The sequence below is a fragment of the Acomys russatus genome, chromosome 22 (genome assembly GCF_903995435.1).
Source record: "Acomys russatus chromosome 22, mAcoRus1.1, whole genome shotgun sequence".
NCBI classification, from domain to species: domain Eukaryota; kingdom Metazoa; phylum Chordata; class Mammalia; order Rodentia; family Muridae; genus Acomys; species Acomys russatus.
Window position 1 is genome coordinate 192,019 of NC_067158.1, and position 72,089 is coordinate 264,107.

General features: G+C 43.4%; 1 protein-coding gene and 1 pseudogene across 1 annotated transcript; one reads left to right on the top strand and one right to left on the bottom strand.

The window, feature by feature from the left end:
• Positions 1-5,372: 5,372 nt before the first annotated feature.
• Positions 5,373-31,566, top strand: LOC127205492 (proliferation-associated protein 2G4-like; annotated as a pseudogene).
• A 7,187-nt stretch (positions 31,567-38,753) lies between these two features.
• Positions 38,754-41,135, bottom strand: LOC127205493 (target of EGR1 protein 1-like). Its single transcript, XM_051164693.1, is given in 4 exon segments — positions 38,754-38,855; positions 40,010-40,709; positions 40,817-41,003; positions 41,114-41,135. Coding segments are annotated over 4 exon segments (1,011 nt in total).
• Between the last annotated feature and the right edge of the window lie 30,954 nt (positions 41,136-72,089).

A 72,089-nucleotide genomic window follows, 5' to 3' on the forward strand; every position in this document is an offset into this window, starting at 1 on the left:
AATAGCTGAAAATAAACTGCGTGGCACTGGACTCCCCAAGTCCAATCCAGCCTGATGAAGTAGATCTGTACCAGGTTTTCATTCTTATCTCTTCACCTGGTTCACTTCCTGTGTGACACCTGCAGGGACCCCCCTCAATGTACCTGTGTGTGCATGCATGCAGACCAAAGGATATTTCTGGGAAAGATACAGCCGTGGAGAAAAAAAGCCCTTAACCCTACACCCCTCCTTGACTTTCTGTGGCAGTCTTGGTTTAGGGGCCTTCTGTCACACTCCCAGCTGCAACATGGCTATCATCCTTCAAACAAGCTTGGAATTGGTGATGCAGAGGTCCAGCATGTGGTTCTGTGGGATCTTCTCCAGCAGCACATGGGCCCCAGTGCTCTCTGTATTCAACACCCACTTGGTACTTAGCTCACGCTGGAACTTCTAAAATGCAGACACACAGGGCATCAGGAATTAGCGGCTGGCAGAGCACCAGGGTAAAGGAGCCATATTATAACACAGAAAACGTGATAGGAAACCAGACATCAAAACGCAGACCATCTGATGAGATTGGGCTTTGACAACCTTTTGACTTATTATCCTATTCTTGTGAGGGCTGAAGCCTAGTCCATAAATGCTCTATAATTAAGCTCATGGCATTAGCATATCAACAGACAGACCAGTGCAACAAAATAGAAAATCCAGAATGTGCCCAGCAGTAGTGGGGCACACCTTTAATCCCAGCACTCAGGAGGCAAGCAAATCTCTGAGTTCAAGGCTAGTTGGTCTATGGAGTAAGTTCCAGGACAACCAAAGCTATACAGAGATACCTTGTCTTGAAAACCAAACCAAACCAAAAAACAGGGGCCTAGAGAGATGGCTCAGAGGTTAAGAGCACTGTCTACTCTTCCAGAGGTTCTGAGTTCAATTAATAGCAACCACATGGTGGCTCACAACCATTGATAATGAGATCCGGTGCCCTCTTCTGGCCTGCAGGCATACATGCAGGCTGAACATTGTATAGATAATAAGTAAATGGATCTTTAAAAAGAAACTGCAAGTTTAAGGTGTTCAAGAATGACCAGAGGGGGATGAAGATGCAGCTGCTGGAGAAGAAGTTACAGGGAAGATTGAGAAGCAGGCTCTGCAGAAGGTCTAGAAATGGAGTCAAATATCCTGCAACAAGGTGTTGTGTCGCCTGGTAGGTTTCAGGTTAGACTTCCCTTCCTTGTAAGAACATGTTCAGCAAGCACGTAGAATTCCTCTCCATGCAGATGAGCATTCCCAGCACCTCCACTCCAGTCAATGATGTGCATATTCACCCTGTGAACTCCTACCCACTCCCCAAGGTTTGTGTGTTCATTTTTGGGTTTTTGAGACAAGGTTTAGCCCTGGCTGTCCTGGAACTCACACTGTAGACTTGGCTGACCTCAAACTCACAGAGACTTGCCTGCCTCTGCCACAGGAGTGCTAAGACTAAAGGTTTGTGCCACCACTGCTTGGCCTCCCCTTGGTTTAAGTAGTCCTTTTTCACCCCTCAATAAAGAGAGCTATTTCTCTGGGGGAAAAAAATGCCTCAGAGAAGGCACCACCACCAACTAGCCCATCTGCCCCAGCTAAGCTTTGTTCTCTCCAGCCCAGCCCAGCTCAGTACACAACAGTACCTGGATACCCTGAGGGGTGAGACTGAACAGGGTGGCAAAGGGCTGAAATGCCATGTTTAAGAAATGTGCTGTTTACCCTAATTCTACCTTTTTTGCCGTGCTTTTCTTGCTGCTTTAATCCTCTCTCCAACCATTCTTAATGCACCCCCGAATAAATCCACACTTATCTCCAACTTCATCCTTCTCAGATTTATTTGCTGGAATACAATAAGCTAACAAGATCATAAGCCAACAAAAGACCAAACCGTCTAAGAACACACTTGCTGGTCAGACCTGCTTACACAGACGTCTGTCCCAGGTACCCCATCTGCCAGTTAGGATTTGTGTTGTCCCTTAGCCCCATCTTTTCCAGTTTATCTCCCAAGCCTCTCTCTCAGCTTAACCCCACTCACACTCTGATGTGGTTGCAGACTGTCTAAAGACACACTCTGAGTATCTGTGTCATGTACAGGCAGAGGAACAACACTTACTTACTGACTCCATGGTCAGTCCTGATTGTTGCCAGGTATTTAGGCACAAATCTCTTCTCACAGTAGCGCTTTATAATACAGCTCTAGGAGGACAAAAATGCACACATTTAGCAATATATACTGGAGAGATGTGTGAAATGAACAATTTCTTCATCAGAGTTTCTTTGGTCAACTCAATGAAAAGTAAAGTGTTTTCAAAGGCAAAAACTAGCTTACATGCCAGTGGATGCTTGAAACTCTAGCCCTTGAGAAGAAGAAACAGAAGCATCAAGAGATCAAGGCCAGCCTCAGCCACATGAGACCCTGTCTCAGAAATAAAACAACTCCTCAAAAGACAAAAGGAAAACAAAACCTCTAATGTACCTAAAACAAGTATAAAAAGTGAGGGTTTGTTTGTTTTGAGAGAGTCTTGCTCCTAGCTGTCTTGGAACTCACTATGGAGATCAGGCTGGCCTCAGACTCACAGAGAGTGGCATGCCTCTGCCTCCCTAGTACTGGGGTTAAAGGTGCGTACCACCAACCAGGTCACAAGTGAAGATTTTAAAGAAAAAATTTCACTTCTTATCTTCGTACTAAATGTGGATGTATTTTCGGTTTTATTGTCCCTGAGCTCTTCTCTTCCACAAACCTGTCCCAGCCTTACACATTCACACCACTAAAACCTCCACATCTAGCCTTGCTTCCAGCCCAGGACCAGATCCACATGTCTAACCATCTGACAGATGGTCTGTACTCCAATATCCGCCATCATCTCATTCAACATGTCCCAAATGAACTAATATGGTTGTCTGGCTGACATTTGGCTCTGTGCATCTCACCATCGTTTTCCCAGGGCAGTGACAAAGAACCAAAATATTAAAGCCATATTTCATTCAGGGCCTAACTCTTCAAGTCTACATTATCATTATCTTTAGTACCAATATCCAAAAACCCAGATGGATGAATAAGACGTGTTACATCCATACAAAGGAATATATTTCTACAACATGAAAAAATAGACCGATATATGCCACAACGAGATGAAATAACCAGAATTGGTTAAGTCCCTAGAGGCAGGAAGTGGGTAATGGTTAGGGGAAAGAGAGAGAGCCTGTTAATTGCCATGATTTTTGTTTTGTTTTGTTTTGGGGGATGATGAAAATATTCTATAATTGATAACAATAATGGTTTCATAGCTCTGTGCATGACCTGAAAATCAGTGAATTGTATGTTTTAAATAAGTAAACTCCACATGAGTAGTCTTGTTTTTAAATTTCTATTTTCTCTTTAGTTTTGTGTATATGTGTATGTCTATGGATATATGCACATGTGTGTGCAAGTGCCGACAGAATACAGAAGAGCATATCAAACCGCCTGGAGCTGAGACACAGGTAGCTGTGAGCTGCACAATCTGGTGTTGGTGTAAGGTTGGATGCCGGTCTTCTGCAAGAGTCGCAAGTGCTTTTAATTGCTGAGCTATCTCTTCGGCCCTCATTATGCCTTTTTTTAACTTGAGAGGTTTTTAGTCTTTGGGGGAAGAAAGAGGTTATTTCCAGTATTTTTTTTCTTTTAGTTCCTCTCCCATTTGACTGTGTGTGTGTGTGTGTGTGTGTGTGTGTGTGTGTGTGTGTGTGTGTGTAACTTTTGGAAATTTGTTCTCTCTTTCTACCATAAGTTCTGGGGACTGAACTCAGGTCACCATGCTTACACAATAAGGACTTTTACACTAGCCCATTCCTAACCTGTTCCTATATGGGAAACGTTAGATTTCTCAATGACCCTTGTTTGTATTCAATTCAACTCCTTGCATTGATCGTCACTGTATCACAAAGCCCCATGCCAGTCTTCAAGGTCTCCTAGGATCCTAAATTACCTAATATGTTCATTCATCATTGTCCTCATGTCTCTTTCTACATAATAGGTTAATGTTGATAGCATAATTTTTAAAATAGTAAATAAAAGTAGTTAGTTTTATTTAATCTATTAAGCAAATTTCAAAACTGTCCTACATTCATCATCATAGAAAGCCAAAAATTAGGTAGAAAAGGAATTTCAAGTAAGCACATGGGTGTCATTCTTTCTTTCTGAGATAATGTCTCTCTTGGAACCTGAGGCTTGCTGATTAGTCAGGCTACTTGGTCAGTGAACCCCAAGGATCCTCCTGTCATAGCTTGCCCAGCATTGGGATTAAAACCCTATGCCACTAGGCTCAGCTTTTTGCAGGGGTTGGGTATAGAGCTGTTTTCTATAGCACCAGCTGAGCTGTATTTCCATGTCTCTTTGCTTTTTAAAACAGAGTTGGAACATAGTCAACAAATGTTAATTTTCATCAAATGCTCTGTTAACATATACACTAAGGTACATAAAAGTACAGGACCGTGCTAAATATTAAAACACTAATAAATATTTACTGAGATCTGCTAAATGCATGGCACTGGTTAACAGGCCTTCTACACTTGGGAGAATAGAAGTCCCTGCTTCTAATTCCTTCCCTGTCAATGTTTTCTGAACATGGAGATTCTTAACCAACAGCTTCCACTTGTTAAAAGAAGAAAACAAGAAAGCATAGGCATCTAAATTCATCTGGGAAAAGCCTCAAGTCACTGTTTCCTTTCCCTTCCCATCTGAGGGGAAGTTTAATAGTTAACATGCAGTAGATAGAACACACGGAAAGGTACTATTTAAAAAAAAAAAAAAAAAACGGGCTTCTCTGAGAAAATGGACATGACATTAACAGAAATTTAAAACAAAAACAACATAGGATCCAGGGCAGCCAGTGCAAGTCCCTTTAAAACACACCAGGCTGCTATGCTCTAGTGATAGAAATACACACTTCCAGGCTGTACCCAGCAACATCTTTCTGAATCTAACACTCCATGGGCATCCCTTTAAACAGTGCAGCTAGGGGGCAACACTCTCCTCCCCTGGAGGTCCCGCAACCCTGTCAGGGGAAGCAGACTTGGTATCCAAGCTGACCGTCCCTCACTGGTACCCAGGCTTCCTTACTACCTTCACAATACAATCAAAGATCAGAGGCCACCCAAGACAGCTTCTTAAGGACAATGATGTCAGTTAGGAGGGGCAACCCAAAGATCAAAGAGGTCACGATAATTTACCTGGGAGGCTGCATGCTCCCATGAGCTCAACCTTTCCCTACTTCGGCACGGGCACGTTGGCCTCCATCACCTTCTCTCTGCCAGGGCTGCTGATTCCGGTGTCCTTATGCATCTAGCCAGCCTGTCCCTCAGGGGTGAAAGCCCAATAGCAGAGCCGCATGGCTCCTCACCACTCTGGATCTGTCCGTGGCTCGCCGTCCCCACTGCTGCCTGGCCAGGGACTGATGTGGGCGGTGGAGAAGCGTTGGGCAGTTGGGAAGCCGTTGGCTGTTGGGATTCCTCGAGTGGAGTCTCGAGATGACAATGCACTGTAATGTCATTACAGGGCCCAGGAAGACTGAATCTCAGGGCCCTGATGGGCCAGTGTAACCCGGGCACCTGAAGAGTTTGGGATGTCTTTGACAGATCCCAGGGTTGGTCTGCACTTGGTGGCAGAACTAGAGTGGCTGTCATGGGGAGTTTCTGAAACTGGGCATAAGGACCAGTCATGCCAAAAATTTTAAGCAAACCACGGCCTTTTCTGGAATCTTTCCCGGTGGGTGCCTCTGCTGCGCCCACATCGATACAGTGACCACTCAGATTCTGCAGGGGACTGATGCCAGGATCACAGTATATTCTGCAGATGTTCCAATCACATAAAGATGGTGTCCTGGCAAACGCTTTACTTATGGCAGAGGCAAACAGATCTCAAAGTTCAACGCCAGGTGGGGGAATATCGTGCAGTCCTGTTTCAATCAATCTTGTTCAGTATGTACTGTTGTTCAGGTGAATTAATCCCTGATTATGGAATTCCTGATTTGATTCAAGTATTATTAAAGGTTAAATTGTTTTAGATGTTCTAAAACAATTTTAGAGAGTTTATGACTGCAGTAAATACCTTTGTGGACCTCCAGATACCTCATTAGGGGATAACTTTGAAGCAGATTTGTGGCCTCAGATAAGACTTCACTCCAGATGGCACCATGAATCCTGGTATTCACCATAAATACAGGCAAGTTAGGTTAAACTTCCCATGAGCCCAAGATATAATGGGGTTACCTAAATATGTCTAAACTAAGCATGAACCTTAATGTCTAAATATACAAACTGTTCTGTTATAGTTCTTTATACCTTGCCAATTTGTGGCATTATGTGCTGTCATTTTAAATGTATTCTGTTTCTTCGAGTAAAAGACAGAAAAAATTATTGTCCTGAACTCATTATGAACTAAGAGATAGTTGGAAAATGTTTAACTGTGTCAATTCTAATTGAAAAGTCATATATCCTTGTAAGTTTTAGACCCTGTTAACCTTTATGCCTCGTCAATCTTTGTCACCCTGAACTTACTATGAACTTATGTAATGGATATATAGATAAGAAATGTTTACTTTTAAAACATGTGTTTTAAAAAAATAATAAAATGAAATAAAAAATAAAACATGTGTTTTAGAATTCATCTGGTTTTGTTATTAATTATCCCTTTTTTGACTATGAGGTAATTACCTCCCTTTCCTCAGAAGTATAAGTACAGTTACCAACAATAAACGGTATTCAGATTAGGAAGCTTAACTTCATCCAGCTGCAGTTAAGATACCTAACTTCATCCATGTTTTCTGATGAAGGTATGAGTATATGAGTGGTTTATTTTTCTGTCTCTCTATTATTTCTTATTTCCCTGCAGATTAGCAAATAAGTTATCAGACTCAAGGTTTTACCATCACCCTTCTAGGGCTATCAGGCCTAAGTTTACACTAGCTTACTGGAGATCACTGCAAAGAGGCCAATCTGCAGATCAAGAAGCCCCCTTTTAAGACCCCTCTGAGGTTTCTGGATAGAAGCTGCTTTTACAGCTTTTGAAGTCAGTTTAAGTTTTCCTCCTTGGCCACAGTACAGCTAGTCTCTAGAGAAGGAACCCTGGCTTCTTTCCCTCTTTGTTCTTTCAATCCTGAGCATTTGTTTGAGCCATCAGCTAGGCAACCTGCTAGCACTCTGTTTCAGTCTGCCTACCTGTGATGTCACTGCATGCCTGCCATGGGGTTGTTGCCCTGCCCAGGGCCATAGAGAAGAATAAACTCTCCTCATGGTTTCTCTCTTATTTTTCCTCTCTCTCTTTCCTATCTACTACTTTTCCTCTCTCTACTTCTTCTCTGTTCTTACTCTTCCTTTCTCTCTCTGTCTCTGTCTCTCTCTGGGGTACTCGTTTCTCCCTTTCCTTCTCCCCCATGTTCATCTAATAAACCCCTCTACAACATAATATTTGTTGCCTGGCATCTTATTACCTTACTATCTAATTATTAAATATAATATTGGTGCCCATGACTCAGTTACTAAACTGGATGTCCATTCTATTGTCTTCACAATAGAAGCCCATCTTCTTTTACTGTCCATAACAAATTTCTCTGATACTCTCCTATTTCCCGGCTACCTCATACTAACCTAGCCGCTTACCCCAGGCCACCTGTGGAGAAGCCTTCCTGACCAGCTTTCAAGACTACCACTGAGGTAAACAGATGCTCTCTTGGTTTGCAGTCCCCTCTCCTACCCCCCAAGCCCTAAACTTGGCCCCTAGAGCAGTCAGGCACTGGGCTTCCTGTCCCTACTGCCTGCACATGGGAAAGGTCTTAGATCTAAGCCCAGCCAGGTAAAAAATAATGCTGCTGCACTGTGACATTGCATGGTTCATTTGAGGCTGGTAGGAAAAGAGATTGTACCCCATAGGATGGGCTTGGGGTAACGAGATGGTGCCTGCTACCACTACTCTCCACTTCATGACCAGCTTGTGCATTCATGTTCTTCCAGAGTGACTCCAAACCATTTCTTGGGTGCTTGAGGAATGCTTGTTCTCTTCCATTAAAAAAAATTATTGCACATGGTCTGTCCACATGACTGCTAGCTTCCTGCCACAGCCCTAGCCCCTTCTCCTTCTCACCACAGGTATGCCAGAGATTCACTGAAGATGCTCATGCACAACCCCTGAGTCCAGCCTGGCAAAAGTGGGCTAAGGAAGGCTAGGGGCAGGGTCAATCACCTGCACACAGTGACTGGTTTCTAGCCTCTGGACCTCAGACAGGGCAACTTTGCTTTCTCTAAGACTATATTTTCCAACTCTTAAAAATAATGATCATCAGATCCAAGATGGTAGCAAGCAGTGTGGACCCTGTTTAAAAGCTCCAGTAAACAATTCAGGGAATTGAACGGAATTCTTAACCAGGAACACCAAGCTCCCCACCCCACTACCGCAGGAGGACTCCACAGTTCAAAAGGCCCGAAATACAGAAAACCTGGTTACCCATGCACACGGGAGGAGCACCCAGAAGGCTGTGGACACTTTGGCTTGACCTAGCACACATTCTGAGACTCAGGACAAATACAGTGGAGCTGGGGATCACTGGCTTGAGAGACCCAAACTACAGGGATGGACTCCTGCCATCCAGATTCCTGAAGCATCAGAGTTTCTGGCCTAGGTAAATCATGAGAAAATGGATGAATCTATCCTCAGACTCCTTCCACCCAACTCTGGAAGCCACCTGCCAAAAACAGAGATGGAAACATGACTAAAGACAGGGTAAAATCATACACAAAGAACCCCAAAACAATATGGTGTCTCCAGATCCCAGCAATCCCAAAGAAAACAACCCAGAGAAGTCAAACACAACAGAAATACAAGAAAATGACCTCAAAGCCTTAGTAATGAGGATGTTAATGGAGGAAACAAATAAAAATCGTAATCAAATACAGGAAGACACAGCTAAACGGACTTAAAAGAGGCCTATAAAAAGGCACTGGAAAAAATTTCAGAAAATTACAAGCAACCAGATGAAGGAAATCAATAAAACACTTCAACTTCTGAAGGCCTATAAAGAGGCAATGGAAGAACCTCAGAAATATACAAACAACCAGATGAAAGAAAGAAATAAAACAGTTCAAGATCTGAAGATGAAAATGGACTCAAGGATAAACACACAGACAGAAGAAAAATGGGAAGGTAAGAGCTCAGAGAGGAAAGCAAGCAACACAGAGGTGAGCCTGTCTAACAGAATCCAAAGATGGAGGAACGAATCTCAGGTCTAGAAGATACATTCATAGATCTTGAAGCAACCCTTAAAGAAAATGGTAAATCTGAAAAAATCCTGACACAGAACATCCAAGAAATCAAGAACACCATGAAAAGAAGAAATCTGAGGCTAATAGGCATTGAGGAAAGAGAAGATGCCAGACTCCAAGGCCCAGAAAATATTCTCAACAAAAAATCTAAAGAAAGAGATGCCTATAAACATACAAGAGGCCTAAAGAACACCAAATAAAATAGACCAGAAAAGAAAAACTTCCCGTCACATAATAATCAAAACACAAAATATACAGAACAAAGAAAAAATATTAAAAGCTGCAAGAGAAAATGGCCAAATAGCATTTAATGGCAAACCTATCAGAATTACACCCAACTTCTCAGCAGAGACCATAAAAGCCAGAAGGGCTTGGACAGAGATCCTGCAAACCCTAAAAGACCACAGATGCCAGGCCAGACTACTTTACCCAGTAAAACTATCAATAACCATTGATAGAAAAAACAAAATATTCTTTGACAAAACCAAATTCTAACTGAATCTATCCACAAATCCAGCCTTACAGAAGGTACTAGAAGGAAAACTCCATGCCAAAGGGACAAACTACAACCAAAACTACAAGGAAATAGATAAATACACCATCGCAAAAACACAAACACTCTACTGGAACTAACATCAAAATTAAGACTCTTAACAGTCACTGATCATTAATATCACTCAACATCAATGGTCTCAATTCTCCAATAAAAAGACACAGACTAACTGAACGGGTGCATAAACAAGATCCAACATTCTTCTGCATTCAAGAAACACATCTCACCCATAATGATACGCATTACCTCAGGGTAAAAGGTTGGAAAAAATATTCCAGGCAAATGGTCACCAGAAGCAAGCAGGCGTAGCCATTTTAGTATCGAACAAAATAGGCTTTCAAACAAAATTAATCAAAAGGGAAGAGGAAGGACGCTTCATACTCATCAAAGGTAAAGTCAACCAAGATGACATCACAATTCTGAACATCTATGCTTCCAATACAAGGGCACCCACATTTGTAAAAGATCTGCTAAACAGGCATAAACCACACATCAATCCCCACACAATAATAGTGGGAGACTTCAACACCCCACTCTCACTGAAGGATAAGTCATTGAAACAGAAACTAAGCCGAGAAATAACATCATTATCCAATGCCATGGGTCAAATGGATCTAACAGATATCTATAGAACCTTTCACCCAAACAAGAAAGAATATACCTTCTTCTCTGCACCCCATGGACCCTTCTCCAAAATTGATCACATCGTAGGTCACAAAGCAAGCCTCAATAGATACAAGAGGATTGAAATAATACCTTGTATCCTGTCAGATCACCATGATCTTAGGCTGCAATTCAACAACAACAGAAATAACAAAAAGCCTACATGCACGTGGAAACTAAACAACTCTCTGCTAAATGACACCTGGGTCAGAGAAGAAATAAAGAAAGAAATCAAGGAGTTTCTGAAATTCAATGAAAATGAAGGAACAACGTACCCAAATTTGTGGGATACATTGAAAGCAGTGCTAAGAGGAAAATTCATAGCACTAAGTGCCTTTAAAAAGAAATTGGAAACATCGCACATAAGCATCTTAATGACACAACTGGAAGCCCTAGAAAAAAAAAGAAGCAGAAACACCCAAGAGGAGTATACGCCTGGAAATAATCAAACTCAGGGCTGAAATTAACAAATTAGAAACTAAGAAAACAGCCCAAAGAATCAATAAAACCAAGAGCTGGTTCTTTGAGAAAATCAACAAGATAGACAGACCATTAGCCAAACAAACTAAAAGGCAGAGAGACAGTATTGAAATCAACAAAATCAGAACTGAAAAGGGAGACATAACAACAGACACTGAAGAAATACAAAGAATCATAAGATACTACTTTGAAGGCATATATGCCACAAAATTTGAAAATCTAAGGGAAATGGATGATTTTCTTGACCAATTTCACTTGCCAAAATTGAGTGAAGAACAGATAAACAAACTAAATAGTTCCATTACCCCTATAGAAATAGAAGCAATCATTGATAGTCTCCCAACCAAAAAAAGCCCAAAGCTAAATGGTTTCAGTGCAGAATTCTACCAAAACTTCAAGGATGTGCTAATACCAATACTCTTCAAGCTACTCCAAAAGATAGAAATAGATGGAACATTGCCAAGCTCATTCTATGAGGCCATAGTCACATTGATACCTAACCCTCACAATGACCCAACAAAGAAAGAGAATTTCAGACCAATTTCTCTTATGAACATTGATGCAAAAATACTTGCAAAATGAATACAAGAACAGATCAAAGATATCATTCACCATGACCAAGTAGGCTTCATTCCAGGCATTCAGGAATAGTTTAATATACGGAAATACATCTATGTATAATCCACCATATAAACAAACTGAAAATAAAAAACTACATGATCATCTCCTTAAATGCAGAGAAAGCATTGGTTAAAATCCAACACCCATTCATGTTTAAAGTTTTGGAGAGATCAGGGATACAAGGCACATACCTCAACATAATTAAGGCTATATACAGAAAGCCAATAACCAAAATCAAATTAAATGGTGAGATACTCAAGGAAATTCCTCTAAAATCAGGAACAAGGCAAGGCTGCCCACTCTTTCCATATCTCTTCAATATAGTACTGGAAGTTCTAGCCAGAGCAAAAAGGAGATCAAAGGATCCAATTGGGAAATGAGGAAGTCAAATTATCCTTATTTGCAGATGGTGTGATAGTGTACATAAGTGGCCCCCAAAATTCCACCAGAGAACTCCTACAGCTGATAAACACCTTCAGCAAATTGGTTGGATACAAAATTAACTCAAAAAAGTCTGTACCCTTCCTACATACAAGTGACACTCATGCAGAGGAAGAAATTAGGAAAACTACACCCTTCACATTAGCCACAAGCAATATAAAATATTTAGGAGTTACTCTAACCAAGCAAATGAAGGACTTGTTTGAAAAAAATTTCAAAACTCTGAAGAAAGAGATTGAAGATGACATGAGAAGGTGGAATGATCTTCCTTGCTCATGGATTGGGAGAATTAACATAGTAAAAATGGCCATCTTCCCAAAAGCAATTTACAGATTCAATGCAATCCTTATCAAAATACCTACACAATTTTTTAAAGACATTGAAAGTTCAATTCTGAACTTCATATGGAAAAACAAAAAACCCAGAATAGCTAAAACAATCTTGTACAATAAAAGTTCCTCTGGAGGAATCTCCATACCTCAAGCTGTACTATAAAGCAGCAGTAATTAAAACAGCATGGTACTGGCACAGCTGATCAGTGGAATCAAATCAAAGACCCAGATATGAATCCACACACATATGGTCATTTGATTTTTGACAAAGAAGCCAAATATATTCAATGGAAAAGGGATAGCATCTTCAACAAATGGTGCTGGTCTAACTGGATGTCTACATGTAGAAAAATGCAATTAGACCCATATTTGTCACCACACAAAACTCAAGTCTAAGTGGATCAAAGACCTTAACATAAAACCAGAGGCATTAAATCAGTTAGAAGAAAAAGTGGGGAAGAGCCTGGAACACATTGGCACAGGAGACAGCTTCCTGAACAGAACACCAACAGCCCAGGCCTTAAGGTCAACAATTAATAAATGGGACCTCATGAGGCTGAGAAGCTTCTGTAAGACAGGAGACACTGTCAAGAGAACAAAGCAACAGCCTACTGACTGGGAAAAGATTTTCACCAACCCTTCATCTGACATAGGTCTAATATCTAAAATATATAAAGAACTCAAGAAACTAAACACCACCAAACCAAATAACCCAATTGAGAAATGGGGCTCAGAACTAAACAGAATTCTCAACAAAGAAATATCAAAAGGCAGAGAAACACTTAAAGAAATGCTCAACCTCCTTAGTCATCAGGGAAATGCAAATCAAAAACAACTCTGAGATTCCATCTTACACCCAACAGAATGGCTAAGATCAAAAACTCAAGCAAAACCACATGCTGGCGAGGGTGTGAGGAGAGAAGGACACTCCTTCATTGCTGGTGGGAATGCAAACTAGTACAACCACTTTAGAAATCTATCTGGTGCTATCTCAGAAAACTGGGAATAAGGCTTCCGCAAGACTCAGCTATTCCACTCCTTGGAATATACCCAGAAGATGCGCCAGCACACAACAAGAAAATTTGCTCAACCATGTTCATAGCAGCCTTATTCATTATAGCCAGAACATGGAAACAGCCTAAATGCCTCTCAGTAGAAGAATGGATAAAGAAACCGTGGTACATTTACACTATGGAATACTACTCAGCCATTAAAAACAAGGAATTCCCGAAATTTGTGGACAAATGGATTGAACTAGAAATGATCATAATGAGTGAGTTAATTGAGAAGCAGAAAGACTCAAATGGTATATACTCACTTATATCTGGACACTAGCCCAAGGGGCATGCCCCATAAAAGTAATCATTCATCAGGAAAGTAGGTCAGAGGGGAGGACATCCTATTGGGTCTCTAAGTGAGAGAAGCATGGGAGAAAGGGGAAATAGAAGGATCCAGAGGGTCCTAGGAACCTATAAAAAGAACATTATGATGGGTGGATCTGGGCCCAGGGGTCCTGCTCAAGCTATGGCACCAGCCAAGGACAATAAGTGCAGTAAACTTCGAACCCCTACCCAGATCTAGCCAATGGATAGGACGCTCTTTACAGTTGAGTGGAGAGTGGGGTCTGACTTTAACACGAACTCTGGTGCCCCATAATTGACCACGTCCCCTTAATGGGGAGGCCTGGTGGCACTCAGAGGAAGGATAGCAGGCTACCAAGAAGAGACTTGATACCCTATGAGCATATACAGGGGGAGGAGGTCCCCCTCAGTCACAGTCTTAGGGGAGGGGAGTAAGGGTAAAATGGGAGGAAGGGAGGAATGGGAGGATACAAGGAATGGGATAACAATTGAGAGGTATATGAATAAATTAATTAAAATATATTTTAAAAAAGATTGTTTCTTGGGTGTGATGTTTAGACTATTTAAAACTTAAACTGTTTATTTCCTTTTAGATTAAAAAAAACATCTTATTGTACCCTGGTTCTAAATGTTTCTTTTTTCAGAGTTATGTAAAGGTCTATTCAAATTAACAAGATAAATGCTGTTTCTCCTGTCATCAGCTAACCTGGATTCAACTACAGGCTTCCTGGCTAATGGGTTTGATATGGTTTTTATAATGTTCTACTGTATTAACATTCATTGTTTACAATATTAAAATTTAAATCACTGCCTTAAACCATGGTTAGCCTAAAATTCTTAATGTAAAGTTATGGGTCATATAAAACTGTTCTGCTCCTTTTGGACTGTACTTTTGTTTTTAATGTTCCAACTTATCAGAGATAAAACCTAAAGTCTTAGTCTTTAAGTATTAAGATAAACTATACTCAGAGTTTGTCTATTTAAATATTCTTAAGATAAACGAAACTGCCATCTCATTGCCTTCTTAATTAAAAAAGCAAAGGATGTTTCCTGATCCCTTATATAGAAACTGGTAAAATCTTTAAAACCCAAGAGGAGCCTTCCCAACTGGCTCAGTTACAGCCAACTATACTCCAGGCCCCTGAGGAAAAATATAGGTCTACAATGCCCCTTCACGCTGGGGTCCAGCCCGAGTCAGCTCTGCCAGGGACTTGTTTTAGATGCAGCCAAAAGGAGACAGCTGCAACCAGAATAGGACACTGGTCCCACAGCCTAGCCTGTTGGCAAATTTGTCCTATGGATGTCACTGCTCACACACAGGCTTGTTCTCTGTGCCAAGCCACTGAAGGTTCAAGCGTCACAAGAGCTTTAAACATTTCCAGCCTTTAAGCTCCTTGACCTGGTGGAGTACAGATGGCTCTTAGATTCAGCAGCCTCGCCAAACAGGGGAATGCTACAGGTCTGTTTTAAACTCATACTCAGGCTAAGTAATCACATGGCCAGCTTCTATCATGGGAGACTTCAGATACCTTCCCAGCCCTCTTCATATATAGGAGACTAAACTTTAACTGTCAGGTCTAGACACAGTCTACCTTGTTACCATTCTTTTAGCTAAAGGACAGAGACTCCTTACACCAATCTCACTTATGTTTTAAAGCTTCCAGAAAGGCATTTTATGAATGTTAGAAGGTCTACAAATGTGTTTTAAGTTGGTAAATGTGAGTTATAGAGGTCAACATGTCTAAAAGATGCTTTATTTCTTACGGTTGCTATTCTATTGTTATATTAACTGTTCAGAGGGTTGACGCTGACCAATGGAGCTCTAATTCATTGATCTAATTATGGTGAAACATTCCACTATACGATCCTATCATAGTTTCAAGATTTTAAATTCCCTTTTGTTTGTCTTTTTCTTAAAGTGTCTCTCATCGTACTATTAACACTTTAACACAAAGTTCTTTTCCCAGGCCTCTGCTGTGCTGCATGTCTACTGCCTTTCCCTACACTGTGTACATGTCTAACAATGTATATTTCACTGCAGATTTCAAACAGTGATGATGCTAAATTTATCTCCCTTTATGAACTTAGAAGGATTCTTGTAGCTACAGAAACTCCACCTCTCAGGTCAAATGAAATCCAGATAAGCACTGTGAGTCAACAGCTAAGTTTCTCACCTATCCCCTATCTCTGAGGGTGGGATTCCTCCCACTCTTCACTGGTTTTGACACTCCCCTTTCCCTAACTACCCAATTGCCACCTTTCTGTACCCAACACCAGCTGAATTATCCCTTCTTTATCACGTAAATGCTTCCCTTTGTTCAAGAGACTGTTGGCACCTCTCTAGTTCACTGGGAGTGGAGGTACCCAACCTCTTCACTGACCTACAACTAGGATAGTTCCCACTGTGTGAGAACTGGCACAGTTGCACCAACCCACCCACCCCCGGCTGTCACCGCTGCCTCTTGGCCTCAGAAAAATTCCTAGTGCACTAGGTAGGTGACTGTGTCCCTGGGCCAGCTCAGCCACTGAGCTGTGCTCTTTGGTCACTGTCCAGTACTGATGAGTCACTGGAACAGTCTGTGCACCTGTTCTTTGTGTCACTACCCATTTTGAGGGCTGGTATAACAGGTTACTGACCTCATGTCCCCATGGGAAATGTCCAGTTGCCCGTTCCTTCTGATATGCATTTGGGATGTCTTTTAGAGAATCTCAAAACCCTATGCCCACATTAAGGGCTTCTAAGCTTACACATCTCTGCAACCAAACTTGGACAAATCCAAAACTTAACTGTTTTAATTATTGCCAGCAATTGGGTAAAAATGGAAGGACATTCCCATATCCAGACCTTTTCTTTGCTCTCCCAAAATTTTCATGAATTGTCAGCATTGCCTCAAGTGGTTTTTTCTTTGCTCTCCCAAGAGTTTCAAATGTGCACCTAAAGAGAGTTTTCTCTCTAACCTACTAACTTTGTCTTCTGCCCATGTGTGTGTGTGTGTGAATGTTGAGACAAGAGCCCCCTTGGGGACCATGTTTATGTGGAGGAGATGTAACGTGTATGAAAGCATATGCTCATGCATGGACCAGAGGATAGATGCTTGTTCTGTTTGTTCATTTGTTTGTTTGTTTGTTTGTTTGTTTGGGGGGATTGGTTTTTGGGTTTGTTGTTGTTGTTGTTGGGTTGTTTTGTTTTTGTTTTTTTCTAAGACAGGCCCTCTCACTGAACTGGACTGTTTGAGCTAGGCAGCCTGGCTACCCAGCAAGCTCCCAGGATCTGCCTGTTTCTGCCACAAGGAACAGCCATGGCCAACTCTTAGGTGGATTTCAGATCCTTGGGCTTCACAGGGATCCACGTTCTCTCACCTCCTGAGTTGCCTCCCTAGGCCCCACCTGGATTTCCAACATAGGCTTGGCTATCAGCCTGCTGCTGGGAGTTAGGCTAGGTGGCCAGAGAGCCCCAGGGTCACCCATCTCCGTCTCTATAGCAGCAGAACTGCAAATGTTCACCACCATGTCCAGTCTTTTATGCTGCAATCAACAGATCCTCATGTTTGCAAGGCAAGCACTTTGCCCCCAGCCCAGCTGTGTGCTTCTTTTCATGGCATCTTACAAATGAAGCATCACCAGGCAAAGGTGGAGACTTACCTGACCTCTCTGAAGTGTTTAACCAGGCAGGGCTGGGAACTGCCTCAGTCAGCTCTGCTGCTAACGCCTGGAGCCTCAGCTTTTCTGTAGTCACTGTCACAGCCAATAAGTGTTCCTTCCTGTCCCCTCAATTTCAAGTCTGTGGCTTGGGTTACAGGAGAATGTCACAGTGAGCTTGAAGACCCACAAACACTGCATGTGTGTGTATAGTGTATGTGTGTTTTGTTCTATCCCTCTCCACATGGAGAGTGTCTTTACGGCAAGCCTCCTGACTCTGCTGTTCACCCACCACAGGGCTGTCACAGGCAGCACACAGTCACTCCTAGGTTATATGTCTTTCTGGAACTTTGAACTCAGGCCCTTATGTTTGAACAAATGTTCTTGGTGGTTATCTAGCTCTTAGCTAGAACTAGCCCAAACGTACTTTTTTTAGATGAACAATTTGAGAACAAGTTGCTGACGCGAGCCGGGCGTGGTGGCGCATGCCTTTAATCCCAGCACTCGGGAGGCAGAGGCAGGTGGATTGCTGTGAGTTCGAGGCCAGCCTGGTCTACAAAGTGATTCCAGGATGGCCAAGGCTACACAGAGAAACCCTGTCTTGAAAAACCATAAAACAAACAAAAAGAAAAAACCAAGTTGCTGACACTATGACTTACTGTAATATTGAGGATGATCTTGACTTCTGATCCCCCTGCCTCCACTCCTAGGAGCTGGGCTTACAGACAGCTCTAGGCATCAAGCCCAGGATTCATGCATCCTGACAAGCACTGAACCAACTGAACTACATTCTAGCCTAAGAATTTTGATTTTCTATTGTTCACTGTTACTAATCAGAAATACAATTCATTTTTATGTTGACAAGGTACACTGTTAAACCTGCTCTTTCTAGTAGAAATTTTTCTTAGAATGTCTACATAAATTATTACATGATCTTTGTGGAATTTTTCTTCTTTCCACTCTGCATACCTGTTCTTTTTCTTGCCTTTTTACACTGACTATGCACTCCAGAACAATGCTGACAAAAGTGACAATAGACCAACCAGGCCAGGTCCTAAAATGGTAGGGAAAGTGTTGTTCTTTAAGCTTGAGGCCCACAGATCTGCTCATAAATGCCCCCTCAGATGATCAAGCCATACCTTCTATTGTGCTCCTCATAGAAAGTTTTTAAATTTTTATTTATATTGATTTTAGAAATAAGTGTCTTGGTAGTCCTGCATTCATTCCTTGGACAATTTCTACTTTGTCATGATGCATGAATACTTGTTTCTTTTGGGGGTTGTTTTTTGTTTTTGTTTTTCCAGACAGGGTTTCTCTGTGTGGTCCTGGCTGTCCTGAATTCACTTTGTAGAGCAGGCTGGCCTCAAACTCACAGAGATCTGTCTGCCTCTGCTGGGATTAAAGGTGTGTGCCATCACATCCAGCTTTGTATATGTGTTTCTATGTTTATATTCCACTTGCTTATGCTAGATTCAGATTGCTGGAGTCTATTCTTGGAAGCCCAATTGAGAGTCAGAGTCCAGAGTCGATGCAAAAGCAAAGGAATTTTATTGAGCCAACACACCAGGGTCCACCAATATCTAAGGAGATGGACACCTGGAACCTTACACTTAAAACTGAATACTTTTACGACCTAATTCATGTGGGCATCGTTCTGTCTGTTGTCATTGTTCTTGTAATGTCTTACTCTGATTTGGCATCATGGCAATGCTGACCTCGGAACACAACAGAGAAATTTCCCCTTGGCTGTTCCATATGCGCAGTGTGTCACAGAAGCTTTATTACTTACGTAAATTTTGCAAGAACTCTACAGTGAGGATATCTGGTGTTCTTGGTGGAAAATCCCCAATTTTAGATACAGGAAAAATGTACCGGTACAGTCTCTGAGGGCACAGTGCATGACAAGGGGAAAGGAAGGAAAATTAAGGTATGAAAACCCTTATTGCCTAAATAATGCTTCCAGCACACGGATTCACCAGTTTCCTCAGCTTTAGCAATAGTGAAAGAAGCAATGCAGCTGGGAGTGGTGGTGCACATCTTTAATCCCAGCAAAGGCAGGCCAATCACTGTGAGTTCAAGGCCAAGCCTGGTCTACATATGAAGCAAGTCCATGACAGCCAAGGCTACACAGAGAAACCTTGTCCCAAAAAACAAACAAACAAAACAAAAGCAATGCGAGTGGTATCAATAGAATGTTTGTAATGACCAGTACAATATTTCTATTTTTTTTCTTTATTGAGGGTTATTTGTCTCATGAAGTATAGAGTGTAATAATCAAACTGAGATAGTAAATATTTCCATCTCTTTGATCATTAACCGTGCCATACTGGAATTTTCATATTTTCTAGTCATTTTTAATATATCAGATTGTGGGGGAGGAGATTCTTTTGTTGTTATTTGTTGTTTTGGGGTTTGTTGGTTGGTTGGTTGGTTGGTTGGTTGGTTGGTTGGTTGGTAGTGGTGGGGTTTTATTTGGTTTTTTGGTTTTTTGAGACAGGCTTTCTCTGTGTAGCTCTGGCTGTCCCAGACTTGTTTTGTAGACCAGGCTGGCCTCAAACTCATAGAGATGTGCCTGCCTCTGCTTCTCGAGTGCTGGGATTAAAAGCATGTGCTGCCACACCAGCTGTTCTTTTGTTTTTGAGATACAATCTCACTAATTGGGCCTGCCTGGTTTAGAGTGGAACTCTCTTTGTAGACCAGGCTGGCCTTGAACTTGCAGTGATCCTCCTGCCTCAACCTCTAGAGTGCTGGGGTTACAGGCATAAGCTAACATGCCCAGCTTTTGTGTTTTCACAATACATCCTTTAGCTCACAGTTGCTCTGGTCTCAAACCCACTGGAGGCATGCTGCTATGCTGGGAAACCACAGATTCCTGAGAATGTCTTTCTCTCCACTGCATCCTTCAGCAAGAATGGACTTAGCAAAACACATATGAGCTCAGAAAAAGAGGGACAGGAAAGGGGAGGAGAAGGGAGGAGAAGCCAGGGCAGAGGAGGGGATGTGTTGGGGATGGTCTGATGTATTCTGGTGCTAATTACTGCTTGCTGTCTCTGTGACCCACCTTTTGCTTAATAAAAAGCCATTCCACCTGGGCAGGGCAAAGGAGACAGGTGGGGCTGAGAAAGAAAAGAGGAATTCTGGGAAGAAGAAAAAGAAGAGGAAGGAAAAATACCCTAGGATGAGAGGAAATCCGCCATGGGTTAGATGGGGGAGAAACACGTGGCAGGTGTGGATGGAGATTCAGCCCAGATGGAGAACATTAACAAGTATTTGAGATTATGGATGGGAGGTAGCTTGATAGAAGTTATTAGAATAGATGGCATGGGGCATGTGATACCTTCCCCAATATGGGAAGTAGTTTAGAGGATTACTGTCTGCTCTGCTCCAGGTTAACTAAGGCTATTTTAAAATATAACCAGTATCTGTGTCTTAATTGATTACCACCCGGGTATATCAGTAATATTAATAATACAGATAATTTAAAAACAATAGAGATACATATCTGCATCACTATGGCTCCTTGGCAAATATCATATTGCCTGTGCCAGCTGTGTTGACACAGTGCGGTGGCTTTCTCCTGAGCTCGCTGTTTCCCCTCCTTCTCCAATGACCTTGTTCTGAGAGACCTGCCTTCTCCCTAGAAATCCACATTATTCTATAAAAATGACAGCGAGGTTTTCTTCAGATCTCTTCTTTAAATCCACACTAAACTGAGTCAAGACTCAGGAGGCAGAGACAGGAGGACCACAAGCCCAGGGCAGCCTGGACTACATAGCAAGATCCAGACCAGCTGTGGGCTTCATAGTTAGACTGTCACTCATAAACCACACCGCACCCAAACCATTTATAACCCTGCCATACTGTTTTATACTTAGTCCGCATGGGTTCTGCTTAACCCCTTTTTGTAATCCTGGCTGGCCATGAAGTCACTATGGAGACCAGGCTAGCCCTAAGATTGTGGCTTCTGCCTCTGCCTAATGATTAAATCCTGGGATTAAATTCCTTCACCACCATGTCTGGCTTTGTCTCTTTCCTTAGTGGCCATTGCTGTGCCACACACATAACTCACTGGATGTTTCAGCTGAGACAGGAACAACTGCACATCGGAGCTCTCTGCAGAGGTTACGACAGCCACAAGATCATCAAGAACTGTGAAAACTAGGCCCAAGGAATCAGTATTGGTTGTGGGAGGTGACACTGGAAAATGCCCCTGACAGCAGAATGTCCAGAGTGAGACTGCAATCCTGCTTGAACTTGTTTTAAACATTAGTTACTGAGCATATGACTAGTGTCACACTGGAGGCGCCGACAATCAGACTTTGGTAGGTTAGTCATTTGGTTGGCTCCTCTGTGTGGAAACACAGCTGCTTCTCCCTGCATTTGGTTTGAAACTAGCATCCGAATGGCACTCATCACTCCCTGCATGCATTTTTTAAGGGAGACATGGCTAATTTTAGGATTAAGAGGGGGACATATGTCGATACCATATATCCTCGGAGAGCTAAGGTGTAATTCAGAATGGAACTCTACCCACTTCAGAGCAGGGTGTCTGGCTGGGCACATAGCTCAGTTGGTACAGTGCCTGTCTATTATGTGTGAAGCCATTCGTTCAGTCCCTGGCACCACCACCTAAACCTGGTGTGGTGAGACATGCCTGCAACCCCAGCACACAGAATGTAAAGAGAGGAGGATGGGGAGTTCAAGGTCATTGCTACTTAAAGAGCCTTTGCAGCCAGACTGAGCAACAGAAACCCCGCTTGGTGGGAAGGGTAGAGGTTTGGTTCCTTAGCAATTATAGAGTATAACATGGAAAGAGGAAAGTGACTTGAGAGAAGCCACTCGGCAACATGGTCAAGGGTACTATCACAACATACATCCTTGCTCTGATGTGACAATGTAGAGACAAACCCCATAGCCAGGCACAGAGCTTGCTACACACCTGTAATCCAACACAGGCAAGGCTGAGGCTAGCCTGGGTTATACAGTGAGAGCCTATCCATCCTAGCTGATGCAGTCTGCAAAGTAGCTAACCTCTAAACTGTCATCAAAAACATTGACACAAATACAGAAAGAAAAAAAAACTTTCATAACCTTCAGGTGTGGAAACATGACTGTAGACTGCCATCCTGCATGAGATGCTCGGACAGAAAAGGGACCCTGAGCAGAAATTAATAAGATCCATATAAAGTATGACATTCTGTTAATATTATGCCATTATTTCATCAGTTATGGTAAGTGTGCCACATCTGGATGCTGACAAAGCTAGACTAGAGTGTCCTTGCTCCTTTTCTGGACTCTGAAGCTATTCTAAAGTTCAAGTGATTGGTTTGGTTCTGGTACTGAGGCTTGAACCTACAGCCTCCCAAGTACCAGGCCAGTTCTCTACCGCTGATCCACAGCTTGGCTGCACACTTGTTTTTATAAGTGTGCTTCCATTGCACGGTGCTGGTGACAGTTTTGTGGGAGCTCTGGCCATCTACCTGGCTTACTACCCAAATCTGTCCTTGGAAGAAATGCTCAAGAGATCCAATTTCATCACTGCAGTCAGCGTCCAGGCCACAGGAGCATATAGTCCTCTTCTCTTATCCATACAAAAAGGACCTCCCCCATGTTCTCTTTTGACTGCTGCTAACCCCAAATAAATATAAACTGGAAATAAAATGCACATGGGTGTGGCTACTCTTGGCTCACAGTTACTAGAATGTGTCCTTCCTTTATAAGTGTTATGTTCATTTATAAAAGTATCAAGCGTTCTTTGACTTAGTGATGCTTTCCTATTTCACAGTCACAATAGCAACCAGAATCAGATACCACCACCAGGATCTGTACAAACAGCACCACTATTTGGAGAGCAGCAAATGCTAGTGTTGGATGTACACTGTACAGTAGGGGTGGGCAGCAGCATCGAGCCAGAGCAAAGAATTCCCAAAGGAAAAGGATAGCAATTGGCTCTCCCAAGCACATTCTGAGAATTGCCTGATACCTCTAGCCAGATGTGACTCAATTGATAAGAGTACGTGTGTTTGTCTGGCATGCATGAAGCCCAGGCTTGATCCCAGCACTGCCTAAACTGGAGGCGCAGCACATGACTCTAATGCCAGCACCTACGAGGTGGAGGCAGGAGGATCAGAAGTTAAAGCCAACCTCAGCTACACAGCCACTCTACATTACATGAAAATCTGTCTCAAAAATTTTTAAAATTTAAGAAAAAATTTTTAAAAGTAAAATAAGATGGCTCAATGGTAGAGGTGCTTGCCACCTGCCTAATTTTGATTCCTGGGACAGAGCCAACTCCTGGCAACCTGTTCTGCTTACATCTAATTCCACTTCCTGAGAGCTGGTTTTGCCAAAATCAGGACTGGACCTTAGGAAGGGACTCCTGCTATTTTGGGACAGCACTAGTACCCTGTGGCCAGGGTAGACACTACATTTTCTCAGGTATCTTTACTAAAGTAGGATATGGACAAGCAATTCTGAAAGAGCTCATCTTTCACTTTAAGGCAGAAATATGAGATTGGAGGAAGCTGGGGAGTTTTGAAAAATGGTGGGAAGCAGCCTGAGTGAGAACGGGATGAGGCAAGGCAGCAGCCGTATATGACCACAAGGACTAACAGAATCAGCTATAAAAACCACTGTGTCCCCAAAGCAGCTATATGGAATACACTACAGCTCCTCTCATTGTAAAGGTACAGATGATGGCCTTCCCTCAAAGCTCAGACCGTGGACTACCACACTCATGCTCTAGTAAGCAGTTTAAGGATATAGACCATCAGCACTCTTCCTAATGACACTCACACAACCAACGCAGATGTTTGTGTCCTTCCTTCTCCCAGCTGCCCGTTATCCACTGTCATCACAGGGCAATTTCCTCAGCACTGCCTGGAGCACTGTCTTGTGGAAGTACAAGGAGCAGCCTAGGAACTCTTGCCCAAGTCTTGCCATAGATAATGGCTTTTTTTTAATGTGAAACAAGTTATTTCTTGGTTAGTCTCTGAGCATGAGATCTTGACCCTGCCATCTTCCTTAGACTCCAGGCCCTGCCATTCTCCAAAGAGGTGAGAGTGTGGGGTGAAGGCGAAATCGATAGAGTCAGGCAGAGGAGGCTGATTGAGTTAGCTGCTGCTAGACTGAGCTTCAACCTGGGAAGGTACCCAAGAGCAGAGGCTGCTCCCCAGGGAAAAGAAGGGCTTGGTGTAGGGAGGGGAAGGAGGGAACAGGAACCACAGGGCGCAGTGGAGGGATTGTGCAGGGAAGAGGTTGAGGGATGATGACAAAGAAGAGGAAGGTGGGAAGACACTGGAGAAGGGAAAGAGAAAACTGGGGAGTCCTGAAGGAGAGAAGAGGAAGCACTCTTGGCCCTTCAATTTACTGTGCATCCTTTCTCTTTCTCCACAGAAACAGCCAGCCTGTGCCTTTGTGGCCTATTGGGCTGGTTTACAATCTCACACCAGCCCTCTTGAGGGTTGTCAGGAGGCCTCTGGGGAAGACACTGCAGGAGCCTCAAACACCTATTCCAGGTCTCTTTCCCAGTTGATGTGTCTATTTTGGACACCACATTATTTCCTGCTGTGATTTCTTTTCAGGCTTCTCATTTGCACTTTGGGGTAAGCTGTGACATCCGCTGGTGCCCACAGGCCCCTCCTGCACACTGCTTGTCCTCCTGGGGTGCAGGCACCCCTCAGGACCAGCAGCAGCCCAGCCAGTACATGGAGTCTTATCAGGGCCTGCCCAAAGATAGGCTTTCGTGGAGAGGGACAGGAGGTAGGGCAGAAGGAGGCTAGCCAGAATAGATTTCTAGGCAAGGATTTGGTAGTGATGGTGGGTGATGGACAGGAACCTGGTATAAACTGTGCCAGCTAGTGTGTGTGTGTGTGTGTGTGTGTGTGTGTGTGTGTGTGTGTGTGTGTGTGTGTTTCAGTGTCACTGGTCTTTAGCTATGTTTGAACAATGGCCCTTTAGAGACGATGATGAAAATGCACATCCCAGAAAATGTCCATAGCAAACTCCCAGGTAAACTCCTTGTAATTTTAGGTTTGCACACCTCCCGGAGTTGGATAGCCCCAGGTTAAAAGTCCCACTGGAAGGTCCTGGGTACTTATGAGTCCATCCCTCCTTGATGGTGGCATCCTAGCCAGACTCTGAACTCCCTTATTCCTCTCCTCTCCTCCCCTCCCCTCTGATATTCCTCATTATACTTAATCAATATTTATTTTTTAAAAGTCTCTGTATGTGTAAGTATTTCACACATAGGTATGTTTTAAGCTGCATCCCCAGGGCAGGGCAGCTTCCCAGCACTCCCTTCTGGCTTATTGCAAGGGTCCTGCGGGCATATGGCAGTGGGAAAGGCATTCGTTGTATTAGGTTCTAGCAGGCTTAGGTTCAAAATTCAATTTAGTAGGTTTTGTTTTCCCTGACTTCTCTCTCCCAATGTACATTATAATGACAAAGCTCCCATATGACAAAATGAGAGCGAAAGCAGAGGCATCTTTCACATGTTTGTCATCACTAGAGGGGCTCTTTTTTTTTTTTCACTTTTAAATCACATGTGCCTTGTCTGTTGACTTTTAGAATGGGCAGCATCCAATAGTTTATTGCTTTTAAAACTTTTTAAAATCACATTTTAATTTATGTGTATGTGTGTCGGGGGTCATGACTGTGGAGGTCAGAGAACTGTAAGCAGGAGTTGGCTCTCTCCTTCCACCATGTGAGCCTCGGGGCAGGATTCTCTCTCTAGTCAGGCTTGGCAGCAGGTTCCTTTACCTGTTGAACCATGCCTAATTTTTGTTTTTAAAGTAACGTTAACTGCTGTGGTCTGAATATTGGTGTTCCCTGCCAAAACAAAGTCATATGGTAGAACCAAACCTTTTTTGTTTGGTTTTTGGTGTGGTTAGTTTTTTTGTTTCTTTTTCTGAGACAAGTTTTCTCCCTATAGATCTGGCTGTCCTGGAACTCAGAGATCCTCCTGCCTCTGACTCCCAAGTACTCCTCTTCATTTCAAACCCCCAAAACAGATTTCCCAGTTTTTTTTTTTTTTTTTTTTTTTTTTTTTTTTTTTTTTTTGCTTTTGTTTTGTAAAGAACTATCAAATGTAGGCTTTTACAAGTCATCTACAGGCTAAACAACATGGCTGAAGGCTAATCTTGGCTTGTAGGTCACCCTGGAGTCATTCTCCATGTGGCAGAAAGCACTTTAATCTGGAACTTATGTCCTGCCAGAGCTGCAGGCTGTGCTAGCTTGAGTAAACTTCGTGCTCTCACCTGCGTGACAAAGAATTCTGTTAAAAGCTCCCGAAAGCCCCTCAGTTTGATATCTCTGTCTCTTTTCTTATCCTAATAAGGAAATCTTGTTAGTTGAACTGGCTGGTTAATGAGAAGTGCCAGACTTACACAGTGAACAGGGATTACCACTCTTGAAAGGATAAGAATACAATAAGCATTTGGTTAACTGGAATTCTCCAGGGTCAACTGGAAAAATTCTTTCAATCAAAGTTATTGCTGAAAGACATTCTAAAATACAGTGTTGCTTCCTGCCTTTCTAAGCACACAGGATGTCCCCAGCTAGAGGAACCGATGAATCAATGTCTGGAGATGGCCCTGCCACCTGGCCTGCTGGAGTTTCTCTCAGCCAATGGCTGGTCAGAGCACAGTGGTACCTGTAAGTAGAGGGCATCACAGCTGTCCCTTGCCAGCCTCTTTGGTCTGAATCTAGACTCTTCCTTATCCTAAGCTACATGGTTTTAGGCAAATGTTGCAACCTTTCTGGATGTTACTTTCCTTGTTCATAAACTGGAGGCAACAATATGGTCCCACTGAGCTGTCATCAGAACTAAGTAAAATGAAGGGTGCTAAGGGGCAGCAGGACATCTGGGATGTAGTGAGTGCTGGAAAAATGGAGTCACTATTCCACTAGGGATGCAAGTATTTTTATCACATGAAGCCCACGTAATTCTCTAGCTTTTTCTTGGTAGAGTTAGAAAGCCAACACACTAACCGCCAACCTCAAAAGCCATTTGAGAAATCAGCTATTGCAGAATTTTTCTACTCCTTTCCACCCTTACCTGTCACCATGAAATAGACACCAGCTTTGGAATCAGAATCATACCCTCGCTTTTGAACCATCATACTAATAGTTGATTCCATCAAGGGTCATCAGGGGGCCAGCAAGGGGCTCAGGAGGTAAATGCATTTGTTGCCAAGAACCTGAGTCTGTACCCTGGGACCCAGACGGTAGGAGAGAATGGATCCTCACAAACTGTCCTCTGACTTCTGCATGTGCCCTGTGGCCCAGGTATTCCACTTTCCTCAAAAATAATTAAATAGATAAAATGCAAAAAGAAAAAAATCATTAATGAATCATCATGCCTGCACAATTTGGATTGGATGGGATATCCACACAATTGAGTGTATTTTTCTTTGTGTGTGTATATATGTGAACATGTGTGCAGGTGCCAGAGGAGGCCAGAGGAGCATGTCAGATCTCCTGGAGCTGGAGCTGCAGGCTTGCTGTGGGGGTGGGGCACTGAACTCTGTTCTTCTTGCTCTTCACTTCTAAGCACCTCTCCAGTCCCTCATTCACCAGCTAACCCATAGCAGAGAAGCTGACAGACCCGCCATGGTCAGAGGATGGAGCTGTTAGCACCAGTCCTGTGGGATCCCTGCTCCTCATCACAGCCCTTGACAACCTGACCACAGCTGGCCTGTGCTCTGAGGGAGGACCAGTGTCTAGGAGACCACGAAGGCAGAGGAAGCATCTTAAGCTAAAAACCGAAGAGATATGAGACTAAATGGAACATAAGATTTGAATGTGTGATGCTGGATCCTAGACAAAAGAAAAACATTACTGGGGGAAATGGATAAATTTTAATATGAGTTATTAAACAATACATTATATCCACATTAAATTCTCTGGCTAATGTAAAATAACATCTTTGTGTTCTTTAGAAACTCATACTGAAGTATTTAAAGGCAGAGTCTTTAATGCCTGCAACTTATTCTCAAAGGGTTCTCAGAGAGAAAGCAAGTACAACTGTGCAAGGAAGAGAATGTGAGCACCTATGTAGCAAGCTGCTAACATATGGTCACCTGAGCAAAGAGAACATGGAGTCTCTGTATTCATCTCAAAGCTCTTAAGTGAATTAAAGTTATTTTAAGATAAAGATATAAAACAAAGCTCAGCAGAGGAGTATGTGCCTGACAAGTAAAGGGAACAAAACAACAGCAAAAACAGCCAGTCATGGTGGAACACTCCTGAGACCCCAGCACTTGGGAATTCAAAACAGGATGATCAGCAGTTCGGTCAGCCTCTAGCTCAAGGCCAACCTGGCCTACATGAAAAATACAGAAACAAAGCAACCAGGCAGATGCGGAGTGCCACTTACAGGCAGATCCGGGGTGCCTCACCTGCCTGCATCTAGCGAAGCAGAGCCCTCACGTGGAGACGGGTGGGAACCCAAGCCCCACGGCTTCTGCTCTTCACTCAACTGACAGAATGCCCCTCTGAGGGCTGGGAAGAAACTAAGTGAAGTAGCCCATGGCAAAGCCCACCAGAGACTTATTCATGTACTCTCCAAGTATATGCTGGTAATAGTCCAGAAGATGGAAACAAATGCCTGAATGCACTGGTCAGAGTGGTCCATTCTATGGGAGGAATGGCATTAAGTTGAGGCAGAAGGACAGGAAGGAGGAAGGGCTTGGCAACTTGGGTGGTAGGACAGCCAGAACAAAAGCCCTGGGGTGGGCAAGTGGAATGTGTATGCAAGGACCTGCCAACTTCTCTTAGCCTTTAGGGCGGAAGGGACAGCGCAGCCCCAGGATAAATTGGACATTTGCAGAATGTTTGATGAGGGAACACGTGAATGGCTGGGCTCTGGCTCAGTCCCCTCTATCCCAGCCCTTAGGGCCCACAGTGCTATACAAAGCACTGCACTTCTCTCCTCAGAGCACAGAGCTGGAATAGAACTCTCTCACTACCCCCCCCCCCCAAAAAAAACGCCATGTCTCCTGTGTGGAAGAAACGGAGCACAGATTCAGTGCAACCTTGCTGAGCCCCTAGGGCCTGATAGGGCCTTGTTTTGTGCTTCCGCAGCCCCACAGTCTGCCTTGTTTATTTGTTCAGCAGGTTTATTTCAGCCGTGGCACAGCCTGTTCCAACTCTGGAACACTTATAAGATGAGTCCATTTTTAAACATCACACAAAATAAATGATTTGCTCTTGGAGCTAAAGGGTGGGGCTGCCAGGGTGGAAGACAGGTTTCTGGTCAACTCTGGGAAGAGTTTTGGCTCATCCTTGGATGGATTCTTTCCTTTTCTTGCCCATGGGAACCAAAGGGACCACAATAGGAATCCTTGCCTCTATTCCTCTAGACTGTGATATGGAAAGATTGGCACATTCAACTGTAAGATTTCCGGTTCTCAACTCTACCCTCATTAGTTCCATTCCAAAGCCTGGCTCCACACCACTGCGCTCAAGCCACAGCCTCCATCTAATGGATCAGTCTCAGGACAGAGATGTCAGAACTAGACCAGGGCCATCCCACCCCCTCTGCAGCAGCTTTCTTTCTCTTTCTGACTGTGAATTCTGCCTTTATCCTTCAAAGTCCAGCTGTCATCTTATCACCTCCAAATCCTACTGTCTTCTTTGAACTACCTGGTCAGCTATTAACAATATTGTTTTCAAAGCCCAACAAGAATTAACAGGACAGATAAAATGTTGACTTTCTTTGTTTTTTTATGACTAGACATTAACTCAGTATAGTGATGTCAATTATCTCAGTTAACCTGAAACCTTTATTTGTAGCTATGTAGATATTTTATCACCAAAAGCCTAAAAATAAATGATTAATTCATTCAACTGGGGGAACAGAAAAAAATACCCTATTTGGCCATCCCGCTCCCTTGCTTGCTCGCGCTCTCCTCACGGATTGAAGAGACTCTGGCTACAGCTTGTAGCTGGGAAGGGAGACGGAGGCCACGGCTCAGGGAAAGTGAAGCTGCAGCAGCGGTAGTTTGGGTGAAGACAAGCAGCAGGAGCAAACTATCGCCGAGGACCTGGTCGTGACCAAGATTAAGATGGGGGGCGACATCGCCAACTGGGTACTTCGAACTTTGGTGGAAGCTTCTAGCTCAGGTGTGTCGGTACTGAGCCTGTGTGAGAAAGGTGATGCCATGATAATGGAAGAAACAGGGAAAATCTTCAAGAAAGAAAAGGAAATGAAAAAAGGTATTGCTTTTCCTACCAGCATTTTGGTAAATAAATGTGTATGTCACTTCTCCCCTTTGAAGAGTGACCAGGACTATATACTCAAGGAAGGTGACTTGGTAAAAAATAGACCTGGGGGTCCATGTGGATGGTTTCATCGCTAATGTGGTTCACACTTTTGTGACTGGTGTAGCTCAGGGGACCCAGGTAACAGGGCGGAAAGCAGACGTCATCAAGGCAGCTCACCTTTGTGCTGAAGCTGCCTTACGACTGGTCAAACCTGGAAACCAGAACACACAATTGACGGAGGCCTGGAACAAAGTTGCTCACTCATTCAATTGCACGCCAATAGAAGGCATGCTGTCACACCAATTGAAGCAGCACGTGATCGACGGGGAGAAAACTATTATCCAGAATCCCACAGACCAACAGAAGAAGGACCATGAAAAGGCAGAATTTAAGGTACATGAAGTTTATGCTGTGGATGTCCTCGACAGCTCAGGAGAAGGCAAGGCCAAAGATGCAGGACAGAGAACCACCATTTACAAACAAGACCCCTCTAAACAATATGGCCTGAAAATGAAAACTTCCTGTGCCTTTTTCAGTGAGGTGGAGAAGCGCTTTGATGCCATGCCCTTTGCTTTAAGAGCATTTGAAGATGAGAAGAAGGCTCGAATGGGTGTGGTGGCATGTGCCAAATATGAGCTACTGCAACCATTTAATGTTCTCTATGAGAAGGAGGGTGAGTTTGTTGCCCAGCTTAAATTTACAGTTCTGCTCATGCCCATGCGGATAACCAGTGGTCCTTTTGAGCCTGAGCTCTACAAGTCTGCGATGGAAGTCCAGGACGCAGAGCTGAAGGCTCTTCTCTAGAGTTCTGCAAGACAAAAAAACCCAGAAAAAGAAGAAAAGGAAGGCCTCCAAGACTGCAGAGAACGCCACCAGTGGGGAGACGTTAGACAAGAATGGCGCTGGGGACTGAGGTGGGTCCCACCCCCACGTGTCATTCCTGCCTCACCCCCTTCCGGCCGCACCCCAGGCTCTGAAGTGCAGTTTGTCTTCTTCACCTAAGGCCACAGACAGAGCGGGGTCTTCCACTCTCATCCCGGTTTCCCCACCCACCCATCCACTCCTTCCAACAAAGCACCAGCACCAAGTGACTCTGGTGGGAGGCCAGGCTTCCCAGCCACTGAAGACTACTTTCAGTAGAAAAAGAAATTGAATAATAAAATCAGGAGTGAAATTAAAAAAAAAAAAAACCCTATTCAAACCTTAATTTAATCCCAGATCTCAAGACTGAGGCAAGAAAACTGAGTGTTCAAGGCTACCTGGGCTATTTAGCAAGACTGTCAAAAAACAAAAACAAACAGAACAAACAAAGAAACAAAGACCCCTAACTAAAAAGCACAGCCATGTGATAAAAAAAAAAAATCATTAAGTACTAGAGAGAATGGATAAGAGGAATCCTTGTGGTGAAAGGAAACTGAGAGGTCCCACCTGGCCTTTTGACACATGACTCATTTCCCTAAAAGGCCAGGTGCACAGCAGGCAAACTCACGGTGCCCTGTATAGACACCTGAGGATGATGACACTCTCTGGCTCCTGGGATCACTGCAGCCTCTGCCAACTAGCCTGCAGTCCCATAAGAACCCTTTTAGGAGCAGACCCAGCCTCAGGCCCTGGATGCACTCACTCGAGGCTGGTGATGCCAAGAGGACAGGCCAGTGTGTCCTCAACTCCAATGCCCACACCAGTCCCCTCTGAGGCAGCCCAGAGCAGCTCCCCCAGAAGCAAAGTCTGACCAGCCGTGGTAGCAACTGTTTCTCTTTTCCAAGATTAGCTTGGACTTCAAAGCTGACACTGGACATGCTCTCTGTGCCAATGAAAACAGTGTCCGGAGCCTGCTTAGGTATCTGGAAGGGCGGCTCCTGCAGCTCCTCCCTTCCTCACATGAGGCCATTGAAATCAGGATGACAAAGCAAACAGTGACATGTGCTAGGACTTGTTCCCAGGATGATTCCAGGGATTCTCCAGCCCTTCCCTCTTCTCCACTTTAGAATGGCAAATCCTTGTGGAAGCAGCAAACCAAGCTGGACTCAGTCATTGGGTTAATAGGAAAGACAAAGAGAAGGAAGGTCCTGCATAGACAGACACTAGACTGTGCATTCATTTGAAGCTTCAACAAGCTTTCACACCCTTCTAATTTGACGTGAGGCAGGTAGGAATTCCTTACACACTCCTCAGAGGAGGAATGTAAGGACAACAGTTAGTGTTATGTTGCTTAGGCACACTCAGACTTATAATTGTTTGGTCAGTAGTTTTCTTACATCTTCCAGTCTTAACATACTTTTTTCCCCCCTTATAGATAGGCCTGTCTTTTTCTTTTTTCTTTTTTCTTTTTTTTTCTTTTGGATAAGCCTGTCTTCTTTTTTTTAACACATTTTTATTGAAAAATAAAATAATTCATATTACGTCTCATTTGCTATTCCATCCCCTGCATCCTCCCATTCCTCTCTCCCTCCGTCCCTCCCTCCTTCCCTCCCACTTTCACCCCATTCTCCTTCCCTATGACTGTGACTGAGGGGGACTTCCTCCCCCTGAATATAATGCTAGGGTATCAAGTGTTTTCTTGGTAATCTGCTATCCTTCCTCCAAGTGCCATTGGGCCTCCCCAACAAGGGGACATGGCCAAATATGGGACACCAGAGATCGTGTGAAAGTCAGTCCCCAGTCTCCACTTAACTGTGGAGAATGTTCTGTCCCTTGGTTAGATCTGGGTAGGGGTTTGATGATGACCGCACGTATTGTCCTTGGTTGGTGCCTTAGATTGAGCAGAACCCCTAGGCCCAGATCCACCCATCATAGTGTTCTTTTTGTAGGTTTCTAGGACCCTCTGGATCCATCCATTTCCCTATCTCCTATATTTTTCTCACCTAGAGTCTCAATAGGATGTCTTCCCCTCTGTCCCACTTTCCTGGTAAGTGAAGACTTTCATGGGACCTGCCCCTTGGGCTAGTGTCCAGTTATAAGTGAGTATATACCATTTGAGTCTCTCTGCTTCTGGTTTAGCTCACTCATTATGATCATTTCTAGTTCAATCCATTTGTCCACAAATTTTGGAAATTCCTTGTTTTTAATAGCTGAGTAGTATTCCATAGTGTAAATGTACCACAGTTTCTTTATCCATTCCTCTACTGAGGGACACTTAGCCTGTTTCCATGTTCTGGCTATTATGAATAAGGCTGCTATGAATATGGTTGAGCATGTGTCCCTGTTGTATGCTGGAGCATCTTCTGGGTATATTCCAAGGAGTGGAATAACTTCCCAGTTTTCTGAGATAGTGCCAGATAGATTTCCAAAGTGGCTGTACTAGTCTGCATTCCCACCAGCAATGAAGGAGTGTTCCTCTCTCTCCACATCCTCGCCAGCATGTGCTGTCACTTGAATTTTTTTTAAAACTTCACACTGGGAACCTTAAACTTCCCACTTTTTGCCTTGCTGCATATCAACAACAGTGTCATTATTTAATGTTTTCCTTTCCTTTTTTGAGACAGGATCTCACAGATACTAGGCTGGCCACAAGCTCCCTGTTAACAAGGGTCCTCCTGTGTCCACCTCCTGGGTGCTGAGATTATGTGATGTACTGCTGTGTTCCCATGGTTTTCTGTGTACCTGGCTTGCATGTCACCTCTTGAGCAAGCTACAGTTTCAAGGCCTGCTCTTAACTGGACCCACACTGAAAGTTAACTTCAGGGGCTGGGGGGGGGGGGGGGGGGGCGGGATGCACAGCATGTAAGAACACTTGCTCTACGAACATGAGGACCCAGGTTTGAAGCCTCAACTGGGCACAGCTATATGTACCTATAACCCCAGCATTTGGGGGGAGGGCAGGAACAACAGATCTAGAGAGTTCAATGGTTAGTCAGCTTAAAACAGCGTTTCTGGCTTAGCAAAGCAAACTAGATGTGTCTTTGAACAAGTCACTTGTTTCCAGTATGTTTTCTTCAACAACAATGACGACTACCCCCTTTTTGTCATTTAAGAATGGCTGGTGACACATCTGGGGGAAGGGAGGTGTGAAAATCCCCCTATAAACCATAAAGTTATAATAGCACTACGGGATGACCCAAATTCTCCCACAGAGTGGTGTCACTGTAACTGAAGAATGACTCTCAGGAGAAACCAAAGGCAGAACAATGGGTTGGAAAGATTTAAGGATCCTTTGGATCTTAGCAGTGTCCTTGGCTAGTGTGCTGCGTCCAGGTGTTGAACTTGGGAAAACACTGCTGAGCTGAAGAAACTTGCTGCCATTGACTCCTTCAGAGTACTGCTTCTATGATCCTTAAGTTTTCTTCTGTGGGAATCATTTCTTCCAGACTTCAGGCAGTAGTGGACGATTACTGAGTCTCTACTGCCCTCGTGTGGTCGCTCCCTAACATTGCTGCATGGGCTTCTGAAGGGATTTGAGGGACAAAATCAACCTGACTGTGGAAGGCAAAGCCAACTCTCCAAATCAGCATTTCCAGTGCCAGCAGAAGACTTAGGCCCCAAACTAAAACCAGTGCTCCTCCATAGGAGGGGGCGGAGCTACTGTAGTGGGGGGAGTTGACAACAGTGAGGCCAGTGCACCTCCATGAGAGGCGGTGGAGCCACTGTAATGTGGGGAGCCGTGCCAAATTCTGCTATGTCAGAAATCCTGTGCTTAGGCTGCATGCTGTGACCTTCGAGTTGCTGACCTTTGCCTCATGAGGTCTTGTATTCTAGGCTATCCTTGGAGTGTTTACCTTTGAAAGAAGTAGGGAAGTCCCAACTTGGAACCAACCAGAGGATCAAGGAAGTTCCACAGGGAGCGATTCAGGCTATTGTATTCTTGCCTGGGGGCTAGGGTGAGTGAGATTAGAATAGATCCTATTGACCTTGCTCTTTATATATTCTTACTAGTCGGGCATTAAAGTGAATCTTCATCAGAAATTTCCTGACTTGATTCCTTATTTCTTGCATCTCTGTTCCCTACTTTCAGTTCCCACTCCCTCTTTCAGGTGAACCCTGATTTTATTTTTCCAGCGGGCTGGAATGCGACATTTGGCGCCTGAGCAGGGTACTGAAAATGAGGGATTAAGTGAAGGACATTGCGTGGAAAGATGAGTGAAAGACAAGTGGACCATTTGCCCCGAAGTCACCCGCTTCGCTGAGGAACAGCAAGGTAAGCAATGCAAATATGGGACAGAGCAATAGTAATGACTTATTCAGAGAGACGTTGGAAAATAAGTTTCAAATGCAAGAAATAAGGGTAAATATAGGACAGTTGGATGAATTTTTAGATTTTGTCAGTGAAGTATGTCCATGGTTTCCTGAGGAAGAAGTGGTTAGTTTAAAAACTTGGAATAAAGTTGGTAAGGTAAAAGATTATAGGGTCACTATGTTACTAATGGATCTGAAGAGATATCTGCCATGTTTTTTTCCCTTTGGGTTTTGATCAGGGATGTTCTTGATCCCCAACATGAGTGTGACAAAATGAGAGATTTATTATCACAAGCTGAAGATATCTTAGAAAGAGATATAAGAGAATCCAGGAATAGTGATAAGGAAGATATAGAAAGGGAAGCTGCTTGCTCTAAAGAGCATGACTGGCAGTCCTGTCTACAGCACCCCAGAGCAACAGGATTCCACTGAAAAACTTTGGGGACAGGTTCAGGCCCTGGAGAAAGAAGTTAGCTTAGCTAAGAGATGGAAACAATTAGAGAGGGAGTTAGAAAGAATAAGGATTGATGATGTTGAGAAAAGTCATTGTGGACAGAAAGAGAAGGCTTCCAGTCTAGTAAATGGCCCTCAGAGTACGTCCCCATTAGAGACTGGAATGTCAAGAGCAAGAAACAAAGGACAAGAGATGAGCAGTGAGCTCACTTCTCCAGTTGTAAGAGCGCTAGACTTTAAGAACAGCCGAGTCAAATAGTATGCCCCTATAGAATGGAATAGAACTCAAATAATTAAAGACTGCTTGTGCTCAGTATGGACCCAAGGCTCCATTTACCATAGCAGTGGTTGATGCATTAATGAATGCCAACCTTGCCCCTGCCGATTAAAATACCTTAAGCAAAGCGTGTTTAGATTGAGGAAGTAGATAATTCTAAAATGTGAGATAGAGTTGTTAAAAAAAAAATTATAGAAATGCTATATTATGCTTTTAGACCTATAAAGGTTCCTATATAGTTTGTTGGTTTGTTTGTTTGTTTGTTTGTTTGTTGGCTTTAGTTAAAGATAGTTTAGACCCTAGATATGCCATTTACTGTAAAGGTTTCAAAACTGCTTTTTGTCTTGCCTATCAGACTGTTTGCTTTATGATCGTCATGTCAAATTTTATGTCTATGTCTGTAAATTTGTTTGATTGTTTAAATATTATTTCATTTTTCTATATCTTGAGAGAGGGCCAAGCTTTACTCGCTGGCCAATTTTCCAAAACAATAAAGCCCAACATGACATGCACAGCAGTAAGAGTACTGCCTCCGTGGCAGGAACAGGCCCGCCCGCCCTTCGCCCCTTCGCGAGGCCTGGACCTAGGCGCAGCGGCCCCCCATGGGGAGCTAGCCCAGGACTGGAGTGTCCATGGGCCAAAATGTTTCAAAGGCACTGCTCTTGGCTGTTGCCTGTGGGGCTCAATTCTTAAAGAACAGGGATGGCTGTAAAAACATGGCTGGTTGAAAAAGTACGGTCTAAAAAAATAGTTTATTGCCTTAAACTTAGAATTTTTGTGTTTAATTTTGCTTGTAGGAGACTTAACAATTTTCCAAGATGGTCTAGGAATGGAGTTAATTCCAAACTCCTTAGCTACAAGGTGTTTATAATTTTCTTGTTTCTTTGCTTAATTTTTACTTGAGATATTTCTAAAAATTTTTAGATTCTCAAAAAGCAGAGATAAACTAGTTTTTTCCTTGAACTAGACATTTACAACTAGGAGTTTCCAGTTTAGATCAAACTAGTTAAGCACGCCTAGGGCTACAATGTCCTTGAGCCAGATATTTATACAGACACTGCTCCTAGTTATCTGTGGGCTTGACTCTTTCAGGGAAGAGATGACTACAGACATGTGGCTGATTAAAGAGACAGACTAGGAGGCTGACAGTTTTCTAAAGTAGCCTAGAAAATGTAGTTAACTGCCTAGAAATTAGAATTTTCTTGTTTCCTTGATTAATTTTTGTTTGAGATACTTAAAGATTCTTTTTACTAGAATTGAGATGAAATAATTAAACAAGGTGTGATGGTGCACACCTTTAATCCCAGAACTTGGGGATTAACTCAGGCGGAACTCTTGAGCTCCAACCTGATCTCCACAGGGTGTAATCTACTGATAAGCTAAATTACTTACAGAGATGTAAAAATTTTTTTAATTACAAGGAATTTTTTTATTTGCATGGTTAAATGTGACCTAGATTTCAGGTAGGTATTTATACTTTAGGCAATCTAGTTTTACTTAGTTTAATTTTTTCCTTCATGTTTGAACAAAGGAATTCTGATCCTCTATTACATATGCAATTAGAAATCCAGTGTTCTTGCAATAGTTTCAAAGAGTTCCATTGTCAATTGGATTTAACTGGTGCCATTTTTATCCTTGTCTCTGTATTACCCAATTTCATAGCAGAGATGTAAATTTTTTAACTTACTTGAGACTTGAAACTTGTGGGAACATTTGCCATCTTCTCCCAATAAAGTAATAGTACCTTATTATTTGGCTGTTGCAAAGTTGATTCATATAGGTCGAATGCAAAAAAAAAAAAGTATTTTGGTAAAGAACTTGATTTTATTATTCAACCATATTCTAAGGAACAGCAGAATTGGCTGTCTGCTAACACAGATGATTGGCCATTGACTTGCGCACACTTTTGTGAGTATATAGACAACCATTTTCCCTCTAACAGGCTTCTCCACTTTTTAAATAAACATTCAGTTATTTTTCCCAAGTTAACTCAATTTCAGCCTGTGAGAGATGGTTTGCTGATTTTTACTGATGGGTCTTCTAATGAAAGAGCTAGTTACATGGTAGGACAGACATATGTTATTCCTACTACTGCTAAGTCTGCTCAAATTGCTGAGCAGTACAGGCAGTAACTATTGTTTTCTAACATTATGCCTTTTGTTCATTTAATCTATAGACAGATAATGGCTCAGAGTATGTCAACAAAGCTTTTCAAAAAATTTGTGACTCTTTTTCCATAAAACATGTTTCAGGTACTCCTTATAATCCTCAAGGACAAGGTATGGTGGAATAAACACATTCTACCATAAAAATCTATTTACAAAAAGTAAAGAAGGGGGAACTTTATCCCCAATCACCTAAAAATTCTTTGAGTCATGTTCTCTTTATTTTAAATTTTTTACTGCTTGATGCCAAAGGAAATTCTGCAGCAGATCAATTCTGGCACAAAAGTACTCAGTCATCCTTCGCTAGAGTGAAATGGAAGGACCCCTTAACTGGACAGTGGAATGGACCTGGCCCTGTATTAATATGGAGTGGAGGCTCATCTGTGTTTTCTCACAGGAACATGACGCTGCACGCTGGCTACCTGAGAGGCTTGTGTGTCAAGTGGATACTGACATTTTTGAGTTTGCTGATGATCCTGAGGTTGGAGGTGAAGCTTCATTGGACACTTATTCCTGATCCTTCTCTTCTTCAACCTGCTTCTGGAGATAATACTCACTGCCTGATTTCCCTGTGTTTGAGGAGGAAAGGAGGAGAGGACTGAAGTGTTCTGGTAGCTATGAGGCATCCTCCTTATGGACCTGACTGAACTTTGGAGTCGGTGCTTTTCCACCCTAATTGTTAGGGTCAGTTTCATCTGCAGGACTGTGGAGAACTGAAAAGGGATTTGTGGTGTGCTGTTGAGTGATAAGATATCTGTTATAATTCTGTTATTACTCTCATATCTACTATTGTTTTTGCCATTGCTTTACTAATATTGCTTATGCCTTAACTAAGTGGTTAGTGATTGGAGATGACTAAGCAAGTTACAATGTCATGCTAGACTTCCCTAGATTCCTTGTGAGTAGGATGCAGCTAGATTCATTCAATATAGTCTCCTTAGAATTAACAGTAATCTACGGCATGGATTATTCTTGGCGGGGATGGCAGGGCTCAAGATTATAGCCTGTGCCTTCCTTTCTTTCTAACACAGCTCATGTCTCAGTAATCACAGCTGATACTAGCACAAGCATATGACATAGAGCTCAAAGACACTGCCCTTCTTCATGTGTTGATATGGAGGCAAGCCAGAGACGGGCAGCAGTGAGTCTGAGCCTTGTCAGTCCTAAGACAGGCTATGAATGATGGAATTCATGTGCCAATGATGGGCAACCATAAGTGCCTACTCGCTGACCTAAGACGGGCTCTTCATAATTTTATTTTAAGAAGGGACATATGTGGGGAGCCATGCCAAATTCTGCCATGTCAGATAGACTTTGTTGTGACATTCAGGAAGCCAAGGTTCAGAGCTGCAGAGTTGAAGGCCCTGGCTCAGGCCCACATAGGCCATTACATAACCTGTCATAAAGGCATCAAAAGCAGCGTGATGCAGTCCATCTCCAGGCACAGGATTAGGACTGGCTTGGTTCACCTGCAGTTCTGAGGTAGCCACATCAGCTGTTTCAGAACTTGTTGCTTCATGCTTCATCTCCAAGCCACCTTTGTGACCTTGCTTAGAGCCCAGCTGAGCGCTTGCTTCGCCCTCTGCCACCTTTTGCTCAGTGTTCTCAGTCTTGAGGCTATCTTCATGAACCTGCTTTGTGGGAGGACAATCTTCAGCTTCCTCAAAGGTCTGTGTCCCTGGTTGGCTCAGCAAAGCCCTCCTCCGTTTGTCCTTATGTCGCCACCTTTGCCACTTATTCTCTGCCATGGCCTCATCAGTGTCAATTATATGATCAATATCATGTGACTGAGGACACTGTGGCCCTAGAGGGCACCAGCCATAGGCCGAGAACTTGTTGCGGATGCCGGTGGCACGAGAGCAGTAGTAGGTTACAGGAGACATACAGCAGCGGTAGTCAATACGGCCTCTCATGCTAGATGGATAGCTGCAGAACTCCAAGGCAAGATGTGGGCTGCCAGCTGCCTGCTGCTTCCCATTTTCCCACTCACTGCAACACTGCAAGAGGGTATTGCCCCACTAGCGTATAAGCTCCATGAGAACAGGGGAGGGGGTTGTTTTGCTCACTGCTGAATCCTCAGCACCTAAAAACAGTGCCATTTCCAGAAAGCTTATTCTAAGTAGGAAGCTACAAATCGGGCATGAAACTCTGCAGCATATTTGGTGTCATAAATGCCTGCTGGGAACATTTCACACAGGTCAGCAGTGAAGGTTCCCAAGTTCTCAGGCAAGTGTGCATAGAAGTTCTGGTACAGGAACACCAAGTCTATAAGGCCATTATCTCCTTGAAGTTGTCACTCTCGACATCTACCACAGGAACCCATACTACAAACTCCTCTGCAGATGTGGTTTTGTTGACACCACCATCAGAAGTCTTTGGGACTAAAGGCACACCATTGCCACTGTCAGCGGCCATGACGCCGCGCACCTACTGAAGGTTGTGGGGCGGTGTTGACAACAGTGAGGCCAGTGCTCCTCCATGGGAGGGGGTGGAGCTACTGTAGTGGGGGGGTTCTGACAACAGAGAGGCAGAGGAGACTCTGGGCTATGGGCTAGCTCCTCAACTTTGCTGTGAACTGAAGACTGCTTTAAACATAAACTTTTTAAAATGACACTCTGAAAGAAATTATAACAATTTACCAGTCCCACCTACAGTTTTCTACTAATAAATACATCTCTAGATACAGTTGTTCTTTGTTAACTATGAATATCCAAGACGCAAATGCACATGCTCAATTCCCTCTTTAAAGCAAAACTATGTTCACCTAAGAGAGCCCTAAGAAAACAATCTAATTCAAAAGAATAGGACTTTGGGAGGAGTGTGTTAGTTATTGAGAGATAGTTTCACCAGGTAGGCCTGGTTGTCTTTGAATTCGCTATGGACACCAGGCTGGCTTCAAATTTGAGATTTACATTATCAGGCATACCAGATCAGATGGTGCAAAAGGCGGGATTTCCTGCATGTTGAGACACGAGGATCCAAAAGTGCAGGGAGCCTGAAAGGGACTTCAATGCCTCAAAAAAATTTGATAGTAGGTGGGAGGATCCAAGATGGCATCAAACATGCAGGGTATCTGATCTGTAGGACAGAGACCAGGGACTCGGCTTGGATCTACAGACTGTAAGACCTGAACAGCCCTAGCTGAGAGGAGTCTTCAAAGTGCAGAGCACAGGTGCGTCCGACCTTGGGCCACCCAGCTGGCCCACAGAGGACAGGTGCGCAGTCCCCAGAGTCTGGACCTGTACCGGCAGTGCGCTATATCTGGGACTCGGTTTCTGAGACTGAACTGTGGGTGGTGAAACACCAGCCTGGAGCAGCTGGCCTGGGGAAAACGGTTGGTTCTGACCTCAGAGTGACCTGTGAGTCCATAGAAAGCCCCAGGGGCTGGCAACCACAGGGGCATATTACCCAACGCCCAGCACAGCAGAGCGTGCGTGCCTCACCTGCACCCTCTCTCCCCTTCTCTAGCTGGTTTGTGGATCACACAGTAGCAGCATCAGAGCCAGCGGGGCCCGGGGGACCCAAGAGTGTGGACCTGGGATAGATCTGATCTCAGATCTCCCCACCAGTCCACAGAGGGGCCCAGTGTCCTGTCCCGGCCCGCGGGACAAATAGAGCCAGGGTTCACCTGAAACAGGGAGTGGGGATTGAAAGTAGGGTACAGAGACACGAGAAATAATGAATCAAGTCAGGAAATTTCTGATCAAGATTTTCTTTAATGCGGACGAGTAAGACTTTATGTAGTAAGGTCAATAGGATCTATTCTGATCCCTCTCTCCCTAGCTCCCACGGCAAGAAGAACACAATAGCCTGAATAGCTCTCTGTAAGAGCTTCCTATTACTGAGTAGCTCTCTGAAAGGGTTTCTTTAACCCTCCAGGTGTTTCTCAGTAGGGACTTCCCTACTTCTTTCAAAGGTAAATAGTCCAAGGATGGCCTGGAACACAAAGACCTCCCCAGCAAAGCTCAGCAGATAAAAGGTACAGCATGCAGCCTAAGCACAGGATTTCTGGCATGGCAGAATCTAGCATGGCTCCCCACAACCCAGGGCCCACAAGAGGGCCAAGGTGGCTGTGGACTCACCCTCCAGCTGCAGCTCCACAGCTGCACACTTGGGTTGACTGTTCTAAGGCAGCATGGTCTGAACAAATTGAGCGGAAACCTAGCCAGCCATCCCAGCGAACTGTTCTCACACGCTTTGGCAGAACTGATCTGGTCTAAAAGGATTGGGCAGATGCCTAGCTAGCCACCACAGCACATCAGGGGCTCCTATGCTCTTGGGAGGGTCTGAACCAGCCTGAAAGGGATTGGGTAGAAACTTAGCCACCAGCCCCAACCCAGCTCCCACAACCCAGTGGGGGTGCCTGCACACACCCAGATAGGACTCAACTGGCCTGGAGGGATCTGCAGAAGCCCAGCCAACTCCCATAAACCACAGGGCTGTATAATGGGACTGAACCTAGGCCATGGGCCTGGACAGATAAGGCAGAATCCTAAACCCCCACTGTTGGACCCTGGAGTCCAATTCAGGAAGGGGGTCGCCGCGAGAGACCACTCAAGTCACACAGGCTGGAGGTATAGGTAAAATTTATTACTGACACATCAAAAGTCCCAATTATTGGTGTGTCAGGGTCCCTCAGCACTCGGGAGGTGAAGGACCCCAAGTAGCTGTTACAGGCTAGTTTTTAAAGGCTAAAACCACAAAGCAGGTGGGGTTGCTTATCAAGTTAGACCATATGGACATTAGAACATCTGGCATTGGGAAGCTCTTTGTGGGGGCTTGGGTGTGGGTCTCTAGAGCAGTTACTGGAAACAGTATGGGACCTTTGATAGTTGGGAGCTTGCATGTAGCTATTCTGGGAACTAGGGTGGAACTCCTGAGGCTAGCAGTAATGAGAACTGGGAGAAGCCTCAGGTCTTACATTTTATAATTTTACAATTTCTCACCAGAATCCAGCACTCTAGGGTGGACTGAGCCTAGGCCCCCAAAAGCTACAGTGCCCAAGAGCAGGGTTTTCAAAGCCCAGCCAAAGGCAGGAAAACTGGCTTTATCTACACTACCTTGAACTGATCCTTGGGCTGCAGAGCACCAGCACCAGCCTCTGCTGACCCAGTGGGGAGCCCAGAGTGTGGGGTAAAGTACCCTGGAGCTGAAACCAGGTCACCTGCCTGACCCAGGGAAGGACACCAGAAACTATCCCCTACTCAGATCTAGCCAATGGACAGCACATTCTCCATAGTTGTGTTGAGAGCGGGGACTGACTCTGACGTGAACTCTGGTGCCCCCTATTTGACCACTCCCCCTTGGTGGGGAGGCCTGGGGCACTCAGAGGAAGGATAAGCAGGCTACCAGGATGAGGTCTGATAGGTTGTGACCATATGGAGGGGGAAGAGGTCCTCTTCTATCACAGACCTAGGGGAGAGAAGTAGGGTGAAAGAGGGAGCGGGGAATGGGAAGATAAAAGTGAGGGGATAACAGTTGAGATCTAGTCTGAATAAATTACTTAAATAAAAATATTTTTTAACTAGTGGCAAAGACAAAAGGAAAACAAACAAACAAACAAACAAAGAATTCGATACTAGAGAAGCTTCAGGTCCTTCAGCAGATCTGAAAACATAATAAAGATTAAAAGAGAATAGTCAATATTATGCAAACTAGGAAAGAAAGAATTTTCACTAAAATAGGCAAGGGTGTCTACATTGTTCATTCTTTTTCAGTATGGCATTTGCAGTCTTAGAACACTAAGGGAAAAGGAAAGAAAGGAAAATAAACAGAAAGAAAGGAGTCTGCTCCTGCCTTCAGGTAACATATCTATGTAAGAGGTTCTATGTAAGGAAGCTCTCAGAATAGATAAGCATTTTCAGTAGTGAGACAAGACACAAAATCAAAATGCAAAATAAGCCATCTTTCTATACACCAGTGGCAACCATACTAAGCATCAAATCAGGAAAGCAAACCCACTTACAAAGCAACAAAAGAATAAAATACCATCGGGTAAATTTACTCAATTGCCCCAGTGCTAGGCCAAGGATATCTCCTTCAAGAGATCCTACTTCTTGGAAAGCATCCCACTCAGAAGGCCCTGCATCCCTGTAAGGTTACTCACATCACAATCTGATCCTCACACCAGAATCTGAAGGAAGGAACTGTTTGAACTGGTGGAGACCATGCAAAGCAAGCTGCACCTGCCAAGCAACACCAAGAGGGAAATCTGATCAAAGCCTGTAAGATTCTTCAGGTTCACTGCCAGGCAGCAAGGACCATTGGCAACCAAGTGGAGCCCTTGCACATGGCCAGTGCTGCTGGACTCCATCTCCACCACGCCTGTGGAAAGACATGGTGATGAAAACAATTTAGAAAGAGATAACCTCAATGTTGCCACTTCACCTCCTGGTGGACAACAAGCATAATGGCATGAAGATATGCATGCTCACGCTACAGCCATGACAAAGATGAGGTAGGTAACCAGAGCTGGACCCTGTATGGCACAAGTCCCTGTGTAGGAATGGAATGCCATTTTTCTTCAAGCACATGGTTGGTATCAGTGACAAACTTTTGATATTGCTGACATGACAGCCATATGAAGGACATAGGACACAAACAAGTGTCATACAAGTTGGTAAGCTAATGAATCCCAGAAGAGGGAGAAAGCCACCTAGCCCATCAGGAGGTGGGAGCCCAAAGAATGCATATGTCCAGAGCCCTGCCAGCCCTAGATCAAGGAATCCAAATCAGTAGACATTGCAGCTCTATGTCAGCATCACCCTTGGGGGTCTCTTCCAGCCAGTGGCAGAGCCTGTAAGGATTCCCAAAACATCTGCATTTTCAAATTCCTCTTTCTGTACTCATCAACTTGCATAGACATGGACCCCAAGGTCAGAGATGGGAAAGCACCTGCCTCCATTGTTCTCAGGGAAATGCACAGGACTCTGCAGTTGTGTTTAATGGTGTCAAGTACCCGTGGTTTGCACATTTCCTCTAATATTGGGCATCTTGTTCCTCTTTATGAGATTATAATATGTAAAACTCACCCAGACCCAAATTTGATCTCCACCTACTCCTCTATTCCCCTTCACCTCCTGACTCTTTCAGTGGCACAGGCTACCAATTTACCTTGTGACATGGCAGTGTTTACTTATTGCCCTCTCCAGGAACATTTGCATTTCAGAATATGACCCTGAAGAAAGCCTTCTGGTAACTCTGCCTGATTGAAGGATGCTCATCTCTGCTGTTGGGGTCTTAGGTCCTGCAGTTACCTGGAACAACAGCTTGCCTTCCAATACACTGACAAGGACAGGGAATGTGCTATTTATGGTGTTCTCTGGAGTTACACCACTTAGAAATCTACCAGAGCATAGTCCAGCTGCTCACTCACTGAAGCCTGAACCACACCTCCCACTCCAGTACAGTGGGGCCCTGCCATCCCTTCTACCTTAAGGCACTTTCATGTGAACTTGACTCTCACAGCAATAAGGAGAAAAATTAAAATCCCAGCCTAGATTGCACCAATAACTGTCATCATACGCACACATTAAGTGCCAAGATAGATAAATAATATCAGTTGGTAACAATGTCCCTAAGGGACTTTTACTCCCTCTGTATAAATTCTACCTGTTACAGGAAAACGACACCAACACTTTACATTTATGAGCTCATGGTCATATATAGTGCTCAATGGTGAACACATATACTGTTCAATGCAGAGAAACTGTGCAGATATGATTGTTTCTGCATGGTGGGGGAGGATGTCCCCTTCTGTCACAGACCTAGTGAGAAACTGTAAAATTATAAAATGTAAGACGCTTGTTTGCTTGTCCAGCCTTGCCCAGAGGCTTCTCCCAGTTCTCGTTACTGCTAACCTCAAGAGTTCCACCCTAGTTCCCAGAATAGTTACATGCAAGCTTCCAAATACCAGACGTCCCCATACGGCTTCCCTAGGGACCCACACCCAAGTCCCCACAAGAGGTCTCCCAACACCAGATGTCCTAATGTCCAAATGGTTTAACTTGATAAGCAACCCCACCTGCTTTGTGGTTTCTGCCTTTAAAACTAGCCTGTAACAGTCACTCAAGGTCCTTTGCTTCTCGAGTGCTGAGGGACCCTAACGCGTCAGCAATAAAACCTTTGCTTTTGCATCCGTGCTCCGTGTTTCGAGTGGTCTCTAGCAGCGACCCTCTTCCCAAGTTGGGTGTGAGGGTCCAACACTAGGGAACGGGAACAGGCTAAAAGAGAAAGGGAGGGAGGAACAGGAAGAGACAAGCAAGGGGATAAAAATTGAGATGTAATCTAAATAAATTTTTTAAAAGGAAAAAAATTAAAAATAAATAAATAACCAAATAAAAAATCATTACTCCTCCTTTATTTAAAAAACAAACAAGCTGAGAAAGAAAAGAGAAAAAATACCCTTCACAATAGCCACAAATAAAACAAATTGTCTTGTTATAATGCTACCCAAGCAACTGAAAGGCTTCAAGTCTCTGAAGACTTGTGCAGCCTTGCTGGCTAGCATTTCTCCAGGTTGGTTACTTCTATGTCCAAGCTCTCCAGGGACAGATTTCAGGGCTGGCAGAAGATAATTGAGAGAACCAGGCAGGGAGCTCATACTTTGAGGCAAGCCTGGGCAAACTACCCTGAGCTCTAATATAAAATACACACGCGCACACACAAAAAGAGGGTAGACATTGAGCGCAGTAGCAGAACACATGCCTAGTACATGTAAGCTGCTTGGGTCATTCTCACATATAACTGGTTATCAGAAAACTAAGCAGAAGTGTGTCTGTGATCTTGAGAGGAATTTTGCTTAGTAATTATTATAGTGATAACTTTACACATGCAGCCACCACCAGGGAGAACAACAAACACCGTCTTTAGTTCCTTTTCTGTAACATTTGTTCAGGTGTTGAGTCCATCTTTCTTCTAAGCCATCTAATGTGTTTGCTACAGTATCTTATGGATCTTTTCCTCCAGTTCAGACATTTGGGACATGCACAGCTCTGTCCTCCCCTGATGTAACTTGAAGTTTCCTGCTACTGATAGAAGTGTTCAGTCCTGGTCTGCCCTGCAGTTTTCTGCTTCTAATGGCATTGTTCTCTCATGGTCTGCCTTACAGTTTCCTGCTTCTGCACATTTTTCTTCCACATTGCTTTTGCATAAATACTGCTTTGAAACTTTAAGCTGCATATTGCACATTAAAGGACAGAAGAGACAGGAGAAGCTAAAGCTATTTCCACCTCTCAGAAAGCACAGCTGTGCTGAGGTGCTCTTTTCTTCCAGAACTAGATTTCAGTAGCTCCAGGTTTAAGGAAAGGTTGGGCTCTTCCTTCCATTAGGTGTTAGGACACAAGGCACACAAGCAAACTTTAGTTTTGCTTCCACTCCTTTCTGTCTCCCATGTCTCAGTACTATGAACCAGCATGAAAGCAGGCACAAGGAACCCAGAGGCCTGCAGCCAGTGGCTCTTCTCTGAGACTGGGCTTGTCAGAAAGAGCAGTGCAAGTGCACTGTGCATGCCTGTGCCTATGCAGCCTGCATGAGGGCCCAGGAAACCTCCAGTGTCTCAGGAAAAAATTCCAAATCAAAAGAGCCTCACATTCCTGTGAATCCCTCACCAAAACACAAACCAAGCTTTACTCAAAGGGTTCAGCTCACAGCAAGACTGTTGGGGGATGGTCTGATGTACTTTGATGTTAATTACAGTTTATTAACTCTGTGACCCACCTTTTGTGTAATAAAGAGCCATTCCACCTAAGCAGGGCTAAGGAAATAGGTGGGGCTAGGATAGAGAGGAATTCTAAAAAGAAGAAAGACCACCAGGAGGAGGAAGGAGAAAGACCTGAAGAGGAGAAGAAGGCCACCATGGGTTAGATGGAGGAAAAACACATGCTGGCATAGATGGGGAATTTGGCCCAGATGAAAAACATTAACAAATATTTAAGATTATAGATGAGAAGTAGCTTGATAAAAATTGGTAAAAACAAATGACATGGGATTGAGACAGGGATCACATACCTGCCCCACTATGAAAAGTAGTGTAAAGGATTGATATCTGCCTGCCCCAGGTTAACTAAAACTATTTTAAAATATAACAAGTGTCTGTGTCATAATTGATTACTAGCCAGACATACTGCTAATACTAGTAATACAGATAATTTTAAATAACAAGGTAGGGATGATATGACAAAAAGTCGATTATTGAATCTACTCCTCAACTTAAGGCCTTAATTGTTACTGACAAAAAAGGTTGATTTGGATTCATTAATATAAAATTTTGTGTATTGATACGAAACTAATTTAATTTTGATACACTAAAATAAAGTCAAATCTTCACACATTATATTTCTACTCTAATATGAGATATTGTACATGTACAACTCAATTAATATGTGGCTTACTTCCAATACTCTGATAATGTGATTGTAGGCTGTTTGGGATAATTAAGTAATACAAGTCAATTGTTAATTAATTCATGCTCATGTCAAATATAAAAATATACATACTAGGCTTAATAGATATGATTCTATAGATAAATATGATAAAATAGTTAATGTCTTCAAAAACCTCAGAGACCTACAGAATATGACATTTAAAAATGTTTTTACTATTTTAAGGATTCTTTGACAATAACATAGGTTAACTCCTGACAGCACCCAGCCTCCATAAAAAAGATAATAAGAATTTTTTTAAAACCTCCTTATAGAGATGACTTTGAGTGTGACAAAACAGCCACTGGACAAAAATGTCCTCGTTTCTCCCAAAGACAAAATTCTACCTAAAATGAACAAATTTAGATACAGGCAGAGTCAATGGCCATACTCAGCCAAGACAAAGTAAGAGTTCTAGAACCCCATGGCATCCACTGGACAGTAAATAAGCAGAGTCCAAGAACAATGCTCTACTCATCTGGAGAGTCTCCACCAGAATCCTGAACCTCCAATCAAATGCTTTTGTTAGAGACTGGATCTGTCCTTGTAAGATAAGTCACACAGGTGAAGAGGACTCCAGAGATAGGCTTAGGGCTGTGGTTAGGAATTTAGGGTGTGAGCCTTTTTAATCATCTTCAACATAATAAACCATAACTTGCTATACTCACTATGCTAAATTCACATATTTACCTTCTTGCTCTCCACACCAGGTAAGTCTTCTCTTTCTATTACTCATACGGAAAAAACTGTAAATAAAGTCATAAAAATACTTAGTAACAGAAACACAACTAAATCCCTTGCCCCTGTTACAAAAATGACCAATAATCATGGGAGTGAATGTAGACCACCCAGGACCACACAATGAGCCCCTTCCACAAAAAGAAAGAAAGAAAGAAAGAAATAGAGGAAGGACAGAGACAGATAGAAGAAAGAAAGGAGGGGGAGAGAAAAGAAAAGGGAGTCAAAAGGAATCTCAAGACCTCTCTACACCCCTGATGCCCAATATATCCAGCCAACTTGTGCCCTCCCTAGTCCCCAAGTCACTGGAGTTCTCTCAATGCTGTCTTGCCACCCTGCCCTGTAACTCATTAATCCTGACATGCAACCCAACTCCAGTCAGAGTGAGTGGCAAATTGAAGAGGCCACAAAAAAAAACAGACTCCACTGGCCACATTGCAGGCCTGCATAACTCCACGCTCTCAGCAGGGAGGTCCCCCAAGGCGCATGTGCTGACAGAGGAGGAGGAGCATTCATGACTTCACAGGAGGGGCCACATCTGAAATCTCATCACAGTACATAAACATAGGCTGGAGTGAGGCTGTGTGCTGTGCCTAAGGAGGTTGTTTGTTGGACACAACTGATTTTTCCACTGAAAATTTAGACAAAAAAAGAGTCCTGGTGAAAGCTGATGAAGAAAGAAAAGGAATGTGTGAGTCCTGGAGGAGACATCATAAGAGCACTCTGGAAATGGTCCAACAGTGAAGGATAAACTGGATGATGGACTTGGAACTAGGCTGGGATCAGAGGAGAGAGGAACAGGAACCAGAAGCTAGTTTATGAAATGAATCCAGGATATCTGTTGCAAGAGTCCCAAGACAACTTGCAGAGAATTGGCTGACAGTACACATGAGAAAATCGAGCCCCAGAGTGTACACCTGCCTACTCAGTCTCTAAGCTAGGAAGAGATGTCAGGATAGAGTGTCTGTTTTCTAGGGTCCTCTCAGGGGAACTATAAGAGGTGTATCCAAGGCCTTGGCCTGACTTACCCACTGCAGGCCAGGATAACTGCTGTCACAGGCATGCTCCCCTCTACTAGCTGGCTTTCCACCCTTGCCCATGTAAAAGCTCCTGAGGCATAATATCATAGACCTAAGGCTTTGATATCCGAGCAGAAAAAAGATGTGCCAGGAAAGGGAAGCAAGCACTGGAACAGTATGAAAGAAGAGAGGGGATAAGATAAAGACTAGACCTTTGACTGCTGGTTTACCCCTGCCATACCCTTTTGTTAGAGATCAAGTGCCTTGGCATATCTCAACTTCAACCTTATCATGGCATAACTGGGAATAACTACCATTTAGAATTGCTTAGAAATATTAACAACATTAAAATAAAAATATAGCCTGGCTCAGTTGCCCAGGCCTTTAATCCCAACATTCAGGGAGGCAGAGGCAGACAGATCTCTGAGTTTGAGGCCATAAAGTGAGTCCAGTATAGCTTAGGCTACATAGAGAAACCCTGTCTCCAGAGGAAAGCAAACACATACGAATGTGATTGTGTCATTTTAAATCAACTGCTTGGCAAGCAATAAGTGTTCTGTAGCATTGCACATGTAGGGTTGCAGAAAGACTTTCAACTCTCATTCCAGGCATCTTGGGTCTGTAAAGTAGTTGTTCCTGAGGCTCCCGGCCCTGCATGTTTTTATCAATTAACAAAGTAAGGTCTCAATGTGCAGCTCAAGAGAGAACTAGAGTCTATATATAAAACTGATAACTACCTTGGTTTGTTTGATTGGTCAAATGTGTTCCCAGAGAAGAGCAAGAGCCCAGAGATGGGGATTTTGTAGATGTTGCTGTTGGGATAAGGTCACCTATATAGTTTTGACTAGCCTGGAACTCACTATGTCAACCAGGCTGGCCTCTGCCACTCAAGTGATGGGATCATCCCTGTATGCTCAGGGCTCAGACATGAAATGCATAGTGTGTACTATGAACTCCATTTCCTGGTCATTTGCCCTTTGTTCTCCCATTTACTCCTGTAGTCTGTCCCCCAGAGCCACCATGATGGTTTCCTCCAAACAAATAAGAAACAGGAGCATGGAAGTTTAGAGAGGTTTTGGCATCACAATGACCATACTTAGAGTTTGGGAAAAGACAATTGTATTTCATCTGGTCAGGATATATATCAATTTTATAGATTTTAAAATGTGGAAAATCTGTTTTAAACTTCTTGTAGTCAGTAAAATTTAGTGTTTCAGCCATACACACTCTAACCATTAATATCATCTCACTTTTACTACCTTCACTGGACTTACTAAGCAACTTCCCAAGCCTAATTATAACTTGTGGGTGTTTTAAGTCAGAACACCCCTAAGTGTGATCCAGTGAGGAAGTTTTTGGACATGCAGAGTGGGGAGTAGGAACCAAATCCCCATGTTTTAGTAAGATCTCAATGATTCTTAAACAGAGCAAGCGTTGAAGAGTGATCTTTTTTCATTATTTATTTACATCCTGATCTCAGCTTCCCCTTCCTCCTTTCCTTCAACTCCTGCCCTTTACCTCTCCTCCACCTCTCCTCAGAAAAGGGAAGGCCTCTCCTTAGTGTCAACCTCTCCTTAGAATGTCAAGTTGCAGTAGAACTAAGTACATCTTCTTCTATTGAGGCTATACAAGGCAGCCCAGTTCAAAGGAAAGGCTGTAAAGGCAGGCAGTAAAGCCAGAGACAGCACTTGTTCCTGCTGTTATGGGTCTCACATGAAGACCAAGCTGTACATCTGCAACACATGTTTAGGTGTCCTAAGTCCATCCCATGCATACTCTTTGGTTGTTGGTTCAGTCTCTGTGAGCCCCAAGTTAGTTGGTTCTGTAGATTTTCTTATGGTGTCCTTGACCTCTTTTGGAGTGTTCTTTTTAAACCACATTATAGGAATTTCTCACATCCTGGGAATTTCTAGCACAAACCTGCCAGAGAGAAGAGTAAAACATATCTAAAGTATGGTGGTACATTTTTATAATCCCAGCAACTAGCACTTGGGATCTATCCTGAGATAGGACAATTGTGGGTTTGAGATCACTGTGAGGTGCATAGTGAGTTCAAAGCCAGCATGGGATACAGAGAGATGTTTTCTACAGATAGAGATAGCTATAAATAAATTAACAGCACCCAAGGGGTCAGGTGTTATGGAACCATATTGAATCACTTGCCTGACATGCATTAAATCTATCTGAGTTTAATCCTCCAGCATTACAGAGTAAAATAAAAGGATCATCCAAGAAAATGTTGCTTTTTCATACTAACCCAGTCTTTGTTCTCTGAATAAGGGTAGTTATTATCATAGTTAGACAAGTGTTGGCTATTGGACTCCTAACAGGAAGTAGCCATTTCTGCTGGTTTTGTGTTTCATCCCCAGATGTGGTCTACCATGTCTTCTCTCATAAAGAACCCAAAGAGCACAATGTGCAGGTACCGAATTTCATAGGTGGGATGGGAGCAATAGAGGTGATGGCAAACATTGCTCAGTTTCTCCTAAAACTGGTCTAGCTGTCCTTTTCCAGGGAATACTCCTCATCTTTACAGTCAGTATATTAGGCCCCACCAAGGTCTATTGTGATGATGTCTTCATATGCAGAGCTCCTTTCTTAGGTAACCACCATCAGCTCTGAGGGACTTGCACTCCTTGCTTTCATATCATCTTCCACTCTGTAGAGAGTGATAGCCTGTGCCTACCTGAAACCTGTTTTGATCCTGCTTCTGGATCCTGTTCTGTGCTTAGCCCAGGTCATAAATGGATGTTACAAATTCTGTCTGGATGTTTCAGCATGCTTTGCCAATTTTAGGCAGACCTCCACTTGTGGCTCATAAGGGAACATAACCTTGAAATCTGGCTTTAAATATCAGTAAACCTTCAATTTACTTCCCCATCAAGGAGAGACCACCTATGTAGCTAAAAAATATTATCCTGATAGCAATGATGGAATGCCTTGAACTACCTCGAATATTGTGTGTTCTGTATTTTCACTCCTTGCTTCAGAACAGAGAGGGCATCAGGAACTATTGACACACTAACCTAAGTCTGGCAGTTAGCTTCAGACTTATCTTTGCTGTATGATTTAGTGCAAAAACAGCCCAGACAATAGCAGGGCCAAGGGGTATACCCTCAGGAAATTGGGTACAAAACATGAAGTCCAAGTGAGGTACCTGTTGCCCAAAGAGGAACAGACTTTTGCTGACCTAACTTGAGAGGTGGTGAAACTAGAGTGTTTTCAGGACTGGGTGCTGAAGTTATTTTACCAGTCTTCCCTAGGAATCCATATAACTTGACATTGCTGTGTCCTGTGGTTGAGAGTTAGAAGCACCTGAGGTATACTTCACAGTTTTTATCTGCATGATGGAGCAGACCTCTCCAAGAGCAGCCACACAGAGTTCACAGGGCTGAAAAGGAAGGAAGGACTGTAATGCTCACTGCCACTATTCCTCCTCAAAGGCCATGCCCTTCTTGCAACCTATAGACAGCTTTGCCTAGTGCTGAAATGGCTCATTTCCATTACAACCCCAGCTGCCTTCCACTTTAAGCTGACCTTGTGGTCATGACTGATTAAATGACCTGTATTATCTCAAGATTTTGAACCCTCAGTAGAGTAACCTCTAAGAAGCAGGACAGGAAGCCAGTATTTGACATGGCTGTAGTGTGGGACACAGTTACAATTTGCATATAACTCTTTCTTTTACATATTAGCAGTTGTGTGTAGCAAACATTTGGAAGAGAAGAGATTTGTGAGCATCAGTGGATAGACAGCTTGACGACCAAAGACAGCAGCTCTCAGGGACTGGTCATGAGGGCCCTGGAGTCTGAGAGCAGGACCATGAACCACACCACCATGTCTATGACCACGATCTGGGAACCCAGCAGGCTGAGGCCTTTGTACGGGCCTTCCTGAAACAGAGCATGCCACCCTTGTGCCATCTGTGTGAGCCATCTGCAGCACAAGGCTGTTGTCTTGGAATACTTCACACACCAGAAGCCAAAGCAGTAGAAGAAATCCAAAGGCCTTTCTGCCAAACAGAAGAGAGACATACGGCTCTTGGACATTAAACCAGAGCAGCAAAAGTTCACCCTTCTTTCCTAAAGACCTAGTCATTCACCATTGCCTGGTCAGTTTCTGGACTGGGGAACCCATGGGTTCCCTGGATTGCCCTGCCTCTTGGTCTCAGAGGCATTTCTGCCTTCTGCCACAAGGAGGCAGCATCCTCCTATCAATTTCCTGGGTACTTGCATCAGCGACAGCTTCATGTTAAAAAGTAAACAGATTTCTACGTAACTTTGTACTATTCCTTCATTTAAATGACTGTTACCAGTAATCAACTGCCTGTGTCTTGTGGATAGAAGAACTGTAAAGTTTGTGTAAGGTCTGAGGATATGAAAATTTAAGTTATGAAGACCTAAGAAGGTGTTTTAAGGTTGGTAAATGCAAATTTTAAGGTTCAAGTTTTAAGATGATGTTTTAAGGTATATAAATACAAGTTGTAGAGTGACAAAAAAAAGGGATTTAAGGCTTATAAAAAGTGGGATATGTTAGAGATTTCTTCTCCCTTCTATGCGATTGTTATATTTTTATAAGATTTCAAAAGTTCAGAATTTTAACATTGATCAGTAGAGTTCTGATAGGCTGGTGGAGCACTGACTGCTTATTATTCAGTCACAAGCTCAAGATTTTAATTTCTCTTTCATTGTCTTCTGAATAGAGACAGGAGGGTGTTCCTCATTATGCTAAAACCAAGTATGTCCAATCTGTATATCTAGCTTTCTGGACTGAGAAAATAATACTCATGCTTTTTAATCCAAAACTATAGCTTTTACTAGATCTCAAAGATATGAGTCTATTCCTGTTGTCTTACAGATACCTGTTAACTGCTTTTTTAAAAAAATATGGATCTCAATACAATGGTAATACTAATATTCTTCCCTTTGTAAACTAAAATTCATATAAGTTTCAGGGAATCCAAAAGTTATAAGACTTGGATCCACTTGCCACAGCTCAAATGGACCCCACATAAGTACATCTGCCTATTCTTGAAAATGGGATTTTCCCCTCTTTGGTTGTGGGATTTCTCACCTTCTTCAATTACTAGATAATTTTAACTTCTGTCCATAGTCTATATTTGTCTCATCATATTTTCACCTGGCTAAAAGACTCCATCTAGGAATCACCTAGATTTCAAGCTGCTGAACTCTGGACTTGCTGAAAGCTAATGTAAACCAGTCCAGCCAATGTGATTGTTCCCTGTCTCTTCAATTGGATCATTGCCTAGCCTTTGATTATCCTTTCAGCCTTCCTGAGCCCTGATAACAGCATCCTAATGTCAGCTGGAAGTAGTTACAGAGGAGAATATGTTGTACATTGTCCCACCTAACAGGATGAAATGATAAGTGAAAAGAAACACTCTGGCATAAGGTGTTGTGCAATAACGCCTTATCTCCTCACCAAGAGGAAGTGGCCAAGTAGGAGGCACCATAGTTTATGTCTGAGTCAGTGCCTGCTCTCCACACAACTTTGGAGAATGTGCTGTCCATTGGCTAGATCTGAATAGGGGGTGTAGTTTCACTGTATGTGTTGTCCTTGGTTGGTACAGTAGTTTGAGCGGACCCTCCTGGGTCCAGAACCACCAGCCCTGATGGTCTTCTCGTAGGGTTCCAGTACCCTCTGGGTCCTTCCATTTCCCCATTCTCCCACACTTCTCTCACCTGGAGTCCCAATAGGAAGTCCAAGCATCTATACCAATCCCCCACAAACTGAAGACTCTCAGAGGACATCCCTGTTGGGCTAGTGTCTGTTATAAGTGATTATAACACCATGTATATCTTTCTGTGTCTGGGTTAACTCATTCAAGATGATCATTTCTAATTCCATCCATTTGCCTGCAAATTTCACGATTTCTTTGTTTTTAATAGCTGAGTAGCATTCCATAGTGTAAATGTACCACAGTTGTACTGTACTACTGTATGCAGATTAAGTATCCTGGCATGATTAGCTCTAGCTAATCAGACACATTCATTCTCAAACCTCCTCTCCACTGCCCAACTTGGGGATTAACACATGTGGAACTCTTGAGTTCCAACCTGATCTCCATAAGGTGTAATCTACTTATAAACTAAGTTGATTACAGAGATGTAAGTTTTTTTACTTGAGACTTGCAACTTATGGGAACATTGCAGCCAGAACTGCCCTCTCCTGTGGCTGTTCCCAAGAATACTTTTTAAATTGTCATAGACCTTAAGGATTGTTTTTTCACTGTTCCCTTGCATCCAAAAGATTGTCATAGCTTTGCTTTCAGTAGGCATTCTGTGAATTTCAGAGAACCAATGAAAAGATATCATTGGTAGGTTTTGCCTCAGGGAATGGCTAACAGTCCCACCCTATGTCAGAAATTTGTAGCTACAGCTTTACAAAAGGTTAGAGAAAAATATACCAATTTATATATCATTATTACATGGATAATATACTTATTGCTGGAAAGAATGGACAACAAGTGCTTTTGTGTTATGGAAACTCAATTATCTCAATCTGGTCTACAAATAGCTCCTAGAAAAGTTCAAAAGGTTGATCCATATTCTTATTTGGGATTCCAGCTCCTTCCTTCTCAGGTAAAACACCAAAAAGTGTCACATTGAGAGTGAATCATTTAAAGACTGTAAAAGATTTTCAAAATATGTTTGGTGATATAAATTAGTTTAGACTTTATTTAAAATTTACACCTGGAGATTCGCAGCCCTTATACAAAATCTTACAAGGAGATTCTTTGCCAAATTCACCCCGGGAGCTTACAGCTGAAGCTAGGAAAGCCTTGGCATTAGTGGAAGTGGCTATCTCCCATCAATGTATAATGTACATAGATTATAACAAGCCTCTAAAGTATATTATCTTTGCCACTCATACTATACCTACTATGGTGTTCTGGCAAGATACTCCTATTATGTGGGAACATTTGTCATCTTCTCCCAGTAAGGTAATAGTACCATACTATTTGGCTGTTGCAAAGTTGATTCATATGGGTCGATGGCAAGGAAGAAAAGTATTTTGGCAAAGAACCTGATTTTATTATTCAGCCATATTCTAAGGAACAACAAAATTGCCTGTCTGCCAACACAGACTATTGGCCATTGGCTTGTGAACAATTTTGTGGAGATATAGCCATTTTCCCTCTAACATGCTTCTCCACTTTTTAAATAAACATCCAGCTATTTTTCCCAAGTTAACTCAATTTCAGCCTGTGATAGATGGTTGGCTGGTTTTTACTGATAGGTCTTCTAATGGAAAAGCTAGTTACACAGTAGAAGGAGAGACCCATGTTATTCCTACTGCTGCTAAGTCTGCTCAAGTTGCTGAACTGTAAGTGGTAGCTACTGTTTTCCAACAGTATTCCCTGTGTTCATTTAACTTATGTTCTGATAGTGACTATGTAGCAGAGGCAGTTCCTCACCTAAAAACTGCAGGACAAATCCAACCCCAATCATGGGCTAGTGGATTATTTTCTCAAATCCAGACAGCTATTCTAAAGAGAAAACATCTTTTTTATAGGACATTTAAGAGCTCACAATGACTTACCTGGACCTTTGGCTGCAGGTAATGCATTAGTAGATGCAGCTACAAAAAATTTCGTATGCCTTACTGTAGGAACCAGGCCCGACTAGGCTGCCTGCCTATCTTGCTGTTTCATGTCCTGTTTCTAGCAGCTTCCATGTCTGTGTTTATCTTGGTTAGCTAGTCGTGTTTACTGCTCTGAGAACGTGCCCCTCCCTTCCTCGAGACTTTTCCTCCTGTGTGTGATTATCTCTTGAGGGATTTCACCTGAGAGGAGGATTCCTGTTGGGTTGCCTATAAGAATGCTCTTTGGAACTCTGGGGATGATTAAGAATAAACTGCTGCCGTGGCTGTTGCTGCAGCTGCTGCTCTTTTAGCACGAAGGACCCGCTGTGTTAGTGTGTGTGTGTGTGTGTGTGTGTGTGTGTGTGTGTGTGTGTGCATGAGTTAAATCCGCAGCCCGTTGCCCTCGACTTGGTACTGGGGTGGCGTGGGTGTCATAACTTACAAATATAAAAAAGGCTCAAAAAGCTCATAATTTATAATAGTCGGAGTCTAAGACTTCAATATAGGATTACTAAAGAGCAGGCTTGAGCCATTGTGAAGACATGCTCCACATGTCCTGTTTCTTCCTGTACCACATCTGGGAGTTAATCCCAGAAGACTGGCCCCTAACCAACTTTGGCAAATGGATATTACTCATATACCTGAATTTGGAAAGTTAAAATACATTCATGTGTCTGTGGACACATATTCTGGATATTTAATTGCTTCTCTCCAATCCGGAGAAACCACAAAAAATGTAATTGCTCACTGTCTGTCTGCCTTTTCTCACATTGGTGTGCCTAAGGCTATCAAGACAGATAATGGCTCAGGGTATGTCAGCAAAGCTTTTCAAAATTTTTGTGACTCTTTTTCCATAAAGCATGTTACAGGTACTCCTTATAATCTTCAAGGACAAGGTATGGTGAAACAAGCTCATTCTACCATAAAAACCTATTTACAAAAAGTAGAGAAGGGGGAACTTTACCCCCAATCACCTAAAATGCTTTGAGTTGTGTTCTCTTTATTTTAAATTTTTTTAAATATATTTTATTAATTTATTCATATTACATATCAGTTGTTATCCCATCCCTTGTATCCTCCCATTCCTCCCTCCCTCTCATTTTCTCCTTACTTCCCTCCCCTATGGCTGTGACTGAGGGGGGCCTCCTCCCCATGTATATTTTAAATTTTTTACTGCTTGATGCCAAAGGAAATTCCACAGCCAATTGATTCTGGTATTCAGTCATCCTTCGCTAGAGTGAAATGGAAAGATCCTTTAACTGGACAGTGGAATGGACCTGATTCTGTATTAATATGGAGTGGAGGCTCTGTTTGTGTTTCCTCACAGGAACATGACGCTGCACGCTGGCTGCCTGAAAGGCTTGTGTGTCAAGTGGATGCTGGCATGGATGAGTTTGCCCATGATCTCGAGGTCGGAGGAAAAGTGCTATTTCTATGCTAACAAGTCTGTGATCATTTGAGATAAGATTAAAAACTACAAAAAGACCTGATAAAGCAACTAAAAGAGCTCCTCCATAATCCCCTTTGGAATGGGCTCTATGGGTTCCTGACCTGGTTTGCCAGGGTTCGACTAACGCTCGGGAGGAGAATTCTCCTGTATAGGGACAGAACACAAGACATGAAGAAGGAGAGCAAGTCTTTGATCAAGCTCTCATATTTTATTTTTCAGGTAGAAGGCTTTACAAGGCAGGGGGCAGGGAAGCATATTGCTAAGGCAACCCAGATGTAGGCTATCTTAAGATGCAAGGAATTCCAAGCAGGTCACAACGTTTTGCCACTCCCGATATTTTGCTATTTTTATCTAATCTAACTGCTAAACTACAACAGGGTGGTTCCATCTAAATCTTATCTTTAGTCTAACTGCTGAACCATGACAGGGTCAGCTGGTTTCTGGTAAATTACAGACTACTGGAGAAATAGGAACCTAGGCTCTGACAAGATGGCTGAACATTGGCCGTATGGCTTGTTCCCCAACATCTCCTCCCTTTCTTTATATCATCATATATGGGTGAGTTTTGGTCCCCGGAGGGAGCAGGCATTAACCAGAGGGGGGGAGCATTGATTTGATCCTCCTAGGGCCAGATCGGCCTGCCAAGATGTCTTTTTGAGGAGGAGAGGGAGGTCCTGATCTGTGGGTCTGTGGGTGTCCCCAACATATAGTGAACAAGACAGTTTTTGACACCAACCTCTATGCAATCAGGTTTACTTCTCAGGGGACTCAGAGTCGGACAATTGGGTCCTCTCCCATGGTACCTTGTCCTACACCTCTCGCAGGTGCCCATGCCTTATGGCAGGCAATATCTGAGTATATGCCATTCTCACCATGCCAAGGAAGGGGGAACGGAGGCACATTAGTGTTCAAGCTAATCATGGCCTTGGTCTGCCAAGTCAAGTCTATGATAATGCACCTGTATCGCTCGGGCATCTCGAGCGTCTAGCTGTTGTTTTACAAAACTAGTAAGGCATCTAAAAGTCCAGGGGCCAAAGGAAATAAGGAAGAGGAATCCCAATAAGGGACCTAAAATTGTAGGCAACAGGGTGGTAAGCCAAGGAGATGTAGAGAACCAATTATGGAATCAACTCTGTTCTGTTCTGTTCTCACTGTCTCTTTCTCTTTTCTAAGCCTTCTCTAACCTTGGCCAAAGTGGTCCATATAGAAGCAACATGCTTCTTTGAGGGCAGCACAAAGTCCCCCTTGCTGGAGATGCAGCAAGTCTAAACCTCTCCTATTTTGAAGAACAACCTTGGTGAGGGAGGACAAGGATTTTTTTCAAGGTGGAATATGGCAGTTTCCATTCACTCCTAGTCCTCATCAATTGACAGGCGGAGATCTGAATAATATTTGTTGGAAAGAACAAGAGAGATTATGCCCACCCCAGTACCCATAGCTCCCAACACAAGGAGGACAGCCAGGGTAATTGCAGTTATAGGCTCATGTTTGGTTCTAAGCAGGGCTTCATTGGTAGCAGAGTCTCAATAGTGGGAAAATTGTTCCTCAGTATAATATATTAAGTGGGGGACTAATTGAATAAGGATACTAAAGGTGGTCTTATTGGCTTTTAAATGGGGGGAGTATATACAGCGAGTGAGACCATTGTTACAGGCCCACCAAGTATTATTACTGGGAAGAATATAATCAGAAAGGGAAGAGATCTCTGTGATGGTTATATTACAGAGATGTTGATAGGAGGGGATAACTTTACCTATGCATAACCCGGAGCCTGATACAGAACTCAAGGTCAGCTTGACATTACCTTGTTGAGACCATCAACATTTAGAATGGTCAGAGGAATTGGAGATGTTCTCAATTACTGCAATTCCTTCATAAAAGGGAGGGTTGGAGTCATAACATAACCAACATGAATCCGTCAATTCAGGGCAAGAGTGATTTAGGGTTAGGTAAGTATGATTAATAATATCAAACAACATATAGGGAGTATCCAGGACTGGGCCCTTGATGTTTTCCAAGGGAAGAGACGAGGGAGGAAGTGCTGAGACAGACTGCGGAGCCAAGACAGGATTAGGTCCTACTGCTAGGGGGGAAGAGGCTGATCTTATCGTGGTAAGCTTAATTTGAAAAAGGCCATTGTCATACCTTTCTTTGTAGAGTCGAAGGCCCCAGGTATATCTGGAAAGACAATAGGGCACAGTTTTCCCTTTGTCTGTAAACTGAATTTGTAATGGGTGGCACCAGCCCTGACACTTTTTATCCTCTTCTATACACCAGACACCTTTTGTTGTATCGGGATGACTATAGTTTGCGGATACCCTAATAAAATCCCAAGAGGAGGAGGGTTTCCAGTAAGTATTTCCAGTGGTCTCACATCCCCAAGCCTTGCAGTAATAGTCTGAGGCACCGCCGCAGCCAGCACCTCTGTTCCTGCCTCGATGGAAGCCAGGGCAAACATAGAAGGACAGTCACCGCAGCAGGCTCCTCCATCTAACCGTGCCACATCCGCCCCTAGGATCAAGCCCTAGTCTCCCATGAGGGGATTCTTAGGTTGGGGCTTTGACAGGGTCCTCATATCCCTCAATGTCCCAGTTGGCAGGTGCCCCCATGGTCAGTTTGCATAAATCAGGATACGAGTGAGACCACCATGTAAAGGCAGGGGTCATTTTAGTGATATTCCAGATGGTGTCCCCTGCCCCATTGATTACAGACCGTGTGAGCTGAGTTGGTTGATGGACGTTATCCATCTGTTCAGGAGAGGCATTGTTGGCATGTAGCAACAGTCCGAGAGTTATTATCCAGTGGAACAGCATCTGTGAAAAAAAAGAAAAGGATCTCAGGGGGATTCACCACCCAGGATGTCTTGATTATGTACAAGTTGCTGTTCCTTTGGTAAATGGTGGGGAGAGGAAACATCTACTTGTTTGATGAGCCTCTCTGGCAGCCATGTGGCTGCTCCCTCCTTGGTATCACCTACGCACACAGAACCTCTTCCCCAGATAAGGGCTGGGTCTGGTCCATTCCATTTGTGAGTAAGGGGATCTCTCCACATGACTTTAGCATAGTCAGTATTGGTTCCAGGATGCCAAAGGCAATTAGCAGCAGATTTGCCATGGGCGTCCAAAGTCAAGAAATTGAGCACAAACAGTGCATGGTGAAGGATGTTCCTGGGCGAGCCTTTCATGGGATATAACTCCCCCTCCTTTAGTTTTAGGAGGATATTCTTAAGGGTTTGATTAGCCCATTCCACAATACCCTGACTTTGTGGGTTATAGGGTATTCCTGTCACATGTCTAATTTGTAATTGATGACAAAAGTCTTGAAACTTTTTTCCAGTACAGCCAGGACCATTAACAGTTTTGATTACCCTAGGTTTTCCCACTGTGCCAAGGCAAGGAAGAACGTGGGTGATGACATTTTTTGAAGCTTCTCCCGTATGGAGGCTGGCAAAAATAAAGCCGCTGAAGGTATCTATAGTAACGTGGACATACTTAAGATTACTGAAGGAGGGGATGTGAGTAACATCCACCAAATTTCACCAGGGGTTAGGCCTCTGGGGTTGGTTCCAAAATGGGGAATTGGCAAGACTGTGACACAGTTGGCACATTGTTTGACAATTTGATGGGCCAGTTCCCAGGTGATACCAAAAAGGAGACGAAGGGTATGTGCATTTAGGTGGTGCAAGGCATGGGCTTTTTGAGCTTGAGTGAGTGGGTCGACTTTCACAAGAAGAGCAAGCTGAGTAGTCCTGTCTATTAAGGCATTACCCTATGCCAAGGGACCAGGCAGACCAGAGTGAGCACGAATGTGTCCTATAAAGAAAGGGAACTGTCTAGAGTGAATACAACTGTGAATGGAGATGAAAAGAGGCGAAGCATTGGTAGTGGGCTTTCTATAGGGTACTGTTTCTAAGAGGGGAATGGACTGAGCGACATAGGCACTGTATCTGTATAAAGGTTAAAGGGAGTGTCAGGAAGTTGTCTAAAGACTTGGAGTACAGCAAAGAGCTCCACTAGTTGGGCTGATCGATACGGAGAGGAAAGGGATAAGGTTGTGTTATCAACAGTAAAGGTGGCAACTCCATTTGATGAGCCATCAGTGAAAGCTAGGGTTGCTTGGGGGAGGGGCCAAGGTGAAGTCATAATAGGGAAGACCAGAGGCTGGGTTCTTAAGAACTGAATGAGGCGACTGGCGGGGTAATGACTGTCAAAATGCCCTGAAAGGTAACACAGGAAATAGCCCAGTGGTCATCATTTTGAATCAGCCACTGAATTTGAGAGGAGGAGTAGGGGAGAATAATTTTATCAGGGTCTTTGGCAAATATTTTATGACCTTGTTCAGGCTAATTAGTTCAGCGACCCAGTAGGTATAAGGGGTAAGGACCTTGGGTGGTGAGGCGGGGAGATGTACCCAAAATAAGGGGCCATTATTTTGCCAAAAAACACCAGTGGGAACATGTTCAGTAGCACAAACAGAAGGACAGGCAAGTCATAGGAAACAAAAGTAATCTTTTGATTTAATATTGCAGCCTCTACCTTTTTTAGGGCCTCCTGCACTGAGAGGGTTAGAAAGCAATGGGAAGTAGGATCAGGATTCCCCTTGAGAATCACAAAAGAGGCTTAAGTTCTCCGGTGGTAAGTTTGAGGTAGGGCTGAAGCTAATTAATGTTTCCTAGAAGTATCTGAAAATCATTTAATGTTTGTAGACAATCTATTCGCAATTGGATCTTTTTTGTGAAAGGATTTTATTTTGAAAGAGTTCATAGCCCAAAAACAGATAAGGAGGTTTTAACTGGATCTTATCAGGGGCTATTTGAAGTCCAGCCTTAGTAAGGGATTGAGAGAGGAACTGAGAACAGGCAAGGAGCTCATCACAATTAGGGCCTCCAGCAAAATATCATCCATGTAATGAATTAGGTATATTGAGGACCACTAGAGCCTGAGTGGGTCAACAACCTGGGCAACAAACTTTTGACATAACGTAGGGCTGTTGGCCATCCCTTGGGGCAGTACCTTCCATTGGAACCTACGCATTGGGCCTTTAAAATTTATCACTGGCAAGCTAAAGGCAAAACGTTGCTGATCATCGGGTGAAGAGGAATAATAAAAAAGCAGTCTTTTAATTCAATTACAATTTTGTGGTAACCTGTGGGAATTGCAACATGGGTTGGGAGGCCAGGTTGAAGAGCCCCCATAGGGACAGTTAATTTCCCTAAGGTCCTGAAACAATCTCCATTTTCCTGACTTCTTTTTTATAACAAAAATGGGAGTATTCCAGGGAAAGGTGGTAGGCTCAATGTGGCCAGCATCAAGTTGTTCCTATACTAACAGTAAGGCTGCGGCCAATTTTTCAGAAGTTAAAGGCCATTGATCAACCCACACAGGTTCTGTGGTTTTCCAAGAGATCTTATCTGCATGGGGTACAGGCTTGTCAATAGCCACTAGGGAAAATTTTTATATCCTAGCCCAGCATGATCAACTCTTTTTACAACCTGGATTGGCTCTTTAATGCCCTGAGTGGCCTTTTCCACACCTTGTCCTGGGCAAAAACCCTGTGCAAGCATTTGGTGAATGACAATTTCATCTGGGCTGCACATAATAACTTTCATTTGGGAGAGAATGTCCCTTCCCCAGAGGTTAACAGGCAGATTTGGGACCACATAGGGTTGTACTGTGCCCTGGTTGCCCAGTTCATCTTCCCAGGTAATGAGTACAGAGCTTTGCATGAGGTTAGAGGTTTGGCCAATGCCCTTGAGGTGGGTTAAGTAGGCGGTTACTGGCCAGGAGGGGGGCCAGTCCTTTTCTAAGATAATAGTGGAATCCACACCAGTATCAAGAATGCCCTCAAAAGCTTTGCTATTTAGTTTTAAATAAAGAAGAGGGTCTATCTTGGGTGACCATCTGTACTCAATAGGCATCAGAGGATCCAAGCCCATTGGCACCCCTGTGCTGCTGGAGGTGAGGGTTGGTGGAAGTGAGGGGAAGAAGGATCAATTGGGTGATCTGTTGGCTGGGCACGGCCGTGATGGGGCCCTGGGGAGCAGCGACCATAAGCTTAATTTCCCTAGTGTAATCACTATCAACAATTCTAGGGTAGATGTGAAGCCCCTGGACAGAGGTGCTAGAGCATCCCAATATGAGGCCGAATGTGCCTTATGGCATAGGGCCAAACACCCCAGCGGGAAGAACCGTAGTTCCCATTTCAGGGGTCAATAATGACTGAGAGGTAGGACAGAGGTCCAGTCCTGCGCTGCCTGTGGTTGCGCGGAAAAGGGCGGAGATGCAGCACTGTGGCTGAGAGTTGATTGGGAGACAAACCTGACAACCCTAGGGTTCTGTCCTGAATGAGTTCTGGGGCCCTGGGGGTGGGGGTGGCAGGTAGACCCTGTAAAAAGTTTCCCTGTTTTTGAGGCAGGGGATTCCTTTGGGCATCTGTCCTAGAGCGACAATCAGAGGCCCAGTGTTTACCCTTCTTGCATTTAGGGCAGAGAGAGGGTGGGGCTGGTCACTCAGACCAGGAGCAGTACACTCTTTAGAAAAATGTCTGGCTGTTTGCAGTTAAAGCAAGTCTTGAATTTGTTTCCCTCATAAAAATCTTTAAGAGCTGCTCCTATAGCAATCCCTATATTACAAGAAACCAGATCAATATCAGAACAGAGCTTAGTGAAATCAGAGAGAGTTCTGCCTAGGCGGTGAGGATGCAGAGCCGCTTGCTAAGCTGAATTAGCATTTTCAAAAGCAAACTGTAGGAAAAATTCACTTTCAGTTTCATCTTTGCCAAGAAGGTGCTCAGCGGCCTCAGTCAGACAGGCAACAAATTCACTGTAGGGCTCCTGGGGACCCTTGTCGTACTTTAGATAGGGAAGTAATTGCGGACCCCTTGGATTGGGGATCTGCCAGGCGCGTAAGGCAGCCTGTTGAATTTGATTAAGCAACCCAGGAGGAAATTGTGCCTGTACCTCATTGATATTGTAAGGAGGCTGTCCCAGTAACTTCTGAACATCCCAAGTTCTGGATTCGCCACAAGCTGCAATGTTGCGATGGGCGTAATCACTACATCTATCATGGAAATCTGCTTTCCAGAGCAAGTAGTCACCCCAAGAGATGGTAGCTTTGGTAAGGGTGTACCAGTCATTGGGTGTAAGCCAGTCTCCACTCAGAAATTCTAAAACTGAAAGTGTAAAAGGAGCGGTAGGGCCATAAGCCGCAATAGCATTCTTGAGTTCCTTCATATGTTTAAATTTTAAGTGACGATAATGCTGACCAGGAGAGGTAGTGTCAGCGGGCCCCGGGCAATCCCCAGTGTCTCCCTATTCATCATCCTCAGAGAGGTCAGCTATATCATTACCAACAGCCATAGGAAGGCAAGCGGCCGGAGCAGCAGAAAAGGACTGAGTTATAATTTGTGCCTCACCGTAATCAGCAGAGAGATTATCTGGGACCTATGTCTGGGAGCGAGTGATGGGATAAGCATGAAGAGTGGCTTTAGGGGCCTTGCGGGGGTGCCCCAAGGGAGATCTAAGGGTGATTTCTAAATCACAAAGAGGCTGTGCATGTTCCTTTTTTGCTTGAAGCAAGTTTTTTAAAGACTGAGCTTCCCATGTTAACTTTACCGTGGCCTGTCGAGCAAGGTCCTCAACATTAAAATCATTGGCTAAGGCAGGGGCACAAAAGGGTGGGGAAATTTTATAGGGTGGTAGCCCAGCCTGGGAGGTCGGTGCAGGCAGCCAGTCTGGATTATGATACTGAGCAGCCTGTTCCTCAAGATCAGCCTCCTCTTCAGGAGAGAGAGATGTAGCATCAGAAGAGGGCTGTTGGAATGAATAACAGGCCACTCCTTGGGCTTTTAGATGCCTTACTAGCTTTGTAAGATGACAGCTACATGCTCAAGATGCCCGAGCAATACGATGCATTATCATAGACTTGACTTGGCCGACCAAGGCCAAGATGAGCTTGAACACTAATGTGCCTCCGTTCCCCCTTCCTTGGCACGGTGGGAATGGCATATACTCAGATATTGCCTGCCATAAGGCATGCACACCTGGGAGGGCTATGAGACAAGATACCACAAGGGGAGGACCCAATTGTCCAACTCTGAGTCCCCTGAGAAGTAAACCTGATTGCATAGAGGTTGATGTCAAAAACTGTCTTGTTCACTGTATGTTGGGGATGCTCACAAACAGCAGATCAGGACCTCCCTCTCCTCCTCAAAAAGACATCTTGGCAGGCTGATCTGGCCCTAGGAGGATCAGGTCAATCCCTAGGAGGGATCACCTGAGCCCAGTTCAAGACAAGCCTGGGCAAGATGAAGGCGGATCCTTCCTGCATCTTCCCCCAAGAAGGAACAAAAGAGAGATACTGGAGAGAAAGTTGATCTTAGTAGGTTCCAGCAGACTCTTTAGAATTTTTCTACAATATCAAGAAGATATTAAGGAGCTTAAACTTTACCCAATGAGCAAATGACACTGGCTGAATGACTGAAGCACTAGAAACCAGCTTGAGTGCGGAATTTGCTGCCCCTTGTGTCTGAATGCCTGCTCCATTCAAGATCTCCAATAAGGTCAGAGCATTGTAGGCTTTCCTGAAAGCACCAAGGATTTTCTTTTGAGGAAAGAGATGTGGTTGCATACAGACCCATATCATTTTTGCCAAAGGCTCTACAGGAGAGACCCGATTCTTTGACTTGTCTTTGTAGATCAGACATCATTTGAATGCTGTTGATAAAAACCTAACTTAAGCTACTTTAAGCAAAACGAATGGGTCTGTGAAGCTGTTGACCTGTGGACTGAAAGTTTGTGGGTTCTTTTTGGAACAGCTAGTCTAGGGACTAAAACAGTACCACCAAATTTAGGTTCTGCCTTTGTGTGTGGCTGTTCCTGGTTGTGGCTCCAATCTTAGGCAAGTTTTCTGGGCTTCTTAGTAAAAGGTTTCTGGCAGCTCTGGCTCCAATCACTCAGCAGTCTCAAAGGTAGCATTTACTCCAGTGGTTCCAGCAAAGGTCTAGAGAAGACAGTGCTTGGTTTGTGCTTATCCCTGAGCCAAACAGTGATTGCACCACACTGATGACATACTCAGATTAGTTAGGAGTGTGCCTGCCACCTCTCAGCTAGGGTGAGCAAAGGGATTATCCCTATCAAACTCACAAGGATCAACAGAAAAGAAAAGTTTGTTAAAAAAAAAAAAAAAAAAAAGAGTAACACTGCACCAATAAAAAGAATAAACAAGCCGGGCATGGTGGTGCACACCTTTAATCCCAGCACTTGGGAGACATAGGTAGGTGGATGACTGTGAGTTCAAGGCCACCCTGGTCTACAGGACTACAAAAGAAACCCTGTCTCAAAAAAACAAAAAGTAAAAGAAAATAAATGAATAAACAACAGTACCAGCAACTGTCCACACATTTTTTTTTTTTTGTAAATTGTGCTTTAACTTTTCTTCCTGTATTTTAAACATGTTTATGAAGATGAGATAAGGTCAATTTTTTTCATTGTGTAGGCTTCAAGGCAGCACATGGAGTGATGCTCTGAGCTCTTGCTGCCAAAGGGTGTTTAATAGTATCTCATATCAGATACATGAAAAATCAATGTACAGCATAAAGTATTATTTCTGCCAAATAGAATAGAAACTGCCCCTCCTCTCTTGCCCCACCCAGGCAAGGCTAGCAGCAAGAAGAAAAGTCTGCAGAGGAGGAGAGAACTCAGGTGCCAGTCAGAACATGATAGAGCATCATAGGAAGCTAAGGCAAACAATCCAGAGCTCAGGCTGAACAAGAAAGCAGAAAAATGAACTTTCCTGAGTGCATCTGAGGCGATAGCCTTTCTGTAGTAAAACTGTACCCCTTAAAATGAACGTTGAGGATCTGCAGAGATGGCTTGGTGGTTGAAAGTGCTCGCAACATAACCACAAGGACCTAAGTTTAAATCCCAACATCCATGTAGCAAGTGAGGCATACTCACATAACTGTAACCCAGCACTATAGTGGATGGAAATTGGAGAATCACTGAGTCTTGCTGGCTGCCAACTTAGTTGAAAAACCTAGAGGTCCAGGTTCAGAGAGACACCCTGCCTCAAAAGAGAGTGATAGAGGATGATACTTGATACACCTTTGATTTCAATACCAAGTGCATCGCCCCCCCCCCCACGAACAAAAACATACATACATACATACATACCATTCTTGCACTCACATAAATACACAAACTTTGAGCAGTTTCAAAAATACAGATTAAGAACATTTCTGGAGCCGAGAGTGGTGGTGCATGCCTTTAATCCCAGCACTTGGGGAGGCAGAGGCAGGCAGATCTCTGAGTTCGAGGCTAACCTGGTCTACAAAGCATGCCCAGGACAGCCAAGGGGACACAGCGAAACACTGTCTTTGAAAAAAACAAAAACAAAAACAAGCAAACAAAGAACATTCTGGGAACAGATGAGTTTAGAAATAGAGCATTTGCCTAAGAAATGTAAAGCCCTAGATTTAATTCCCTACACTGGAACCTAACAAAACAAAACTCTTTTTGCACATGGAATTAGGATTCTAACATAATATGTAGTGTCATGTAGTCTAGTACGGATAAGGTTCAGCAGCCTTTCAGAAGAGAATCAAGAGAGCAAAGGATTCATAAATTCCTTTATAAATGTTCAGCACCCACATGGTGGGTTCACAACCTTCTCTAACTCCAGTCCCAGAGCATATGATGACCTCTTCTGATCTCCATGGACACCAAGCACACGTGTTGTACATTAATACATACAGCCAAAACACTCACACACATAAAATAAAACAAATAAATCTAAAAATTTAAATGAATGTTAAGAGGTATTCTGCATAGATATTTTGAAGTGTTTACTTTTGCAAATCTATTTTATTATTAACAGATAAAAAATTCTGGAACTAAATGAGGAACCAGGTGAATTATTATTTTACAGTCATTGTTTTTATCTTATTTTAATTTGAGTTCCAGCATCTGTCCATATCCCCTGCTGAGTGGAGACTCTCAGAGGACATCTATGTTGGGCTAATATCCACTTATAAGTGAGTATATACCATGCATGTCTTTCTGGGTCTGGGTTCCCTCACTCAAGATGATCATTTCTCAGCCTGGTCTAAAAACCAAATCCAGGACAGACAAGGCTACACAGAGAGACCTGTCTCAAAAAACCAAAAAAGAAAAAAGAAAAAAATTATTATTTCTAGTTCCATCCATTTGCCTGCATATTTCAAAATTTTCTTGTTTTTAATAGCTGAGTAGTATTACAATGTGTAAATGTACCACAGTTTCTTTATCCATTCTTCAGTTGAGGGACATTTAAGGTGTTTCCAGGTCCTGGATATGACTAAAAAGTCTGCTATGAACATAGTTGAGCAAATGACCTTATTGTATGGTGTAGCATCTTTCAGGTATATGCCCAGGAGTTGTATAGCTGGGTCTTGATGTAGCACTATTCCCAGTTTTCTGAAAAAGTATCAGATTGATTTCCAAAGTGGTTGTACAAATTTGCACTTGTAGTTCTGTCTCTCCTAAGAAGCTGTTGGGCAGGAAGTGCATGCTTCTCTCATGGGAAGGTCAAACAAAGTATGATCAGTTTCTGGGTGAAAAAGGGTGAAGCAGGGTGGCAAAGGTCCCACCACTTCTAGGAACACTGGCCTCCAGGCCAAGAAGCATGGAACACTGAACCAAGCTCCATGCCAGTAGATCTTCAGTTCATCTCAAGGTGTGGGAGAAAAGATTTCTCTGCAACAAATGTTACTCCTCTTTTAGCTGGTGTTAGACCCAGATCTCGAGATCACCAAAAGTCCACCAAGAGTTGAAACCACTGTAATTGCAAGATGACTCTTTAATTTCAGCTTAAACTGATATCAATTCAATAATATTGAGAAGTGTACCCTGGGAGGTTGGTCTGAGGGCTTTTTATAAGTCCCTTTCCTCCCAATGCCCCTAAAGCAGGGGGTCCTAGCCTGGCAATCCTGAATTGGTTGAGTAACATAAGGAGGTCTAATGTCTAATGGTGATAGGCTACAGAAAAAGTGCCAGGACCACCCATGACTTAGCTTTCTTTATTCTCTTTGTTCACTACCCTGTCCAGGAAAGTGTCTTGTTTCCAAGAAACTCTATATCTTATTGGTAGAAAGAAATGTG